Source organism: Dermacentor andersoni, chromosome 1 (assembly GCF_023375885.2).
Source record: "Dermacentor andersoni chromosome 1, qqDerAnde1_hic_scaffold, whole genome shotgun sequence".
Lineage (NCBI taxonomy): Eukaryota > Metazoa > Arthropoda > Arachnida > Ixodida > Ixodidae > Dermacentor > Dermacentor andersoni.
The window spans coordinates 366,425,848-366,497,936 of record NC_092814.1 but is presented as its reverse complement, the minus strand read 5'-3'; the positions used below and the strand labels follow the sequence as shown (position 1 = coordinate 366,497,936).

General features: G+C 45.6%; 2 protein-coding genes across 2 annotated transcripts; one reads left to right on the top strand and one right to left on the bottom strand.

Annotated features, from left to right (window-relative positions):
- Positions 1-34,950: 34,950 nt before the first annotated feature.
- LOC140215392 (uncharacterized) lies at positions 34,951-37,957 on the top strand. Its single transcript, XM_072285976.1, has 3 exons — positions 34,951-35,031; positions 36,493-36,699; positions 37,465-37,957. The coding sequence occupies exons 1-3, from the start codon at positions 35,010-35,012 to the stop codon at positions 37,935-37,937; spliced, it is 702 nt and encodes a 233-aa protein (XP_072142077.1). The 5' UTR covers positions 34,951-35,009; the 3' UTR covers positions 37,938-37,957.
- Positions 37,758-39,638, bottom strand: LOC126527544 (putative nuclease HARBI1). Its single transcript, XM_050175366.3, has 3 exons — positions 38,869-39,638; positions 38,394-38,602; positions 37,758-38,302 (listed from the first exon to the last, which is right to left on the bottom strand). Exons 1-3 carry the CDS (start codon positions 39,448-39,450, stop codon positions 37,975-37,977), a joined length of 1,119 nt encoding a protein of 372 aa, XP_050031323.3. The 5' UTR covers positions 39,451-39,638; the 3' UTR covers positions 37,758-37,974.
- Positions 39,639-72,089: the final 32,451 nt, after the last annotated feature.

Below are 72,089 nucleotides of genomic sequence, written 5' to 3'. Positions count from 1 at the left end.
ATGATATGGGTGAAATCGTGCCTGAAACTGAGTGCGCACTCATATTTAACAACGCATTTTCGTCAGTATTTTCTAATGATAATAACGTTCCATTGACTAATGTCCCCTGCAACATAGTTTCTAGCATGCCGAGCGTGGTGTTTTATCCTGATGGTGTTTTGCGCATAATTGAAAACCTTAAACTTTCATCCTCAGCAGGTATAGATGGTATAAACTCTAAACTGCTAAGAAATACAAAATATATTTCTTCATCATTTTTGTGTCTTATATTCTCGCAGTCACTTTCTACAGGTTCCATGCCTCACGACTGGAAGGTGGGGAAGGTCATTCCCATCTACAAGTCTGGTAATAAGAACACACCGCTAAATTATCGACCCATTTCTCTAACTAGTCTTCCTTGCAAAATCATGGAACACGTCATCTACTCCCTGATCATAAATCATTTGGACGCAAATCAATTTTTTCATTCGGCACAGCACGGGTTCCGCAAAGGTTTCTCTACCGAAACGCAACTAGCTCTGTTTCTACACGACTTACATGTAAACCTTGACTCTAACCAACAAACTGACGCTATTTTTCTGGACTATGAAAAGGCTTTTGACAAAGTTTCTCACCGCCACTTACTACTAAAGCTTTCTTCTTTGAACTTACACAGTGACGTACTCCAATGGCTCGAAGCATTCCTTACTGATCGCTACAAATTCGTTTCTGTAAATGACAAATCATCCACTCTTCTCCCTGTAACTTCTGGAGTCCCTCAGGGATCAGTTCTCGGTCCTCTTCTTTTCTTAATTTACATTAATGATTTACCCCAACACGTATCTTGTAAGATACGAATTTTCGCCGATGACTGCGTGATTTACCATCCAGTTTCTAATGCTACTGACGAAAACACCTTACAACAAAATCTTAACAACGTGCAGTCTTCGAGTGAAAATTGGCTGATGACTCTTAATCCCAACAAATGTAAACATATATCTTTTACCCGTCGCCGTAACCCTTTCCTGTCCTCTTATACTATAGTAAACGTTCCCTTAGAATCAGTAGAATCGTTTAAGTACTTGGGCGTCACACTTTCTCGTGATCTCAGTTGGAGTACGCATATTTCTAACATACTTTCATCAGCTAACCGAACTTTTGGCTTCATGAGACGACACCTGCGTGACGCCCCGCAGAACGTAAAACTCCTAGCTTTCAAATCCCATCTGGAATCCATATCAAGTCTATCTAGTTAATGAGCTCGAGTCCTTTCAAAACCGCGTCGTCAGATACATCCATTCATCCTACTCATACGACGTAAGCGTATCATCCTTAAGAGCAAAATCTGATCTACAGCCCCTTGCACGTCGCCGCGCTACTGCTAGCCTTTGCCTCTTTCATAAGTTTTTTTACAGTTCCTTATTTCACGAGCCTTATATCACACCACCCGCACGCATATCGCTACGAACTAGGCACCCATTACAAGTCTTACGCCCACGCTCCCACACAACTACTTTTTCCTCGTCTTTTTTTTCCCGCACAGCATCAGATTGGAACGCCCTTCCCCACCACGTAGCTGCTATCACTTGCCCGACATCGTTTCTCGAAAATGTGTCCTTGTTGGCTAATCAATAACCTGCTTTTTTCACGTGTTATTATTTGTTTTTATGCACTTGCGAAAATGTAGCTTCCATGTACAATTTTTTCTGTATACCTGTGTTTATATTTGCATTATCAACTGTACCCACCCCTTATGTAATACCCCTAGCACAGGGGTCTTTAAGGAAATAAAACTGAACTGAACTGAACTGAGCTTCAAGCAAGGTTTTGGTCGCCCCGTGGTGCGAAAACTTCGCGCCGACGAGCGCTTCTGCAACCCCTTCCAGCGGCCCGGTGGGATCTTCACCAACTACATAGGAGACTTCGTCAACCTTTGCGAGCGCGTCAGTGCATTAACGACAGAATTCGATAAGACCCGTCATATCTTGGTGGCCATCGAAGACTACGCCTTTCAAATGCTTCTATTGAAAAACTATATTTGAAGTCACTGACCTGTGTGTGAGGTATGGTGCACTCCGCAGGCTTCTCCTGACCCAGTGTTCTTCCACACAGGATATGCTTCGGTGTCGAGCGTAACCGCAGTTACCGACCGCGGCCCCCTGTTCGCGGAGATCAAGGAGTGTTCATTCGGGCAGAAGTCACTCGGCAGCTGTTTCAATGCACTGCCTTTCCAAGCCCTCGCTACCTTTGACTCCAAACATGCGACAGATAATACAGGGTGACGTATCCGGGGCGATTCCGTCCCCGCGTACGCCACCGCCAATGCCTGCATCGATAACCTATGCCGAAATTGTAGCGTGAACGCTGCAAATATTGTTCTCGCTACCACAGCCCACAGTACCAAGTCCACTTCCTCCCGCCTTTTCCAGCGGGTTGCCATCCAACACTGCAGCGTGGCGCACGCTGCCCGACAATAGCCCAATATGCTCTTATTGTGGCATCCCTTGTCATGTGGCACGCTTCTGTCGACATCATGCTTAATGGCTTCCCCGAGCTGACAAACCTGCACCCTCCTACGCCCCTCCAGTTCCATTCTTCTCATGACCTGATATATCCCATCCCACTTCTCCACGCACCACCAATCCTTCTGCCCGTGATCGCCGCTCGCCATCTCCGCGACGCTGTTCGCTGCCCCAATGCGTCGTCGTCCCATTGCTACCGAACACGAAAATTAGCCGCCGCAGTTTTGGAAGCAAGAACTGCGTCTGTTTCGAACAGTACAAGGCCTTACTCTTCTGCGACGAAGATTATTGAAGTAACTGCCGACGGCATTGTTGCACTGGCGCTAGTCGACGCAGGAGCCGCGTTTTCTCTAACTACCGAAGAATTTTACTGCCCGCTCAGAAAATTAATTACACCCGTGTCTGCACTGACGCTGCGTACAGCAAGCGCACAACACATTACACCTGTTGTGGCATGCACTACCTGCATCACCATTCGAGGACTCACATACAGTCCAATTTGTTGTTCTGTCTTCCTCCTCATACGGCATCATCTTGTGATGGGACTTCCTTGCCGACCTAAAGGCCGTTATGGACAGCTCTCGCGCCGAAGTCGAATTTTCGCCGCTTCCAGACGCCCAATTAGATGGTACTGCTGATTCCGGCGACAAACTGTTCGCGTTTGATGACACCGTTGTTCCTCCACGCTCGTCCGTGATTGCGACTGCCTGCTCCAACTGTGTTGCAGGCACCACTGCCCTTTTTACACCGGTCGCATATTTTTGTTCATTGACGATGTTGTCTTCCCTTCGCTATCATCATTATGAACGCAGGCTCACTCATATGCTCGTCTCCAATAATTAAGCCTCGCCCCACACTTTGCGTTGCGGTGAGTGCCTTGGACTTCTTGAGCCCATCCACTAGGTGAACATCTTCGACGCAACTCTTGGTGGCACCTGCCCTGAGGTGAGCACATTGCTTTGTTGTCTTATTTGATCCCTGTCTACGCCGGATGTATTCAGCAGCTCTATGGACGCCCTCCTGAGCCTTACACAAGGTGCTGAGATAAGTAACACAGTAACAGTAACAGTAACAAATAAGTAACACAGTTTAATTAGCAAGCCAAAACGATACACAGACAGGTCTGTTGATCGAGCCTGAGGCGCCGAGCGCGCGAACTCTTTCCTCGAGCGAGGCATTGACGATGCACCCGAAGCACACGGATGTCTTCGCTACACGTAGTATTTAGTCTCTACATCGCCCTGAGCAGCGACATCGCACAAAAAATGTGATGTCGCTGCTCAGGACCCCGTATCTCTTCAGCCGTTGCCAAGTGTGTCGCCTCTTGCGTGCCTTGCCACCGCCGCAAACTAGCCACCTCTGCTACAACTAAGCTTTGCTTTGTAAGACTTCGCCCTTTGAGGTCGTAGGAGTTGAATGGTACGTACGTTCAACGGAAATCATTGAGCTGTGACAGCTGCCGAACAGCTGGCTCGCTTTTGGAGATAGTTTCTTTGCAATCTAGCTCCACTTCTGACGTCACTAATTTCTTCCGGCAGAACACCTTACACGCTGTAGTTTCAGGCGTTGTCCTCAGCAACAGCGGACTTTTTCCTCTATTGTTTCCGAAGTTAGGCGTGCCTCATGCGCAATTCTTAGGATAACTTCCAACTACCAACCACTGACCAGTGACTTAGGGCAACGTTTCCCTCGCACACTCTTTGATAAGATTGCAATGTATATCCACCTCGATCACACGAACTAGGGTGCAATCCTGATGTCGATAACTTTTGCGTGCAGTACTGCTACACAACGAACCAATGGCTTTTTTCTGTTTTCCCCTCGTCTACGGCCACTCACCGAGTTTCTCAACATCACCTCGGCGCTTAAACAACCTCGCTCGTCGCGGGACGGTAGTGTCAGACAGACACGTTTATCCAGATCACTTGCGACACCTCCATACAATGCGGTCATCAAGCCCCGCTCAAACTACAAAACGGACACCATGCCTAACCTTACCATCCAAGAGGCCTTGGACGCATGCCTAAGCAGACCAACATTTCCAGGGTGTCAGATTACACCAGCCCACCAGTACGGTATCGGTATGGATACCTTCCGTGCAAAAGGTTGACAAGCTCAAAGCACTTCTGGAAATAAGAGTTTCAGAAGACTGCATTAATCCGGTTCACGCGCACCTGGCCACTGGTACTGACTTAAGGGACTACGTTGTTGATGACATGAACTACGACAAGAAACACAAGACACTCAGTCCGCCAGGAGTTCTCCTGGCCGAGCCCCGCGATCGCGGCTGCCCACAACCTTGGCCGCCGTCGCAGCTGCCTAATTATTCCCGGAACATGCCTTCTACTCTTATGTCCTGCGCCTATGACTATTCACACCTCCTCTCCTACTTCGGTTCTACTGCTTCTTGAAAGATCACACGAAGTCTTCTTCCGGCTATCAACACGTGGAAGAGTTCAATAAAGTGGAAGCGTCACCGTCAATCCAATGTGGCATTTGCCAAGGGAATGAACCCTACAACAATTCTTATTTATGGTCTACTAAGAAAGCCACAAGAAGATCTCGCACGCGGAGTTTATGGTTATCAACAGAGACTGCCGAATATGCCTGGCAGGCTATATCAGGTCTTTTTTTCGTGCGGAACACTTAGAAACCTTGTGTCGGGGCCACAGCTGCCGTCCTTTGCTACGTTAATGAAAATAAATTCTGCGTTTGATATGCCAAAACCACGATATCATAATGAGGCAGGCCATAGTGGAGGACTCCGGGTTAATTATGACCAGATGGGATTTTTTTAATATGCACCTGATGCACCGTACATGAGAACATGAGTACTTGATCGTGCGAACTCGGGCTTTGCAACCACCACGCAGATATCGTGTGGGTTTTTGGCTACGTGAATAGGCGGACATTAGCATTAGAAAACTTTCAACAGCAATGTAAGGTCCAGGTTCTTCGTCTCTCTCGAGAGTAGGGGTATTAGTTCTCGACTTGAGCGTCCGAGGTGCACCGCCAGAGACGGTCTACGCAAGTGAGGAGTACTGCCGCTAATAATAGCGGAGACAGGTTCGCTGGAAGCTCGGGTGAATGGAAGAAGACATAGGTGAAGTGTGAAGACAAATTGTATTCCCAGCATTTTACAAGGTATTACCCACAGAACTACAAGTTGGAACTGGAAGACATAAGGCGACCCTATATAGGCAGAGCTGATGGGGCGTAGCACCTCAAGTGGGCACCGAGAGTGGGCGAGGCAACAGCGGCGTGGCCACCATGTTGATCCGCTGTCTGTTCCTCGGGCAGTTCGCCGGCTTCCTTGCTGCCTCCATGTTCGATAATGCTGCTGCGCATGTTCCTGACGTCGCGCTGAACTTGGGGCTATCGTAGTTCCCTCGTCGTGTCATGGATGTGCCGGGCGGTCAACGCGTGGTTGACCCGATCTTCCTTGCGGATAACAGCGACAGCTTGCTCCAACGTAACTAGACTAGGCTCAGTTTTCAAACGCCTGTGACTGCGTCGACCCACCACCGATCCTCGCATCTCGTGGCGCTGCTGTCGCACTTTGCTCGGTCAGCACGCCGCGGACGGGGCGGCGAAGCGCTGTCCGCGGCTGTTCACGCGTATTGGCGGTATTCATTACACGCGTGTGTTGCCGCAGTCTCGGTGGTTTTTGCGACACTCTTGTGCGTTTTCAATGCCGTGTGCAGTTTGACGAGTTTACGGCCCATGTCATCCAATTTTATTTGGTGACGCGAATGCGTATTTATGCTCCGTTCCTGCAGCGAGAACCTGCCTTGAATAGGCAAGTATGCTCGCAAGCGAGCAAAGCTCACGTAGGTTTTAACATTACACTTGTGAATGTGGTGCTCTGATGAAAGAAAGGGCACTAGCTTCATTTTTTTTTTCAACCCGAAATGAAGTTCTGGGAGTTTGTATGTACAGGGTGTCCCAGCTAACTTTAGCCAGAATTTAAAATATGCGAATTCCAAGTAGATGAACCAAACCAAGGTAATGTTGTTTGCCGTCACTTGTAGATGCTGAAATATTTTTTTTATTCCGCCTAGTTAGGTAATTAGTCTTAATTATTTCATACATTTCTGAAATATATAATTATATGAAAAGTTCCAATGGTAAAATTGTAGCGCGACATGAAAAACTCCCGACACATCTTTCTGTTCCTCATTACGTGCTACATAAAAGTGTTTTTCCGACTGTGAAAGAATCCCGCCGCTCGAGGCACTTTGCGTGTATTCCCAGCCTGCTTTCACGCTCTGAAAAACATTTATGTAACACGTACTCAGGAACAAAATGCTGTGTCGGGAGTTTTTCATGTCGCTCTACAACTTTCTCATTGACGCTTTTAATCTAATTATAATATTTGCGAAATTCATTAAATATTTAGGACTAATTCTCTAATTAGGCGTGATAAAACAATAATTTGAGTATCTCCAAGCGACGGCAAATAACATTACCTTGGTTCTGGCCAGGTGCGTGGCATTCGCATAATTTTAAACTCTGGCTAAAGTTAGCTGGGACACCTTGTATATCGAGAGAAGGTGCCTTGGATTTATTCCTACTATTTTAAAAGTGCACGGATCGACCTGTTGACCACTACAACTGCTGATGAGTAGCACCTATTAGTACTAATTAATTACTCGATTGACCTGCGGATAGCTAAAACGGCTGATTATACAACTTTAGTACTAATAAGGTAATTGTTTTTACATGATCAAATAATGAAAATTCGAGGGGCACTGCGCTGACGAAATATCTGATTTGTATATCTAATGTTCTAATAAAGAAAGAGTTATCCCTACGTGGATGAATGCGAAAGCATTATCACCACCAAAGGTTCAGGGTTCGACTCTCGCCAACAATCGTGGATTCGAGTGCCTTAATTAACTCAATAATAATTAAGTTCGTCTTAATTATCACAAAAGTAAGGGTTCGAATGCCCTAACTATATCTTAGAAACTGGTATTAATTAACATCGCCTTAATTAACACAGGCAGTCACGGGTTCGACTGCCACCAATGGTCGTGGGTTCGAGTGCCTTAACTCTATTTTAGTTAACTTTGCCTTAATTCGCCTAATTCACTCTGCCTTAATCCACTCTACCTTAACTGGCGTCGTCAACTGCCTCGATTGGCTCACTTCGACTACCTTGACTTTTTGGACCGTCGTGTGGTCGCGCTAACACCGCCTCATGAGTCATACAATGCATTCGCGTTAATAATTAATTAGTACTAATCAGCAATAGCTGATTACAGCCACTAATCAGCTGCTTGCATTTACCCAGCAGCAAGAGCTGATTAGTACAGCGCAGTGGACGGCCGGGGCTGCTGCGGCCTTGGACTAAAGGCTCCAGGGCGCATTCCGGGGGAGCGCAGCAGCATTTTCACAGCTACGTAATGTTCAATCCATCTGCTAAAAGCAAGACTATAAAGACATTAAATAACGCATCGGTTAAAACACTTGCTGCGTTCGTAAGTTGCGCAGTCGGAGGACCCAAGCACCTTCGCCAACGCAGAGCTGCACCCGAGTAGAGCTATCTGCGGCGCTCCCGCCCTCTGGTGGCAAACCAAGGCTCGGGGCGCCCGCGATATAGATCATTTTCAGGACTGAAAACAGGCTTCCCAGAAGACTTCCGGTTAAGCCCTCTGGAACAACACAAGTTACAATAGCCTATAAATTTACAGAACCCTCCAGTTGGCATCAGTTTTGCTATGAAGTTGGAATGTTCTACAAATGAATTTTATCGTTCAGTGCCGCAAAAAAGCCCATACATGAGATCGACACATGCCGCACTTTTTTTATATCTGAACGCATCAAGAATACGGGCCTACAGTAAACTATGCGCAAAATACTTCCGTTTCCTCGGCTAACTTGACTGTCAGAAATGCATGACCGCAAGTTTTCTGGGGTCATGAATGCACTGCTGCCACAGCGTGGATGAAAAAGGTCTATACGGCGCCTACGGAGAGTTAAACAACTGAACCTAGTCTAGTAAGTTTGGCTTGCTCCTTCCTTCATCGGCCCGTATCCCGCAAGATCCGCTGGATAAGATTAACGTCACAATCCACAGCCCAATCACCGATAGACCAAGTTCCACGACGACATGGTTTACGGCAATAAAAGCTTCCCCGGCAGTTCCCTTTAGTGAACTAGGCAATAGCGGCGTGGGTGCCATGCTTGTGCACTGTCTGTTCATCACGCAGGTATGTTACCTTGCCAATTCTCCGTGCATCCGTTCTGATGATCGATGTATGCTGCTCTTCCCTCGCCCACATTGCTACTACCATGGTTTTGTCTATATTTCTTTATATTCTGCTCTGCTAAATCCTGCCCGCAGTTTTTTATTGAGCGGCGATGTGGAAGCTAACCCTGGTCCCAAGGCTCGTTCTCGGCTCGATCCTGCCTTCCAGACCCGGTTGGCAGATATTAATAAACAACCCGACGTAGCGCAAATGCTCTCCGAACTCCGGAACAGCCAAAAGAAACTAGCTCCTGATATTGCTGAAACCAAAATGTTTCAATCATCTGTCAACACGAGGTTTGAGACTTTGGAAGCTCGTGCATTTTCTCTGGAGTCACCCTGAACGTCTAGTGTTGCGCAGGCTTCTAATGACAACCTACACTGTGGATTGTAGTGAAGAATGTTCGTGCTATTCGGAAAAGCAAAGTGGCGCGGCTAATGGCAGGAATACGACGACGATTCAGAAGCTGAAGACTCGCGCTGTGTTCTGCCATTGTCGGTTCATTTGCTCCTACTGTGTATGTTTATGAACAGTGCTGTACCCAAACGCCGCAATATATATAATATATATAATATATATATATATATATATATATATATATATATATATATATATATATATATAAGTTACGGCAATGTGTCAACGCAGCTTAAAGGTCATATCAACAGCCAGACAGACATATCAACCGAGCGGATATTCTGCATTTCTGATCGGTCAGTCACTTTCATGTTCTGCTTGGCCTCTCAACTCTCGGAGTGTATGGCCGAGTTCTCAAATAGATTGCTAACTTCTTGACAGACAGGAAGATATACATAAATACAAATGACGGAGAAAGCGACGCATACACCATAAACTAAGGAGTTCCGTAAGGAAGTGTATTAAGTCCACTTCTCCTCAATGCAGCAATAGCAGGCTTACCAACAGTACTTCCAGCAGACATAAACATATCTATGTATGCTGATGACATTTGCATATGGACATCGAACTATTGTCTCTAGAAGTTGTCAAGCATCAGCTGCAGAAAGCTTTGAACGCAATAGGTGATTATTTAACAGACACACGTCATCACCAACAATAGCGGGATTAGTGGCAATTCTTCCAGTCAGTCATTTTATCAAAAGATATGAGACACCAACAAAGTGGGTAATTTGCACGCACTCTTTATCGGCTTTAGCACGTTTTGAAAATATTGATGACCGCCAACCACACGCACGAATAACATACGCAGTACTGAACAGTTTAACTCAGGCTAATGAAAGGAAACATGAAGTGATATTACAGTGGGTGCCGGGCCATGCTGGTATAGCAGGCAACGAACTAGCGGACTCACTGGCAAAATCGGCCCATAAAGATGCAGAAATTTACCTCATCCCTTTATCACCAATGGACACAAAACAGATATTGAGAGTACTAAAGAAAGTCTCGTGTATGTCAACATGGTTTAATGGAAACACTAAGGAATCAATCCTTTACGATGTGGACTCTCAACTCAAATACCAGCTGGATGTACAACTTTCGAAAAGTACCGAGACACTAATTCATCGACTGCGCCTTGGGACAGCACACACTAAACATTTCCTCTATCGCATCAAACGGGCTCCTTCCCCGGCTTGCTCCTGTGGACACGAGGATGAGGATGTTCGCCATCTACTCCTCGAATGCCCCATATACGAGATGCAAAGACGGCAGCTAGAACAAGAGCTACACTCCACTGATCCTCACCGGCCTTTCTCACTCGCAAAATTGCGGGGTCCAAGGCCATCGAAAATAGCACAGCGAAAGGCATTGAATGCACTTGAACATTTCTGTGAAGAAACAGGCATCCTTAACAAATAATAGGTATTGCACTGAATGATCACACGATGTTACTGTAACGTTCTTCTATTATTTGTAATTAATAGCGCTTGTATATTACGTGTTATACATTTTTTGTGCGTGAATTAACACTGTGTAATTCCTCATCTGTTTATATGCTCATCGAAGTCTACATCACGGCCGTTTGTGTGTGTTTGTGATTTTGTTTACGAACTCATTGTGGTGCAACTTGCATTTGACTTTGATACTGTTATGTTCATGGGCGTATATGACTATGCTGTGGATTTCTGACCGTATGAAATGATTTCTTTTCATTTCCCTACATATTTTTCTATATTTTTGTTTCCGCTACAAGAAAAGGAGTAGCCATCATCATTATAAGGTGACTATGTCTCTTTCTTTTCTTTCATTTCAATAAAAAAAGACCGATAAACCGCAAAGTGGGAAGAAGCGCCAAAGAAAGCTAGCGCTTTAAAAACGGCATAAGAAAACACCAGTAAAAAAGCACCTAGTATATTTCCCGCTACGTGAACGAGCATTCATCTCCGAGAAATTGTTTGTCAGGGCTCGCTCACATGAGAAGATGCAATCCAATGTGCCTTCTGACAGATGTAAACGTTCGCATTGGCAATATTGAGCAGCAGCGTTGTCCGGCAAAAAACAAAAAGAAAAAGCTGGATGTCTAGATTTTTAAAATTGGCAGAAAATCATATATATTGCCATAACGGAAGGTCTTCTTTCCGAATATCCAGTAATTATGTATTCGAAATAAGAAAAGTCTAGAAAGGCTCAAACACAGCAGAATATATAATTTTCTTCCCTGATTACCGTGTATATATAAAGATATAATTAGTGCCTGAATCAATCATCCGAAAGCATTCCATTGTCAAAGACTTCGAGAATTTAATGCTACCGATGAGATTGCTCCTCGATCTTCCCTGCCAAGGTAATATCGTAATTTCTGAACACAGTTCTATACCGTAATTTGCAGCATAAAACAAACCAATTATCAATATTAAAAGCAGAAATTGTTGTGGTAGTGTAATTTCAAGTACGGCATGCAGTTATTCTTTTAATTGTGCTCTGCATGCGTTGTTTGTTATTTTACACGTGATTCATTGTATTATGCTCGAATTATCAAGATATTTAACATGAATCACCTAAAGTATCGTGCAAGGCGTATCAAATTGTTCACCACCCCCGCTCTTTTTAAGCTTGAATGTTATCTGTTTTTTTTTTTTTTTGTAGCTCGGTCTTCTTCATATAAAAAACGCCTTGTGGTATATTCTCCATTTCAATACTAATTCAAACGCTACTCACGGTATCCGGGAAAAATTATAAGCTCCTTTTTATGTTGATACGAGTGAGATCAGTCTCTTGTGTGGCAGCACCTGTACGATACAGCACATTCTTATTTTGCTTGTGCTAGCGATAACATCCTGCATTGTTTTTGCATGCGCATTACGCATGACACTTCACTCTGTGAGGTGGTTCCGCTAAAAAAGAACGATCAAGAGGCGGTTTTCTAACTACATTATGTTGTTGGCGTGTAGGATATTCTCATTGTCGAGCTAGTAAAATAAAATAAAACAAACTCTCTTTGTGTTGCATAGAGGTTTCTTTTATGTATTGTTCCACTGTTTTCGGCTAAATCAGCGTGAGCTCGTGTTTGTCGATTAAGTTTGAATATAGCGAGCTTTAATGATTTTATACTTATTGATAAATGAGAGTTTTACTGGAGATACGGGAAGGTCGGAGCCCGAGAAATCCGGCTATTCACAGCCAATTTGAACGCAGCCACCTTCAGTGGTCAGTTTGAATGGTATCTGAAGCTTCGAAACAATCCACTACCCCTTTTAAGTCGCGCGCGTCTTTAGTTTCCTCTTCGCTATTTCTGGTGCCGCTCCTCGCGTGCGTTCAAAGGTGGCGCTAGGTTCCTGCATCTCCCGTGTTCGGCATGTTCTATGGTTGTACAATTTGAACGGGGAGAGGTTCGGGCTGAGTGGAAATTTTTCTTCTTTTTCTAAACATACTTGCGCGAACTTACTTGGACGAGCTGTGTTCGTATAGCTGTTTTGCACAGCGAGACAATAGTGAATGGTCACGTGGAGGAGTACGGTCGGCTGAGCCCCGTTCACCGACATGACTTTCATTTTACAATTATTTAAAATAGGAATCAGTTTTCGCGATAATGAGTACATAGCTTAATGAGGCGCTATCATTCAACTTGGCACTTAAAGCGAAACGGATCAAGTGCCAATAATTTCAGTCTTCACCAATTGTTACACTACACACTTAACAGCAGAAGTCCGACAGCTGAGCGGAACGGTAAAGGTCCAGGAAAGATGCATTCCGCGGTAGTAGAGTGCATGATGTCAATAAAATTTTTCATGTGGTAGCCACTAGTTGAAACAATAAAACATGTATATAATATCAAGACGATTTCAGAACAATAAGTAGAAGCATTTCACTACGGGGGTAAAAAGCTATAGGCATAGGCATTTCTTCCCTTCTAAAGTAGAATTTTGTACCATGCGCTTCGCAAGTTTAATTTATTTGCAGCTGTGTATTTCCAACAACAGTAATATCTGAACCAGTATATTTTAAACTTCTCTTTCTGCCGATAATCAAATCAAATCTAATCAAATCATATTTTATTCTCCAGCAAGTATCTGGATGGTCACCTGGGCTAAAAGCTGTACGAACAGCTTGACGAAGGCCCAGGAAACCATTGCATGGCAGCAGCAGACAGAACGAAATAACAATAGCAATACAGAAGTAGTCATCAAATCAAATCAAGTACAGCAATAACACAGAAGTTTTCTTAAACGACATATGAAGAAATACGGATTACATGTGCACAAAGTATGTTCGCAGTTGTTTTCGACTAAAACCAGCAGTATCTTTACGTTTATTGAGAAAAAATGGCAGATTGTGAGCCAAGGATTGCAGCTTGTAATCGTTTCTAAACCTTGGTAGGGACCAAGTGTCAGTACAACGAGTGTTAACTATTGGTGTACGATATTCAAGGGAAGCAAGTTGTGTCAGGAAATTACTCATACCTGTGGAAGAAAAATATGTTATTTGTAACAAACGAAATTCATATATATTATCTACATGGATCAAATTGAATGATGCTATTGTGGGATTATCACTCGACGTTGGTTCAATGTTAACGATAAGGCGAATAATTTTCCTCTGCAATACAAGAAGCTTGTTCATATTTCTTTTAGTTGTTGTTGCCCATACCAGTGTACAATAGTTAATGTGAGAAAGAAATAGGGCGTAAGATATTTGTAGTTTAGCGCTTGTGGGAAGAATTGTGCGGCAGCGTGAGATTACACCTGTAACTGCAGACAGTTTTCTGGAGATGTAAACAGCATGAGCGTCCCATTTTAGATGGGCAGAAAAATACACACCGAGAACCTTGTGCTCAGTGACTATTTCTATATGCTGGTCTTGAAAAATGAATGAATTCACCGGAGGCACTGCTTTATTCTGAGCACGAAAAATAACTGCTTTGGATTTAGTTGGGTTTACTTTGATTTTATTTACTCTAGTCCATGCCGATAGTTTAGTAAGGATATCATTGAATTTTGGCTCTAGTGTGCTAATATTACTCCCAAAAATAAGTAAAGTGCTATCATCAGCATAGATTAGGAATTTTACTGTGCTGTTGATATTTACGATATCATTGATAAAAGTATTAAATAAAAGGGGCCCCAATATACTTCCTTGTGGCACGCCACATGCAATTGGTAAGAATGATGATCTTTGGTTGTTAATATACACGCACTGGTACCTATTTTCTAAGTAGGATTTAACTAAAGCCAGAGCTGCACCACGAATTCCATATGATGAAAGCTTACTAATGAGACTACTGTGATCAATGAAGTCAAATGCTTTACTAAAATCGAGGAAAATTCCGGCTGTCAGTAAATTATTATTATTTTCCAAAATTATTTCCGTCAGGACTAACAAGGCAGCTTCAGTCGACCGCCCCTTCCTAAAACCATACTGTGAGTTTGTCTAAATAGTGTGCTTATCATAAAAGTTTGTAATGCGAGAAAGAATAATTTTTTTTAATCCTTTCGAAAAAACTGGGAGGACGGAAATGGGACGGTAATTGGTTGCAAGGTTGTGATCACCGCCTTTGTACAATGCAGATACCCTTGCACCGTTGAACTCAATAATCTTTAAATATGAAACTGGTCCCACATCAAAATGAAGGCATAGATTCCAGCTGAAATGGACCATTTCCAGCTGCATATCCAGCAGTAACACCAATATCCAGCTGGAGGAGGTGCATTCCAGCTGTAAACTTAAGACAGTTCTGCTGGAAACAACAAGTTCCAGCTGGAGCAGCATTTCTTTCCAGCAGTATGATAAAAATTCCAGCTGCCAACTTTTCCAGCTGAAACTAAGAAGTGCCAGTGGCAGCTGGGAACAGCTATTTCCAGCTCGCAGATTTTCCAGCCGAAGTTCAAAAGTGCTTACGCCAGCCGGAACCTGCCATTTCCAGCTGCTTAACATACAGTACAGTACAGTGTCCAGCTAGAAAATTTCATGTCCACCTTCATGTCCAGCTAGAAAATTTCAATTTGAAACAGCTCACACAGCTGGGTGCATGTTCAGTGAGAACATTGACCAAAAACTTGCCTTTTAATAAAACTAGCGTGAACAAACTGGGCCTTTCAGTGGAGCTTTAACTATAGATGAAGGAACTGTACTGAAGGCACTGGGCAGTGGGCATGGTGCTGGTGTGCGGGTGCAAGAGAAGACGACGAGAAGTGCTTGCTTCCCCGTTACGATATAGCGCCGACCTGTTTACGCCTAGCGCTACAACCTATATCTAGTTACCCTTCTGCTAGGCGAACACCCTCATTGCATTTGGTGGAGCTGCTGGGTTTCTCTTCGTCATCCTGGAACTCCGCAGCCGAACGTTACCACCAGCTGTTGCAATGGATGAACCGGGACCGTCCCAGGCTGCTGCTCCCGTGCCCCCCGCCATCGTCTGTTCTGGCGTCATCCGGCAGCGCGATCCGGCTATATTTAGCGGCACAGACGACCACGACGTGGAAGACTGGCTCGCCGAATATGACCGTGTAAGCGCCTATAATAAGTGGGACGACCGCGCCAAGCTCACAAATGTCATCTTTTACTTGACTGACGTGGCAAACCTATGGTTCCGCAATCATGAAGCCGATTTTACCACCTGGTCGGCTTTCACGGCAACTTTGGCAGAGGTCTTCGGCCGTCCCGCCGTTCGCCGGCTTCGCGCTGAGCAGCGCTTGCGTGGTCGAGTTCAACGCCAGGAGGAGACCTTCACTAGTTATATTGAAGACGTGCTCTCGCTATGCAAGCGCGTCAACTCATCTATGGACGAAGCTGACAAGATTAAGCACGTCATGAAAGGCATCGATGACCAAGCCTTCCAGATGCTCGTCGCGAAGAGTCCGCGGACGATTGCCGAGGTCGTACAGCTCTGTCAGCACTACGACGAGCTGCGCAAGCAGCGTGCATCAACGCGCGCTGCTCAGCAGGACACCACGGATCTATCTCCGTTGGATTTCGGCCGCGACGCTGCCGATATCTCTGCCTTAATGCCGGAGATAAAGCAGTTCATCCGTCAGGAAGTGGCACGCCAACTCTCTCTGGCGAACAGCACACCCGAGCCGTCGACAACCTTGGCTCCCTCGCTTCGCCACGTCATTCAGACCCAAGTTGCCGCGGCGCTGCCATCTGCCCCTCCTCCGCAGCCTGCAGCTGGACCGCTCACTTACGCTGACGTTGTTGCCCGGCCTTACGCTCCTCCGGCTCCTGATGCCTACCGGGCCACTGGCACCTTCCATGTGCCGCCGCCACCTTCACGCCCGATGGTCGTCCCTTACTCGGCCGCTGGGGCGCCTGTCGTCAACCCGTGGCGTACATCTGACAACCGGCCAATATGCTATTTCTGCCATTTTCCGGGCCACGTAGCACGATTCTGCCGCCGTCGCAGCCCCCGTTTACCTGCCAGTGGGGGCGCCTCAAGCTACAGGCCTGCTCGACTTCCGCGTCAGGACCCATCTAGCCTTCCTCCGGACTCATCTTACAGTCGCCTCCCTTTCGATGCACGCCGGTCACCTTCTCCACGTCGCCGATCCATTTCCCCGATGGTTCGCCGACCCAGCCCAGCCCGTGAGGAAAACTAACAGTCGCAGTTCCAGAGGCAAGAACTGCGTTTACGTCGAACATTTCAAGGCCTCATTCTAACCCGGTGAACGAAATTGAACTGTCCGTAGACGGCGTCACCGTACACGCACTTATCGACACCGGAGCCGCCGTTTCTATTATTAGTGAGAAGCTTTGCCGCAATTTGAACAAAGTGACCATTCCCCTTACCTCTCTTTCTCTGCGTACGGCAACCTCGCATCGCATTCAGCCTTCAGCGTCGTGCACAGCCCGGGTTGTCATTCAAAGCGTTATGTATGTTATAGAATTTGTCGTCCTACCTCGTTCCTCACACGACGTTATTCTTGGATGGAATTTCTTATCTGTCAATCAAGCTCTTATCGACTGCGCTCGTGCCGAACTTACGTTATCCGTGCCGTGCTGCGACCATGACGACCATTCTTCTCCTAAAGTTGTTGCCGCCTCTGACATCGACATCGCACCTTTCTCCGCCGCTCTGGTTCCTGTGTCATGTAACTCTGCTGCGAAGTCATCTGTTCTGTTTACACCGTCGGCCACTTGTGCGCGCCGCCGGAACTTTCTACTTCCGTTTGCTGTCGTCACTTTTTGCGACGGTTCTGCTGCCCTTTACGTGTGCAATCCGTCCGCCTGCCCATCATCCCTACTCCGCGGCGAGTGCCTGGGTACCGCTGAAGCTTTCGATAGCGTTCTCCCGGCCACCATGTTTGGCGACACGGCATCACTTCCGATTTGTTCCGTCACTAATCCTGCCGCGACTGATGCCCCTGTAGACGTCTTCGCTCGCGCCGTCGACGCAGAACTCACACCTGCGCAGCAAACAGAAACCATCAAACTCCTCCAACGTTTTCGTTCCTCATTTGACATTGACCAACCATCCTTGGGTAGAGCGTCCGCAGTCGTTCACCGTATCGACACCGGTCAGCAAACACCATTGCGCCAGCGTCCCTATCGTGTGTCGGCTGCTGAACGCCGTATCATCGACCAGCACGTTGACGACATGCTGGAGCGTGGCATCATCCAGCCCTCTAACAGTCCCTGGGCATCTCCGGTTGTCCTCGTTAAAAAAAAAGATGGCTCCATTCGGTTCTGCGTCGACTATCGCCGCCTTAACCGAATAACGCGCAAAGATGTCTACCCTCTGCCGCGCATCGACGATGCCTTGGACTGTCTGCAGGGAGCGGAATTCTTTTCGTCGCTCGATTTGCGCTCCGGGTACTGGCAAGTGCCAATGGCAGAGGCCGATCGTCAAAAGACAGCCTTCGTAACGCCTGATGGGCTATATGAATTCACTGTCATGCCGTTCGGCCTCTGCAACGCGCCTGCCACTTTCGAGCGAATGATGGACACCATTCTTCGAGGGCTGAAGTGGAAAACGTGCCTCTGTTATTTAGATGATATTGTGGTTTTTTCCACCGACTTTGCGTCGCACCTCAACCGCCTCGAGCAGGTACTTGCGTGCCTCTCCACTGCAGGACTGCAACTAAATTTGAAGAAATGCCACTTCGGCGCTCGTACACTTACTATTCTCGGCCATGTAGTTTCAAAAGACGGTATCCTTCCGGACCCCACAAAACTTAGCGCCGTATCCGAGTTCCCTAAACCAACCACCATGAAAGAGCTTCGCAGCTTCATCGGCCTGTGCTCCTATTTCCGACGCTTTGTCCGTAACTTTGCCTCTGTCATTGCCCCCTTGACGCAGCTTCTCACCGGCCGTTCTGACCTATCAGCCTGGTCCTCGGCGTGCGACGACGCATTCCAAGAACTACGACGCGTTCTCACCTCGCCTCCAGTACTGCGACACTTCGATCCCTCTGCTCCAACTGAGATCCATACGGACGCTAGTGGTGTCGGGCTCGGCGCTGTTCTTGCACAACGCAAGGATGGCTTCGAAGAGTACGTCGTCGCATATGCCAGCCGCACCCTTACCAAAGCCGAGGCGAACTACTCAGTTACTGAGAAGGAATGTCTGGCCATCATTTGGGCTATCGGCAAATTTCGTCCTTATGTGTACGGGCGTCCATTTGACATCGTGACCGACCATCATGCCCTATGCTGGTTATCTTCACTAAAAGATCCAACTGGTCGGCTTGCCCGTTGGGCATTGCGCCTACAAGAGTACGACATCCGCGTTGTTTATCGCTCAGGCCGAAAGCATTCAGACGCAGACGCTCTATCCCGGTCACCACTGCCCTCTGGCCCTGTCCACTCGTCTATTTCTACCTGCGGTGCCTTCGCCCTCAACATTTCCGACATGCCATCAGAGCAGCGCAAAGACCCATGGATCTCTTCGCTTATTGACTTCCTGTCCAGCCAGTCGCCAGCACCGATCTCTCGGACGCTTCGTCGCCAAGCCACGCACTTCATCATTCGGGATAACCTGCTGTACCGCCGCAACTACAATTCCAGCGGCCGTAAGTGGTTGCTTGTTATACCCCGACACCTCCGCTCCGACATCTGCGCCACGTTCCACGACGACCCACAATGCGGCCACGCTGGTGTATTAAAAACATACTCTCGCCTGCAGCTTCGGTACTACTGGCGCGGTATGTACCGTTTCGTTCGCCAGTATGTCCGGTCATGCCACATATGCCAACGACGCAAGACGCCACCTCAACATGCCGCCGGCCCCTTGCAACCTTTACCATGCCCCGCGCGCGCGTTCGACCGCGTCGGCATTGACCTATACGGTCCGCTTCCCAACACTCCAAGCGGCAACCGCTGGGTTATTGTTGCTATCGACCACCTCACGCGGTACGTTGAAACTTCAGCCCTAGCATCTGCCACAGCAAAAGACGTCGCCAGTTTTATCCTTCAAAATCTGATTTTACGCCATGGAGCACCTCGAGAATTACTGAGCGACCGCGGTCGCGTTTTCCTCTCTGACGTCCTTTCAGCATTGCTAAAGGAGTGTCGCATCATTCACCGCACTACCACAGCATATCATCCTCAGACTAATGGGATGACCGAACGTTTCAACCGCACCCTTGGTGACATGATGGCCATGTATGCTTCATCTGACCACTCGAATTGGGATCGCATTCTACCTTTCGTCACCTACGCTTACAATACCGCCACGCAAAGCACCACTGGGTTCTCCCCTTTCTTTCTCCTTTACGGACACGAACCTTCATGCACTATGGACACGATTCTACCTTACCGGCCAGATGCTTCGGAGTGTACGACTGTTTCTAGAGCGGCTGCTTACGCCGAAGAATGTCGCCAGCTCGCTCGTTCGTTCACATCCCAGGACCAGTGGCGCCAAAAGCTTCGCCACGATTCATCCACTACGGCTCCGTGCTTTGCGCCTGGCTCGCTGGTCTGGTTGTGGGTGCCCTCTACTCCTCCAGGCCTTTCCTCCAAGCTGCTCTCCAAGTACCACGGTCCTTATCGGGTACTGAAACAAACATCCGCGGTCAACTACCTCATCGAGCCACTCGAAACGCCTTCCGACCAGCGTCGTCGGGGCCAGGAAATTGTCCACGTCTCCCGGCTCAAGCAGTGCCATGACCCCCCTGTGTTCTCCTGTCCTTAAGTCGCCAGGATGGCTACTCTTTCGGTGGGGAGTAATTGTACTGAAGGCACTGGGCAGTGGGCATGGTGCTGGTGTGCGGGTGCAAGAGAAGACGACGAGAAGTGCTTGCTTCCCCGTTACGATATAGCGCCGACCTGTTTACGCCTAGCGCTACAACCTATATCTAGTTACCCTTCTGCTAGGCGAACACCCTCATTGCAGAACAATGTTCTGAAGATATTGGATGAATTTTTTCAGTCGCACTATATTCTAGACGGTTGATGTAAAATGTATCTTAATGCACCTAAGAAACTAGCTAATAATGGCAACAGGCTGTAATAAACGTTTAATTAAAATTGTTATGGGAGGTTGTAATAGTGAAACTGAAGCTAGACAGTGTCCAGAGCATTCCCTTAATAGAGCAACTTCAAGAAGTAAGCATCTGAATTGAGTGGCAAAATGTGTTAGTTTTCTATGCATCATTTTCCCATCTTGCCTGAAGTAAGTTAGCTGGGAAAATATTTGGTAGCCAGGAAATGCATCTGTCTCCACCTCAAAATTGATGCAAGGTATTATGAACCTGGCAACGTTTAACGCTAGAACGTTATCTAGTGAGGCGAGTCTAGCAGTGCTATTGGAGGAATTAGAGGGCAGTAAATGGGATATAATAGGGCTCAGTGAAGTTAGGAGGCCAAAAGAAGCATATACAGTACTAAAAAGCGGGCACGTCTTGTGCTACCGGGGCTTAGCAGAGAGACGAGAACTAGGAGTCGGATTCCTGATTAACAAGAACATAGCTGGTAACATACAGGAATTCTATAGCATTAACGAGAGGGTGGCATGTCTTGTTGTGAAACTTAATAAGAGGTACAAAATGAAGGTTATACAGGTCTACGCCCCTACATCTAGTCATGATGACCAGGAAGTCGAAAGCTTCTATGAAGACGTGGAATCGGCGATGGGTAAAGTCAAAACAAAATACAGTATACTGATGGGCGATTTCAATGCCAGGGTAGGCAAGAAGCAGGCCGGAGACAAGTCAGTGGGGGAATATGGCATAGGCTCTAGGAATAGCAGAGGAGAGTTATTAGTAGAGTTTGCAGAACAGAATAATATGCGGATAATGAATACCTTTTTCCGCAAGCGGGTTAGCCGAAAGTGGACATGGAGGAGCCCGAATGGTGAGACTAGAAATGAAATCGACTTTATACTCTGCGCGAACCCTGGCATCATGCAAGATGTAGACGTGCCCGGCAAGGTGCGCTGCAGTGACCATAGGATGGTAAGAACTCGAATTAGCCTTGACTTGAGGAGGGAACGGAAGAAACTGGTACATAAGAAACCAATCAATGAGTTAGCGGTAAGAGGGAAACTAGAGGAATTCCGGATCAAGCTACAGAACAGGTATTCGGCTTTAACCCAGGAAGAGGACCATAGTGTTGAAGCAATGAACGACAATCTTATGGGCATCATTAAGGAGTGCACAATAGAAGTCGGTGGTAACGCCGTTAAACAGGAAACCAGTAAGCTATCGCAGGAGACGAAAGATCTGATCAAGAAACGCCAATGTATGAAAGCCTCTAACCCTGCAGCAAGAATAGAACTGGCAGAACTTTCTAAGTTAATCAACAAGCGTAAGACAGCGGACAAAAGGAACTATAATATGAATAGAATTGAACAGGCTCTCAGGAACAGAGGAAGCCTAAAAGCAGTACAGAAGAAACTAGGAATAGGCAAAAATCAGATGTGTGCGTTAAGAGACAAAGCCGGCAATATCGTTACTAATATGGATGAGATAGTTCAAGTGGCTGAAGAGTTTTATAGAGATTTATACAGTACCAGTAACACCCACGACGATAAGGTGAGAGAGAATACTCTAGAGGAACTTGAAATCCCACAAGTAACACCGGAAGAGGCAAAGAACGCCTTGGGAGCCATGCAAAGGGGGAAGGCAGCTGGGGAGGATCAGGTAACAGCAGATTTGTTGAAGGATGGTGGGAACACTGTCCTAGAAAGGTTGGCCGCCCTATATACACAATGCCTCATGACCTCGAACGTACCGGAATCTTGGAAGAACGCTAACATAATCCTAATCCATAAGAAAGGGGACGCCAAAGACTTGAAAAATTATAGACCGATCAGCTTACTGTCCGTTGCCTACAAAGTATTTACTAAGGTAATCGCAAATAGAATCAGGAATACCTTAGACTTCTGTCAACCAAAGGACCAGGCAGGATTCCGTAAAGGATACTCAACAATAGACCATATTCACACTATCAATCAGGTGATAGAGAAATGTGCGGAATATAACCAACCCTTATATATAGCCTTCATTGATTACGAAAAAGCATTTGATTCAGTCGAAACCTCAGCAGTCATGGAGGCACTACGGAATCAGGGTGTAGATGAGCCATATGTAAAGATACTGGAAGCTATCTATAGCGGTTCCACAGCCACCGTAATCCTCCACAAAGAAAGCAACAAAATCCCAATAAAGAAAGGCGTCAGACAGGGAGATACGATATCTCCAATGCTATTCACAGCGTGTTTACAGGAGGTATTCAGAGACCTGGAGTGGGAAGAATTGGGGATAAAAGTTGATGGAGAATACCTTAGCAACTTGCGATTCGCTGATGATATTGCCTTGCTTAGTAACTCAGGAGACCAATTGCAATGCATGCTCACTGACCTGAAGAGGCAAAGCAGAAGGGTGGGTCTGAAAATTAATCTACAGAAAACTAAAGTAATGTTTAACAGTCTCGGAAGAGAACAGCAGTTTACGATAGGTAGCGAGGCACTGGGAGTGGTAAGGGAATACATCTACTTAGGGCAGGTAGTGACCACGGATCCGGATCATGAGACTGAAATAACCAGAAGAATAAGAATGGGCTGGGGGGCGTTTGGCAGGCATTCTCAAGTCATGAACAGCAGGTTGCCACTATCCCTCAAGAGGAAAGTGTATAACAGCTGTGTCTTACCAGTACTCACCTACGGGGCAGAAACCTGGAGGCTTACGAAAAGGGTTCTGCTGAAATTGAGGACGACGCAACGAGCCATGGAAAGAAGAATGATAGGTGTAACGTTAAGGGATAAGAAAAGAGCAGATTGGGTGAGGGAACAAACGCGGGTAAATTACATCTTAGTTGAAATCAAGAAAAAGAAATGGGCATGGGCCGGACATGTAATGAGGAGGGAAGATAACCGATGGTCATTAAGGGTTACGGACTGGATTCCAAGGGAAGGAAAGCGTAGTAGGGGGCGGCAGAAAGTTAGGTGGGCGGATGACATTAAGACGTTTGCAGGGACAACATGGCCACAATTAGTACATGACCGGGGTAGTTGGAGAAGTATGGGAGAGGCCTTTGCCCTGCAGTGGGCGTAACTAGGCTGATGATGATGATGATTCATCGTGATCAGGATAATTCAATTTCAATCAAATGAGTACACTTTCTGTGATGTCATACAAAAATAACTAAAGTAATTGCCATTGTGCTGGTAACAATAGGATAAATGATATATAAGATTCACCTCCGACAACCGTAACCATGACTAGTTTATGAATAAAAACACCTCTCTCAATACTTCCTTGAAACACCTAGTATGTACCATAATTGTGTGTCGAGTTTCGCTAATGTGTTCATATAATGAATACTGTGATCTAATGTCAGAAGAATGCAGGTAATGACAACACAGGAAATTGCAATAAAATCTGCTTTATTGCTCAATATGTGCCCATAAAACAAAAACTATTCACTTTTAACACTTTTGTAAATGTTGGGGTGCCACAGTAATGTAGTATGCACGTGCTACAATGGCTCAGAGGCTAACGCATTTTGTTGCTCAGTGCAAGTTAGCAGGCTCAACTCTGGTTGTAGTGGCTGGATTTCGAAGGAGCCAAAATGTGAGAAAGCCCATCCTAGATTTAGGTGCATGTGAAAAACACCTTAGAAGGCTAATGTTACCTCTGAGCCCCATAGTGCAGCATTACACCTATTCAAAAAGCCGATTTGAGAACAGCACCAATAAGAAGAGTTCTGCACACAACTACAATTACTGTAAAATAATGCTCAATGCTTCAACAGAAACAAGCTCCAAAATCAAAAGAAACTATGAAGCCAAAACACAGAATGCAAATAAATTTTCATGCAATATAGTCATCAAAGAATGTTACTGAGACATTAAATGTAGCATCAGTGCACTAGAGGTGAACAATTCTCGAATAAGGAATAGAAAAGTCATTCAAAGCACTTGATATTTTTCCAATTAGTTTTTGAGTAATCAGCAGACGTGCAAGTTACCGAAAAAAGAAATTTGAGACAGCCAGCAGAGCATTTTTCTCCTTTGCAATGGCAAAGTCATGTCTACAGACAATATCGCATAGTACAAGTGCAGTTATTAACATTTTAATATAAGTATATAAGCATAATGTCCGTGATGAGCACTTTAAGCCACAAGACACAATCAGTATCCTTCCTTTGATATTTCTCTATTTGAGATATACATGTCATGTTGTTTCCTTCAATTCCAAATATTTGTTTCAAATTAAATTTGACTACCAGCATTTAATTCAAGACTGCTCGCAAACCTAAAGACACGGAACTTGTAGCCAGGCAGCTAGTGTAACTCAACTAGTGAATAGCCCACATACCAATACTGAATTCTTTTGCGTTGCAAACATTAAACACAAACCTAACATAACAAAACTGCCTTAAAGCCCACTTCAGAAAAAAATAATCACAATGGAAGTACAACAGATAATTTGTAATCAAGAAAGGGGCTGACAGATGAAATAGCACACTGTGGTATAAAGGTAATAAACACAACTAACATGCCGAGGATGACGAGGCCGCCTATCAAAGATGGGTCCTCCTATCGAAATGTTGCCCAGCCTTTCTGAGGCACCTAATCCCTGTTTATAACCTTCATGCGACAGACAGATAATTAGTAGTAATACTACACCAATTATAGGAAACTTCACCAAGCACATAAACAATATACTAAACCGTTCCGCTAAATCACTTTGAGTAAAAAATTATATCGAAAATGTAGATAAGCACAATAAGTAATTGAAGGGAAAATCTCTGAAATGTAATCTACGTAAAATTCTCTGGAATGTTGGCATCTTTCCTTTGTTCAAAGTTCACATTCAATGTTGCACAGATCCTATGACCACTCAAACATTGACTAGGTCACAAAAATACTCTTTGCCTCCAGCGCAAAGAAGAATACACGGAAGAGCAGTCTCGCTAATCTTAAACAACATCTGCCGTGTACGTTTCCTTGCAGCTTTTAAGTGACTGCATGGTGTGATGGGCTCTGTAATGTAGTCAAAGGACAAACCATAGACTTGCTCACAGCCTGTCTGCTGTCTGGCAAAAATTAATGTTTGGGCTTTTATGTAGCTCCCGTTGGACAAAGTGCAGTGCAGTCTTTCGTCTTGTGTCTTACGTACTTCTCTGAGGCAATCGTCGCGCCATTTGGAAGCATTCTTTTAAGTTCAGCTGCGCCTTCACAGCTCTGCAGTTCTGTATATTTTTCAAAGAAACTGTGATCAAGTTGCTAAGGTTTTCCCAGAGGGATTATGCCATTATTGCGACTGTCAGGAGTTTTTCTGAGCAAAGCTGCAAGGCCCTCTCACTGACCACTGCTTTGAAAACAGACAAATTGTTCAGAAGAAGAAGGCGTGTGGCAATTTGCAGGGCCACACCATTAGAGGATGTTAGATGCTTCAGTAGCTTGCCTGAGTTCGTTTCAAAGGTGAAATATGAATGGGCCCACAGGGGGCCACAGATTACAACAGACATTGGTACATGGAGTAGTTAGTGAACATTGTATGTCATGTCACTTGGCCCATAAATAAACTGAACAAGAACTACAAGCTCAATCAGTAGCTTTGTGCTTTCATTTATGTCGCGCTACAAGACAGAGTCCTTCAGCAGAAGGAAAACTCCAACTACAAGTAGTGCGCAGTGGTCTAGATGGACTGAGCTCAAATGTCCTGTTAAGCATGGTATGCTGTAATAGAGCAGCCAATATTGCCACTCAGATGCCTTCCAATATTTTCTGAGCGTTAACGATCTTGGCTGACGGTTGATATAGCCTGGCATCTTCACTGAACATAGCCTCTGATTTAAAACTGTCATAGTTGATGGCCTACCGCAGTAAAAATCGGCTCCTGCTTCAGAAAACCAAAGATCGGCGATTTGCCGAGTAATTCCTAAAAGTATGCAGTGCATATAATCAGGGCACCATGCCCAAACAGGGCTAAAACCTGGTGGATTGATTAGAGTGGATGGGCCCTTAACACTGCGCACAATGTTGCCAGTTCGGACAGCTTCCTTCATGTCTGACAGAGCTTATTTTTCAGTCCGGTCTTGAGATGGTTGGCTTATGGTGTACTTGACAGTACCTAGAACAAAGGCACCCATAAAATGTGTGAGGCATACATATCCAGTCACAAAAGTTGATGTCATTTGTTAGGGTGTAGTTCAACAATACTTCACTAATCACAATAATATGTGCATGGCGCAGCCTAATATATAATTTTATTTATTTATTTATACATACTGCAGCCCCTTTATGGGGTTATTGCAGGAGTGGGTTAGACAAAAAGAAGTCATACAAAAAAAACAAGTAAACAATAACATATTAAAAATTCACAAGACATATGGCAGATAACACAAATGAAACTCAAAATAACAGAAACACTGAGAGTCAGTACAAAACGAGAATGAGTCAATACACTGTAAGAACAACAAAATACATAAAATCAGGTGTAGTTAACTTTTAACATGAAATCGTTTAGTGGCAGTGTCCTAATTGTTCCGTGAATTAAGTTCCAGAATTCAATAGTACGTGGGAAAAAGCTGTATTTAAATTTATTAGTTCGAGCAAAGTAAGGCTTAATATTAAGGCTACGGTGACTCCTACTTGACCGAGGAATGTCTGAAGGAATATATATGGGATGCGAGACACGATAAGAAAAATTGACGATGCCATGCAGAAACTTCAATGACTCAATGTGAAGGCGTATGGATAAAGGGGTTAGGTTCAAAGAAGATAAGGCACGAGAGGGTGAAAAATAGTGATCATAGCGACAATATATGAATCTAATGGATTTTCGTTGTATGCCCTAAATGGAGTTAATGTCGCACTGCTTATGAGGGTTCCAGACAGGAGAAGCATAACCTAGGATTGGACGAATTAAACTTTTATACATTAGTAACTTAGTTTCCTTTGGAGAATTGTTGAAATTGCGCCTCAAATACCCGAGCTTCCGGATTGCTTTAGTGCAAATGAAATTATTGTGTTTTGACCAGGGCATGTTAGTGGTAAATATGACGCCAAGATAATTGTATTCCCACACCCTGTGCAAGGATAAGTCGTTGAAAGTGTAATTGATCAATGAAGGAGAGGCACTATTAGAAAATGACATTATCACAGTTTTAGTAAAATTTATTTTCATTGGCCAAGTGTTGCACCAGGTGCAGAAGCTGACAAATGAGGAATTCAGTTTAAGATGGTTTTCTGGTGTGTTAATCACGCGATACAAAACACAGTCGTCCGCATAAAGGCGTATGTATGAAGTGACGTTTCGAGGTAAGTCATTAATGTATAGTGGAAATAGTAAAGGACCAAGAACCGACCCTTGGGGTACACCAGATGACACGTCAACAGAAGAAGAATCAGTTGAATTATAACATACGAATTGTGACCGATGAGAAAGGAAACTGGCAATCCAGCTAACCAAGTGAGAATTTTTCAAGATCATGTTAAGCTTTATTAAGAGATTAGAATGCAGTACAGTATCGAAAGCCTTGGAAAAATCTATAAATAGTGTCGACCTGGGTGCCGATATCAAGGGCACAGAAAATGTCGTGTGAGAATTCAACTAGTTTTGTTAAGGTGTTGAAATCTTTCCTAAAACCGTGCTGAAAGTTAGAAAGCATGTTATTAGATTCCAGAAATTCCGTTATATGTGTGTAAATTATGTGCTCCAGCATCTTACATGAATATGATGTTAATGAAATTCGATTCGTGGACATGGGATCGACAATTTCTCTGAGATTACGTTTGACACCTTGTTTAATAAGTGCTCCCCATCATCATTTGGGTCTTCTGGGATGCCATATAAGATTAAGTTATTGCGACGAGATCTATTTTCCAGGTCATCATTTTTCTTACTGAGCTGCGCCCCAGCAAGAGTCAAGGAATCAATTTGAGCACGTAAGATGTCGTACTTTTCCGGTGGTGAAGACTCAAGCGCAGTCACACGAGAATCGAGGCATTCGAAACGCTCGTCGACAGTTTTCTGGAATGACTTTATGTCGGCTATGTCACGAGCTAATCGCTTCTGCCCATCTAATAGTTCAGATAGCATTTTGGCAATCATAGTGTCATTAGCATCAACGGCCGTAGCGTCGGCGTGTGACGTGGAAGCAGCGACTGCCGCGGTTCTCGTAAGGCTACTCGAAGCCATGTGAATTTTGGGGGAAGGGTGAAGACCAGGATTTTTCTTTGGAGGGCCAGCGTTCACTTCCACGTCACCGCTCAGCAGAAGGCGACTCAAGCAATACATAATTTGTGAAGAACAGGAAGCAACATCATGTGGGCATAGTAACAGCAGTAGAAACTTATCGTCGGATCTTATACAATGAGCGCCTTTGCGGTAACATACCTGCACGAAGAAAAACATTCGGGTGAGCATCTTGCCGGCACCGCTGTCACCTAGCCCACTGAAGAAGGGCGCTGGCAACAACGCTTTTATATCCTGGGTAGATGACGTAATAGCAGCGCGTAGACCGCTGATAGCCGGCTGATCCAGCGAGGCGTAGGCAAAGGCGTGCAAGGGGTCGCCAGATACGCCGATGAACGGGCCAGGGCTATCACACAGGGTGATAGGGCAGTTCAGACGCGCATCGTCAGTGCACTGCACGTGCCGACCTTGTGAGCAGAGGCCAGCTGGACACGAATAAATGTTGCAGCCAAAGGGAGCAGCACAGCACTCAACGGGAACAGCCAGGCAATGGAGAAGCTGCACGAAGAAAAACATTCGGGTGAGCATCTTGCCGGCACTGCTGTCACCTAGCCCCCCCCCCCATTAAGAGCATAACACTGATTACTGTATTCTGCATTACGTGTTCACAGAAATAAATAGATAATTTGCTAAACATCAATTCAGTTTTAACAACCAAACTTAAAAACACAGTTCCAAAGCCACAGGAAAGAATGGTGAACGCACACTGTCAAGGATACAAGTTTTCTCATGACCGACCAAACAAGTCATCTAGAAAAAAATTGTTCCGTTTAGTCTATGCGCTTTTTTATCAAAGCTGTCAGATGTCATGACATTATGAATGTATCGTTCCACAGCTTTCTTACATCTCTGTTAATCCGTGTTAATTAAGCAGAACGTTGCTTATTCATGTGCACAATGATGAGACTTCTTGTCCTGAATAACTAGAAATGTGGGAAAGTCTTCCTTGGAATCAAAAGAAAGAATACAGATGCTGGCCTGTTAATGCCTGCATTTCTGTGATATTTAGATAGGGCTATTATCTGGCAGGCTTTGTGCCCCATAAGGTTTGATGAACCACATCTACACCCATGAGCAAAAGTATACAGACCACGGGGCTGGCAAAAGAAGAAACAGAATATCTTCGTAATTAACACCCATAAAGGGACACTGGGGAGTACACTAGAAAATTTGTAATAACATGTTTGAACTGCATTCTTTAATTTCAAGTTACATTCACAGACAGAGGATAAAATTAGTATTGTCGTGCAATCCCTGGTCCATATGCTTTTGCTCACAGGCGTACGTCTCCCATTACATGGAGTAAGGAACCCAGAATGAAAGCTGAAATTCATGCACCTTGAGGTAAAGGCCTGCAGCACCGCAAGGAATTGCAGCAATGAATTAGCAAAAATTATGGCTAAATTCCTTTCCTAAAATGTTATCAAGTGCTGATTGAAGAACTAGTGCTTAAAGGAGTATGCTTTAGATATATTGCATCAGGCATAAATTCCGGCACATATGAATAAAGTGAGATGTGATTATAAATGGCGTAGAAGGTACTAGTAATAAGAAGCCATATCTTGCTTTATGTTAATTAGTGAACACATGGAACAAGTAGCTGACTAGAATGTCATGCCTTTGAATGAACACAATGAAGCTTTTCGGCAATCGCTTGCCATTTTGGTGGGGCCAAATTACTTTTCAAAGAAGTAATTATTAAGATTTGACATTCACCGAGACTTACCATCGACATTTTCTCCTGGGTGGCAACACCAACTGCAGCCATAGTAACCGTTGAATTGGATGACGTGCTGCATTGTCCTTGCTGGAGCATCCGCCCAGCAGCAGACGCAGTGCTCCTGGAAATGTTATGTTGAGAATCTTGCTAATTAGCAGTTGCATGAAAATAAATGCATTTGCATGAAATTTAACTCAGCATAGTTAAGAAAAAGCACTTGCCTTTGAGTTAATCAGCTTGTCCCCACAAGTCCAGGTGATGCCACTAACGTTCAGCTTCTCAAGCTGATTAACAAACGCTTGGAGCAACATAGTCATGATAGGATGCCTCTTCCCATACCGTAGTGACGGCATCACAACATTCTTCCATCTGAGCAATGGAGGCAACTCATTGACAGCCACCTGTGCAGGCCAAATACTGTATTTTGAGGACTTGAATATAGGACTTCCATCCGAGTTCAGGGTGAGCGTCAGATCATGCTCGGCCATTCCAACTTCAGTGCGTGTAGCATGGTAGTGCTGGCCGTCAGTGATGTCACGTTGCAGGTGTCCATTACTGCAATGCTGGTTGTCTTGCTTGACAAAAGTGACGATAGCTGCTTCTCTAGAGGAAGACCCAAGAATACGCTGCCGTTGCGCACAAGGTCGCTACCCATGTATTCTTTCTGGCACACTTTCAGTTCTTTGCGTTCTTCGAAATTTCTCGCCTCGGCCCGCAGTGCCATGCAGTCTGCGCAGTAAAAGTGGAACACGATGTCGTTCATGTCTAAGCCGCACAATTTCTTAAACAGGTATTTACTTTCGAGGAATGGTTTTTTTTTCCACGAGGTTGTTAAACAATTTTTGAATACTTTCAATCGCTGTCCATGACAGCCCGTGCTTAATAGCGATGTCCAACAATAACATGAACGCGTCACCGCGCGTCAGCGTTCCTCCTTCGATAAACAGTTTGCCGAGGTCTTTGGCATCCAAAAAGTGGCTCGCTCCTGCAGTTGTGCTCCCTGAATGATTTTCGTGCGGATCACTTTGCTCATCATGCGATACTTGCGGCGATGTCGAGGTAGTCGCCGTCTCATCTGGCACAAATGGCGAATGCTGGCTTTGCTCATCATAGCAGTCTTGATCACAGCTTGCCTCTGGAGATGAAGGCGGGTCTGAGCATGCATAATGTTCCGGAGACGAAGACTCTGATTAACAGGAGTCGTCACATGGGGAGTCTTGTGGAGCCGACGATGTCGTAGCTGTCGCTGGGAGACTGGATGAAGTCATCAGGCGCCATTTCGTTGACTTTGGCACGCAGCCGCTTGACCCAGGCTCGAGGTAGACTTTGCGCCTTTTCGGCGGAGCCATCGCGTACCGAAGTTCGCGCAAACTACGACTACGCGGCGAGGGATAAGCCAAGCGTTTAGAAGATGCCTGATGACAGTGATCTAAAGAAAGGAAAAAAACGCTTGACTCAGCAACACGCCGCGTGAACTGAGAAGCTGGGTATGGCCCCTCTCCCATAGAGAAAGAAAAAAAAGTTAAGAGTGAACACTCCCATACACCCCAGCGGCCCAATCGACCCTAGCGCGCCTGGCGGTTGATGAGAGCAACTGACCTGCACTTCCTGTTTCGGTTTCGCTGGAGCAAAATTTGGATTACCCCTCGTAGCCAACGTTGGGCTGTAGCGGAAGCTTGTCTTTTCAGACCACTTTTCGTCACCCAAATGGCAACGCTTTTATTTGTCGTTTTGATTTAGCGATTCACAATTTTGTCTAGTTCAATATTTGGTGTGAATTGATGTCGTGACGCAATTTTTATTTCGGTTAAGTTATAACAGATGGAGATAGAGGTAATCATAATTCACTACGGCTTTATCCATCGCGCTTGTCTTTTGTGTTTTGGTACAAGCGCTCATATGTATCAAAGAGACAGACTTTCCGCAATGTTTTTATTTCAAGGCAAGATAGGCTTCCTCTGGATTCTGCCGTTGTGAAAGCACCACGACACACAGCAGTACCTGCCGTAGCTTGGACCGCCGGACAGCATGGCATCAGCACGGCCTGAAAATGTCAATAAGTGCACGCTTCGTTAATTACCAAAAACATATGTACACGTCATAACTGTACCAGGAAACCGCTTTGAATGAATAGCGAACCGATGCACAATATAAAACTACCCACACATCCGGACCTCTGACCCATATAACTCGGACTTACAAGGATAAATGTTAAGACTCCGTACAGGGGTGTTCAAAAGTTCCCAGGCCGCCATCCTATGTAATCCCATGGCATTGCGGCCTGTGAACTTTTGGACACCGCTGTACGTACTCAGTATAAGGAGTACATTGGTAGGCAAAATAGCAGTTCACATAAGCGTGATAAAGATACATTCGAAACGTCGAAATACGAGGCATTTGTTCAAATGCGCGCCACGCCACGCCTACGCGACAACGTTGTGCAATGTCTTCCGCCACGAAAAAATGATAAGGAACCGAAAATTACTAGAATGCGCACAACTTCCCAACACGGCCGCCGCAATAAGTACATGCAGTAGTCATTGGTGACTTTTCCCCACCGTTATTTTTCTGTATAAACAATCCGCATGGACGTATACACCAGCGTCCGTCCGTGCGCCGTAGATACACACCTCGCTGAAGTAGAAAACGCAATAAGCTACGCTCGCTGTTTATGTCACATGCCATTGTTTGCAAGCAATATCATTAAAAAATTCAGGACCCCTTACTCTATAAGGGAAACGAGCAAGCAAAGCTTGGCTACAGCGTGCCTAACGTCCTGCTTTTCTTTATTTAGGTAGCGCCCGTCCCAGGAACGCCGTTTTCGGTCTGAATCGGCGTGGCGTCTTTTATGTTCTTTCCAGCGTTCGTCAGCCTCTAGAACGGGCCAACGAAAAGAGCATCAACCGTAACGCGATCATTTAAACGCGGGTAGGAATTGAATTTTCTCGAAACCGGAATTTTCCTGAAATGTGCAATTGATGATATTGGCCATAAGCTTTGTCCAGCAGATCGTTTTTAGTCCGCCAACACGAACTGTTTCAATGGAACGCCGATACCGTGGTTATCGCAAACAGCGCTGGGCAAGAACGGTTTACGCAAACCGAGACGCAGCGTCTCGATGGCGTCTGACAAGCTGAGTCTCAGTGCAGTGCACAGCCGTTAACCGGTGCAAGTTAATGGCAGCTTCACGTTGTTTTGATTTTCACGGAACGCAACCAACAAAGATTATTCCGTTCTCGGTGGGGGTAGCAAGAAAGTACATGGTACAGCCCTCTCGCTACGCGTTTCTTGAGGGGGCATGCTTTTCGCATTGTTCGCGTCTAGCCGCCTCATATAGAGCCGCAAACTGTTTTTTTTAGCGAACCTCATCGCCCTCACAAGTCAGTTGCTCCAGGCTTCACTTGAAAACGTCACTCACCTCTCTCACACATGAAAACACCGCCGCAGCCGACGTTCACGAAACCTTCCTGCTGGCACGCCGCTGTACACGAATCGTAGATTTTTTCTCGATGGACGAATGGTGATTGGTGTTGATGGCAGCACGGATGAAGAACAAAAAGCATGGTAGGTGTGTTGGATAAATTTTGTTTTTATGCATAAGAAAGACGCCAAATTTGGGCGTATAATTATTATTTTGTAAAACGATTGAGCAGAATTCATTACAACATTTTCGTTTTTGCCCCTGCGTCCTCTGGTGTTTGGCGAGAGCACTAGTTCGCTACGTAGCCGTGACGTAGTTCCTGAGGCCAGATTTCTCGGAGTGTCCGCTCTTAGGCCCGTATTCAGAAACAGAACTTAAGTGGGGCGTCAATAAGTGCGGGAAAAGTACAAGTGTTAGGAAAGTTTTAGGAGAGTACTTCAAAAAGGACACTTAAGTATCACTTTTGAAAGTAACACTTTTCGAGTCAAGTATGTCGTCTGGTGCCGAGGATACGTAAATAATTTACGTCTACGATCGGTTCAATCGTAAAAAAAATAATTTTTGCTGCAGACTAATGCGGATATAAATCCTTCAGTGCTTGCTCGCGCATTCGTCTGAGTAAAATACAAAAAACGGTTTAGTTTTAGCGCTTTACTCAAACTCGTCTGGCCACAAGTTCACATTGGTTCTCGCAGCCACTGCGGTTCTGTGTGTCGCCGTCGCGACTGTTTCTTGGTTTTGCTGACGAAACAGTGCGGTGTTTTTGCGCAGTGTGTGTGCGTTACGTGTTTTGAACCCTAACGGACAATGGAGAAAAGGAAAACAAACTTTTCCGAAGAAGAACGCGCCGTGCTCCTGGAGCTTGTTTCGCGCCATCGCAGCGTGGTCGAGAACAAGAAAACGGACGCTGTATCCGTCAGTCGAAAACGGGAGTCATGGAAAAAAATCGAGGACGAGTTCAACTGCCGCCATAGCGTGACGCCGTGGACGTGGGGCCAACTTAAAAAGTGTTGGGAAAACCTCAAAGACAAGTGGCGCAGGTGTAACGCGCAAGACATGCGGGAGCGGTTTTCTACAGGTAAGCATTGCTTCCTGTGCAGTTACGACGTTATTGACGCAGATCCTCTTTCTGCGCATTGCATAGCGTTCAGCGACCTAAGTCGTTGGTTTAATTCGCCAAAATAAGTACATTTTGCGCCCGCGAACGTCTCGCAGCTTGAGGCCCGAATCTTTTTTTTTTTTTTGTACCATTTGCGCTACGCACTAGCAGCGTCAAATGAAACTCGAACAGTGGAGCGTGTGGCCCAAGCATAAGTGAAGACATGGTGCGCGCCGTCCAGTCATCACCAGTGGCAGGCGCGCGCACCCGGCTTGGCCAAGCGCTATCGGCTCCCTCACGCCGGCCACCGTCGCGGCTCCCAGTGATACCACGCTGCGCAAGTTTTCCGATTGAAAGAATGAATCTGACTTACAAGCGGCAAACCACACGAGCGAATGCATCTCTAATGGTGACGGTGCAAAGTGCACCAGGTGCACCACTGTTATTAGTTTCATTTGACGCCGATAGCACTTACGCTTTCGGCGAACTGTGCGGCAATACTCGCCGTAAGCTGCAATATTTGAGGTTCTGTTTTCTTTTAGTTTTATTTTCTCCCTTTCAAACAGAACAGAAGCGAAAATATCTCACGATCGCGCAACGCCCAAACCTGGATGTGCGCGACTGTCGATTGTGATGACTGGACGGTGGACACTATATATATGCTTGCGCCACGCGCTCCACTGTCCAAGTTTCATTTTACGCTGATAGTACAGATATGATTCAGTGCCGAAATTACGGCATTTATTTGGCTGAGTGCTGCAATAAATTGCATGTAGTACAGAATGTAGTGTATGCCTATTACATTGTATACCTTCTTTCTTTGCACCCTCGTTCAACTTATGTCGTATTTTGTGATCGTGCACAAACTTGCTGCGCTTTAGAAAACAAGCGATATTGGGTGCTGCAATGGTATATTAGCACTTTCTAAAACGAGTGGATTTTCCCAACTAAGGCTTCAATTTCCGCGCCCTTGCTGTGTTTTTCCCTCCTTCTTTATTTGGAAAATATATGGCATTATATGTCAAATGGGTACCATGTAGTCATTGCATTGAAATGTTTTGTCACATTTGGCAGCATTGATAGACAAACTACGCTTCTCAAAGAGCGGTTTGTCCCTCGGAATTTACCGCTGCTTGGCCATCGAAAAAACAATAATAAGCTGGAGCAGCACAAAACCAGGGACATTCCCCTGCGGCGGATTATGCAGTGCTCTGGGAACAGCTAACACATAAGTCATGTGTGTCTCCGAATAAGCTATGGTATGGTGTGCCTTGACATTTCTTAAAGGTGCATATCTTGAACACCTGGCTGTGTTGCACACAGTCACAGCCAGCATAAAAAGCTTCAATTTATGTTTTCCTATGGTTGTGTAATCATTTCATGCGCTCTTGCGATATGTTAAACCTTGTCGTCGCACAAACTGCTTCCTTGCAATTCCAGGTGGCGGTACACCCTCACCTAGCCAAGCGACCGACGAGCTACAGCAAGTCGGAGCTATAGCGTCACACATGGCAGTTCGACTGTCCAATCCATTCGACAGCGACCGCAGCGGACATCACGCTGTGCCAGGCGAATCGCAGTCATGCCAAACCCAGTGCACACCTGCTGTCGTTGCACTACTGTCGCAGACGCAGAACGGGTCTCTAGGTGAGGCAAATGGTATTGTTTCTTATTTCTTTTTCCTTTTCCTGCCCAAATTTCATGTCATTTACGCTAAACTGTTCTTTTACAACAAAAATTACCGAAATTTCTTGAATGGCACAGCGAATCATGAGTACTACATAAATCATTATTACACTTTCATGCGTTATGTAACCATGTTTTGTGTGCTTATGTATTGTCACGTAGTTGTGACGGTGAAGAAAATAGTCGTGAAAGTGAGAAGGACGAAACTGATTCTTTAGTTGGCGAACCTGTGCCCACAAAAGGAAGTTACACTCGAAGCACAACGATAGCGGCGAATACAGTCGGCGATCGTCGAAATCTGATCAGCAGGTCAAGTGCGTCCGCTTTTATACACGAGTCACCCAACGTTCCAAAGTAATCGCTGGTGCTAACGTGTTACTACACAATTTTATTCGCGCAATAATGCAATAATAAATTGCCTTGAGCTGTTATACGTGGTGTCCTCAGTAGTTCACGCAAGCCCCAGTTGTCAATGTGACCAACCTGGAGATGAGGTAAAGCTAATCGAGAAGGAAACGAAAGGCGCTGAAACCCAGCTCGAAAAGCAACTATAGTTTCGCTGTACAGTTTGTATAACATATTCTCCCACTTAAATTGGCGACCTCGTGCACTATACAACCGCAGACCGTGTATAGGCATCAAGGTGTTCAGAGCATTGCAGAATGCTTTTAGTGTAGCAATGCAGGAGCCATCTTGCTTTGTGGTCACTTTCAACTCTTACTGCAGGTAGTCAAGACGCGGCTGATGAGCCCGACTACTGGTCATGGGATGATGCTGGAAGGCCACAAGCAGAACCTGAAACGAATGCTGCCCCATTACCGACCACCACAGAGAGCCGAGAGCTCGTTCACGGTACAGCAAGCCCAGATGCTGTTGTGACAGAGCCAGGTGCTGCCGCAACTTCAAGCGGTCCTGTGCCAGCTGGAACAAGACGCCCCGCGACAAGCAGCAGCCAGAGACAGACGGCGGTCGCCCTTGAACTGGCTGCCCGCCTCAGTGCCATCAAGGATGACCGTGAAGAAAAAAAAAAGGAACATTTATTGAAAACGAAATACATGCGCCTCGAGCACAAATACAAATCTTTGCATAGGCGAGCTGAACATGAGCAAACTATGCAGCTTCTTCGGCTTACAGAAGCCAACCAAAAAACAAAAGCAGAAATTCTAAAGCTTCAGCTAGAAGCTTTGAAGAAAAAGTAAACGCCTTTGTTATTGCTGTGATTTTGTCTCATTCCATTTACGTAAAATACTGTGCGACTATGCGATCTCTGATCCTGAAACCACTTGCTGTGTCTGGCAACGGAGACATGCCTGGTGGCGTTGGTTGAAAGGAGGGAGTGGGAGCTTGCGAAGCGGCGTTGTGTGTTGCCTGGCATTGCGCAGGAGGTGGGACAGGGTCTCTCAGCAGGTGGCCGAAGTTGTGTAGTGCAGCACAAGCTGTGATGACGATGGGAACTGATCTTGTTTTTATCTGAAGAGTCATTTCAAGGCAAGGAAACCTTCGTTTCCATACTCCAAACGCCCTCTCAACACTGCAGCGAGTCCTGGAGTGGCACTTGTTGTACCTAAACAAAGCAGTTTTTCAATTAAGTCCTTATTTTCGAACATAATTGTTACTTGGCCGGATTTTATAGTAGTGTTGAAACTTCAAATCACCTGTGCTGAGGGCTGCTTTGTGTCTCTCGAAAAGGGGTCATGAGATAGGATCTGCAGGGGTACCCCTTGTCACCAAGTAGGATGCCAGGGACATTCCCTTCTTCGTACTGCACTCTGGCTCGACTATTATCGAAAATTCGGCTGTCATGTGCCGAGCCGGGCCAGCTGGCAACCACATCAAAAAATTGAAGCCGAGGCCCTGTGATTGCCTGCAAAACAAGCCACATATTCAGCTGTGTTTAAAAACGGCTAATAATACGTCACACGCATCCCCAGAATATTTCATTCCAAGTGCACTCAAAAGGTAAGGCACGAAATGTATAAACACCTCCTTGAGATTGCAGTTAGCTATTTGCAAAATGTGTGGTCATTTGGTATATGCCAAATCGGTAGCGTTGCTTATTGCACCATAATCTTTAGCCCCGACAGTTTCTCTCGCAGCTCCGTACATTGTACGACAGCGTAATAAACATACCTGGACATTGATGGAGAAGTACCCCTTTCGACAGCGAAAAACCTCCGCTTCATCTCCTCCGGGACTTCTGATGGGTACATGAGTGCAGTCAATGCACCCGCTCACACCAGGAAACCGTGCGATGGTGTAGAACTCCTCCATTACGGATGCCAAATCATTAGCATTTGGCAACTTCACGAGCTGCGGGAACAAAGTCTCGGCAATCATTCTTGACATTCGCGCAATTATTCGAGACACAGTTGCTTGCGAAACATTAACGAGGTCCCCGGTGACAACCTGAAAAGTTCCGGCGCCGTAGAATCGCAGCGCGATTAGCAGCTGGAGCAGCGGCGGCACGGGGTGACCGCGTTCGTTGTCTTTTGGGACCAGTGGCAGCATTTCCAACAGCCGTAGCACAGCTTGCTTGGAAAAGCGGTACCGCCACGAGAATTCTGCGTCGTTGTATACTTCCATTGGATTCTGTCGATCCTTAAGCCGTGGCCGTAATGGCGACACGTATCGGTATGCCTCATCCTCCGTAATACTGCGCACACGTCCGGCGAAATCGGCAAAGTCGGCGAGGCTGCCGTAGCAGGCGGCCATCTTGCTTGCTAGGCGAGAGTAGCGAAAGTCGCACTTAAGGTTGCCAATGACCGCACTTTACTTTCCGGCACTCAAGTGTCGATTAAAGTTTACCTTAAGTACAAGATTTGTCTATGAAACGCGTTAAGCATCGACCGGCTACTTAAGTCATAAGTTAAGGGTAAGTTCCGTTTGTGAATACGGGCCTTAGTCTTTTTTATTTCTCTATGCCCTCTCCTCTTTTCTCCTCTCCACCTGGGGCGGCTGCGAGAGCTAGTTGCGGCGGCTGCTCCTAGCTTCAATCACGTTCCCCTGCCTCCGAGTTTTTGCGGCGTCTGTTGCAATCCCGGAGGCAGGACCCGCGGTCTCTCTTCAAGCCATTGGGCGCGTTAAGACGCTCTAGCGCTCTCTAGCCAGCAGAGTGCGTTCTTTTAAACTTAACGGCTAAAAAGCGACTTCCGGTGCGTGATTGCGGAGCGCGCCCTACGCGCCCCATCCTGGAAACGGTGCGCGAGAGCGCGCGCCTGCTACGGCTTCCGGAAGGATGACGTGTTTCTTACTCTTTCCACTGATGCAAGTCCGTTCTCCTTGCCCACTCGTTCCTCCCGCCGCCGCGCAGCCGGGCGTCAGAAGCTGCTCTGAGGCGAGATCGGGAACGTGTTGGCGCGCTTTGAGCTTGGCGCGAACGTTGAGCTTGCATCGCATACGTAAGCCGCTGCTGCTGCTTCCGTCGCCACGCGTCAAGTTTTTCTACCTCTTCTTCGTCTAACAAGAACTGCAGGAGTACGGTCGGCGCGGCCATTTTCGAAAAGCGCGCGAAGTGCGATAACGGATGCGGAAGCAACATAACATTCGCCAGGCGTGCACTCGAAAACAGTCGTCGAAAATGACCGTTAAGTTAAGCTCCGAAGGCGTCGCACTCGAGCGCACTCGAGCGTGCTCCTTTGGAGTTCGGAGCGCGCTAACTTAACGCGCCCATTGGTTGAGCGCGCGCCAGCCTAGTAATCGTCACTTCCGTCTCTCCGCGACTACCCTGAACTACAGGAACCTCCACTCCAATGGGAAAACTAGCAACGGGGCAGCAGGCATCTAGTAAAGGAGGCATTGTTCGCACACACTACAGTGCCTAGAATATTGTCACGTGGTAGTGACGGTGAAGAAAGCAGCAGTATGGTGGAATACAAAACTAGCTTTTATTGGGCGAACCTGTGCCCACAAAACAGGCTACACTTATAGCACAACGAAAGCGGCGAACACAGTCGGCGATCGTCGAAAATCAGATCTGCGGGTCAAGCGGGTCGGCTTTTATAGAGCAGTCGTCGAATGTTCCAGACTAATCGTTCGGACCCGCGTGCCTTCCACAAAGTTCTACACCATTCGCGTCAGGTGATGAAATCAGATAACATAAGTCTCGGCGACAACAGACAGCGGATAGAAGCATCGATAACTTTCCAGAAACTTCGGATACATGCAGGCGCGTCCCATGCTGTGCGATTACATTTGTTAGGCGGCGAAACGTGGTTGCCCGATAAAGATAAGTACACGTGTCAATACCCCCTCTTAAAAAAAAGCATCGTCCCGATGCTACAAATATAAGAGAGCGAAACACAAAAGGACACTTCTTAAACATGAGTAACAAAAAAGAAATAAAGTCCAAAGGTCAGTTACGCGAAGCCACAAAGTTCGTTAACGCTGGTAGTAGGGCTTGAGTCGCTATAAGTGTAGCCTGTTTTGTGGGCACAGGTTCGCCCAATAAAAGCTAGTTTTGTATTCCACCATACTGCTTCTTTCTTCACCGTCACTACCCCGCACCTCCACCAGATGTCACGTGGTAGTGACGGTGAAGAAAGAAGCAGTATGGTGGAATACAAAACTAGCTTTTATTGGGCGAACCTGTGCCCACAAAACAGGCTACACTTATAGCACAACGAAAGCGGCGAACACAGTCGGCGATCGTCGAAAATCAGATCTGCGGGTCAAGCGGGTCGGCTTTTATAGAGCAGTCGTCGAATGTTCCAGACTAATCGTTCGGACCCGCGTGCCTTCCACAAAGTTCTACACCATTCGCGTCAGGTGATGAAATCAGATAACATAAGTCTCGGCGACAACAGACAGCGGATAGAAGCATCGATAACTTTCCAGAAACTTCGGATACATGCAGGCGCGTCCCATGCTGTGCGATTACATTTGTTAGGCGGCGAAACGTGGTTGCCCGATAAAGATAAGTACACGTGTCAATATACTATATTCTAGGCACTGTGCACACACCGTGCACACTGGCTACGGCTAAAGCCCAATTGCCCAATGGCTGCGTTATGGCTAGCTAAGTGGATACTCACCGCGCTCGCAAGATTATTATTTTTATTATTTTAGTGTAGTGATGTAAGCGACCTTGGTATGTGGTGCCCAATTATGGAGGTTACACATATGCTCAATCAAGGCTGCAGTGGTCGTGTTTTCGGTGCCTTCGCGTAGCTAAAGCACAGCCTCTGAGATCTAACAACTCCCTCCGAGACCCCACTGTCACTGGGGCGCACGTGCTGGGACGTAACTTTAGCCACTAGCTATTTTTCACGTTATTATTGATTTTTATATAAAAAGTAGTTATTATTGTCTACTGCGCTTTGTAGATTTGTATTTTCGCAAGAACTGCTCTTTTTCTTTAGGGCGTCAGCATTGAGGTAGCCGTGCCCGCCCGTTGCCAGGGTTTGGTCTGATCGCCATGACCATCACACGTGTGTTTTAGCGCGTGTAGGGGCATGTTTCAGCACCTGGCATAGCCTAATTGTGTGGTGCGCGTCTGTCATTTGCACGTGGCGTGTTATTGAAATCTGACAAGCCCGACAGGCCCTAGCATCGTCGTCACTAGTATTTTTGTATCGTATCGCAGGCTGAGGCCAGTTTTGGTGAACGATGTTTGCGCTTGTGCGCTTCGTCAATGAGATTGACAAAACGAAAAGATATGTAATACCAGTCAAAGATATTCATGACTTCGACCCACTCCACGTGTTGGACTTTGACAACAAAGTGACATACGTCGCTAACTGGAGCGATGGGAGCATCGAGGAGGACAGCGGCGAATATGTTGTCCAGATTCTCAAGCTGGCAGGTAAGTGTGAATTGTATGTTTGCCGTGCGGTTTTGTGATTATTAGTGAAATGTGAGGCGTTATTGCTGTTTCCAGAACGTCGATAGTGTTTCGGTATCGCCTCGATCCTGTGCACGCGCGAACAGCCGGCTGTGCGACTTCAAACATGAGCGGTAGATTTGCAATGCATGTCGGATGCGTGTGCTGATCGTGTACCAGCACATTGCATCCTGTACTGACGTTGCTCTCGATTGTAAACGGTGTTCTTTAGTTGTCATCATGGCCCGTAAGCTCAACCTATCATTAGCCTACGCAATTTCTCGCATATGTATGCGATCTTGTGCGCCTTTTCATTCAGCAGCTAGAGTTCTCATTGCGAATCAAAATCAATTACGCGATCTTGGTTATCGGAAGTATTTTTATGCTTTTGTTATTTTAGACTTGACAATTGCGTTGTTAAAGTTTACTGAGCTACATTTCAATTCAGAAAGCAAGCACGCGTGCTTAAACTTTTCATCCGCTTAAATGTTTCATCTGGAAGCGATTTCCGTTATCAAAGCTATTTTAAGTCCCTCGTACCGCGTGTTTAACTGCAATATCTGTGAACTCACCGCCTGTAACGGCATTATCAGATTTGAGTGTATTAAAATCATGTAAACATGCGTCTTATTACGGCAGCATACTTATCTAATATTGCGTAATATTGCGACAGGAATACTGACGCACGTACTGCTGGATCAACTTTTTGCAGAAACGAAAGAAGGGCTCAAGCAGTCGGGCAAAAGAACACCTGTTCCTCCAATTCATGCGTCAGATTTGCAGGATGCAAGCAGAGATGGTGATCGACTGAGCAGAAAGACTTCCATGCAGGCAAACTTTGAAAAGAGCCTTTGCTTTGTCAACTACTGTCATAACTGGGGCTGCATGCATTTTAATGACTGCGCATCTAAGGTTCATTGTACCAAACTTGATTTGCAACGCTCGGTGTTTACTGCCTGAACAACTGGATTGCTCAAACTTTTCCCAATTCATGAAACTGGTGCATATGTTATAAATAGGCTGGTGAGATGGCAGAATGAAAGCCAAGTCAGTATGCAACCTGCTAAATTGAAAAATTAGGTGCCTTTCTATGGGCATTGTACATGAAAGCTTAGCATTGGCAAATGCCTCAAATTTCATGAGTCATATGTTCCAATATGCAGTATCAAAATGGTCGGGGGAAAGCAGGAAAACTCGTGTATTTTTTCAGATACATTCAAGCTACTGTCTAATTTGGGTAAATTAATGCCTGTGGTAGACAGCATAACTGGGCTCTACATGAATGTTGTCTGTTGCAGGAGTCGAAGAGAAAGCAACAAAATCAGGTGTTGGCTAAAAAGCAACAGCTGACAGCAGTGCTCGAGCAGCACACGAAGCATGTGCTATTATACAAAGGCACGGCTGCCGGCAAAACTGTTGCAACTCCAAAGGCAAGAGCAATGCGCAAAATTGCTTTTTGTTGAATCAGGCCTCATTTGCCTCAGTGCTGATTGATGGCACAATTACTGAAATAAATGAACTGGCTTTAGTTCGCATTGCCCGTAGTCTAGTTTGTCATAAATGTAATGCAACTTGCTATCTTCTGCATGTACTAAAATAAGCCCTCGAAAGCTTTCTGAAATGCACACTAGATTAGGCTACAGCTAGATCACTGCTGTCGTTTAATCGGTACAGGTGTAATTGAATAAAGAAATTCATTTTGAAAGCCACCTGCATATGTACCTGTACCTGCACCTGCATACATATTGAACTTCCCACTACACCCCACTCATTTTGGGAGGCAATACACTTGTGCCTCTTACACATGTAGTGGATCTTTTAGACAAAGTAGGCCTTCTGAACAGATTTCAAGTAAGGCCAGTTTTACTGTTCTGCCATTGACTAACACCCTTTGGTGCAGCAAAGCCTAAGTTGCTTTTGTACCAATGAACCCAATTTAACTAATATGTGTTAATTTAGGGCAACTGCTGTCTTTAAGGCTGGAAAAGCACCTGGAAGTATAAAGCTAGTCTCATCAGTTCATGACTCTTTTTAATAAGTAGCTGTGCACATATGTTTTAATTTTATTTGCAACTTGTTTATGCAGAGAAAGAAGACTTTGGATAAAGACTTCTGAGACTCTAGTGATGGCGAGAGTCTCATCACATTATCAGAACTCAGAAATTCTGAGAAGGAGGCCAAGTTCTGGAAAAGTAGGTTCAAATTGCAATCTCAGGATTCAGCCTCCTTAAAAAGGCATATCCACTTTCTCGAAAAAAGAGTCGAGCAACAGATGACTTCGTGTAAGTTGAATTACCATATATTTTTGAAGTGGTGTTGGCTAATATACATCAACTGCGCTCACAAGTTATTTTTCCATTTTTCCCCAGTTCAGCAGACAGTGGAAAATTTTATCAGCCAGCGCTGTCGGTGTGGGAATGGTAAGCTCACAGCAAATTTGTGCAAAAGGGAGAGCAAACATATTTTTAAGACTAGCTGTAAGCTTAGTGGTTATGAGTGCTATGCTGTTTCTCCTGTAGAGGTATTTGTGTGAAAATTAATAGGCTGATGTTATTCATATAAAAAATATGTAAAAAGTGGAGTTTTCAGGTCGCTTGTATGTGGCAATGTTCACGTTGAACAAGTGTTGTGTATATCATGCAAAAGCTTTGTCTCCTTTGACAATATTTTGCCTGCCCTTGCACATTTTCATGATCATTACTTTTTTTGTATCTTGAACATAGTTCTGATATCTCCCACATATGTCATGAGGAAATTTGATTTTAAGGCCAGAAAACTTGCTTTCGTTTACACAGTAAGAAGTCTGAAAAGTGGTTCATCTCTCTCGTCAATAATGTAAACTATAGCCTGGTTTTCTCAAAGCGGTATCATGTGGAAATTTTCATATGTGTTAATCAAACTATTTCTTGCAGACGTGATTTGGCAAAGAAGCATGGCAGCAGAGTTGCCGAAAGCTGCATCAGAGCCAGCACCTGAAAGTGCTAGGGGCCATGAGAAACCCTGTGGTAATGAAAAAAAAATATTTACATTGTGTATCTTGAGCTTTTGTGCATGTTGGATTTGTATGTTGTCCTGCCATCGCTCTCTCTAAAGGTATAAGTTAGTGTATTGCAAGTAAAAAAAATTGTGCAGGGGACAGTGTGCAAGTGGCAACAGCTGCTTCACCTACACCACCAGCTGTATTGACATCAGAAAATGACTGCACTGAAAAAGCAGTCGAAAAGGCTGCTTGTTGTAAGGACTTCAGTATTTGAACTTTCGTTACAGTGATAACATGAATATGCACATTTCAATATACTCATGTTTCGTGTATTGTACTTCTCAACATTACAGCAAACCAAGCAGCTCAGCAGCTGGTGTCTGCGGAATTTTCGCCATGTGATGGTGGGCTGGTAAGTGTAACTCCAAAAGTGTTTTCGTATGCATCTTTTAATCCTGTGAGTGAAACAAAAGTTGAGCCTAAGTTGCCATGCACAGGCTGTTTTACCCCTTAAAATGAGAGGTTGCCTTTCTCCATGCATTTCTCTTCTTTCAGTTCCATCTATCAAAGAACATTTTTGTAACACAAGAGCAAGCAGCTAAGCTGTTCAAGAACAAAAACCGAGCATTTTGGTTAGGGATGCTGCGCAATTTGTGTGGGGATGCGACACGCTTGCGTAGTGGAGCGTAAGTGGTCGGTTGGCACCCACAAAGGCCAACAAAGGGCAGGAGCCATCCAAGCAGCTGACACCAGAAAAAGTGGAGGTTGTTTACGGGTAGTCTTTTTTTCATCACAATATTGTGCTTTGTTCAGAATGAGTTTAATTTTCAAAATTCTTTCATTCTGCTTTATAGGGTGCCTGGCCTACTGGGGCAATGTGAACAATGTGGACACTATGCTGGCCCACAACAACGTCATGCGTAGCCTCAGTGCAAAAATTCAAGACTGCAAGAGAAAGCTGCGTACTAACTAAATGCAAAGCTATGCATGAATTAACAGCAACACTAGTCATGTATGATGTGATATTTGCAAAGCTAACAGAGTACAGCTAGTCATGTATAAAGTGCTATTTTTGAATGAAATACATATATTACGTCTTGCACCACAGCATTTCTTTATTTGCACGAGCTGCTGGTGAAAACCATATGCCGCAGTGCATATTTTTCGAGCTGCCAGCAAGTTGAAAGCAGCTGGCATCAGCTGTCTGCGATCAACCTGAAGGACCACAGCATTAGCGCTGGGATCACTTTCTCTAGAGGCAAAATTTGCCAGCTGTGGCGACCGGTGCTGTGTGCCAGGCCGGTCTGTGGGTCTAGCTAGATTCTAGCTGGAACCTCTTCCAGCCGAATTACAGCTGGCAGTTCTTGCAGCTGGATCCAGCTGGAGGACGTTCCAGTTGGGACATATTCCAGCTGTATTATGGAACCTGAAATTTCACCCAGCTGGATTTTTTCCAGCTGCCTTTCCAGCTAGAAAAGTATCCAGCTGGATGAAATTTCCAGATCCAGCTGGAAGTAAAATATTTTCACATGGGGTAGCAACTCCTCGAACATAATATTCTGATGTTTAATCTTTGGGTCAGTAAAGAGAATTATTATTACGTTTGTAGCGAAGAGCAACAATATAGTGGGCCATCCTCTCCGGCGCTTTCTCAATATTAGTCTCGTCGCACGTTTCTGTAATCGTGTGCAGCCGCGTAGCGCTGCACCACTCATGACAAGCCAGTTCAGCCGCCATATTACGGCCCCCCCGTCGGCAATGTCGCCGACAGTGCGCCCGACCGCAACTATTCGCTGTTTATCTTCACCACACCATCGATCACTATCGCCGATTCGACCTCGCCACGTAACTCAGCACGAGGAAAACTAATCGTCGCAGTCCAAGAGGCAAGGGTTGCGACAACGTCAAAATGTGAAAGTCCTCACCGCAGTCCCTCGAACGTAATCGAAGTGTTTGTTGACGGTGTTCGTGCATCTGCACTCGTATGTGTTATGCCGTATGTCTTATGAATGCTAAGCTTTGCCGCTTACTTTGGAATATCACGACGCCCCTTTCTAGACTGTCCCTACGCACAGTCAGTGCTCAGCATGTCCCCCCCATAGTGGCTTGCACTAGTGTTCTCGTTGCCGGCGTTCTACACGCCATAGCAATCATCGTCCTTTCCTTGTGCTCTCGTGGCATTATACTCAGCTGGGATTTTCTCTCGCACCTCAATGCCGTTATTTATTGCGCATGGGCCGAAATATACCTCTCGCCGCTTTTGGATTTGTCGCTCACCGACAATTCTTCGCTTTCGCGGAAAATAATTGTCCAAGACGACACCCACATTCATCCCAACGCCTCAACGGTCGTGCCCATGTCCTCCAGCGGAATTTCAGACGCTGTTGCACTAAGTCGACATCTGACCGCTTTCTCACTCGGAAAGGTCTGCTGCTGCCTTTTGCTACAGGGGATATCACACAGGGCTACAGCACCCTTTTAGTTTGCAGCCGGTTTTCATACCCTATGTGGCTACTCCGAGGGGGAATGTTTTGGGCATGTAGAAGCGATCGAAGACGTGCAAGTTATGGACGTGTCCAATGACAATTACTGCGCTAGTTCCAGTGCGCTCAGTGCTGTTTCTGCGTGTGTCATATCGCCCATTGATGTGTTCGGTTCTTCTATTGCCGATGACCTTACACCGTTCCAAAGATCTCAGCTTTTGTGCCTTCTTGGAGAATTTCCTTCTTTCGATGTAGGGCAACCTTCCGTGGGCCGGACGCCAACTATTACATATGGCATCGATGCCGGCCCGCAACCACTATTGCGGCAACGTCCGTATTGGAACGTCGCGTAATAAACGAACAAGTCAACGACATGCTTCGCCGCCAGGTGATACGACCTTCCAACAGTCCATGGGCATGCCCTGTCTTGATGGTTCTCTGTGGTTTTCTGTGGACTAACGCCGGCTGAACAAGACGCATAGACGACGCAAAAGACAGTCTACGAGGCGCAAAATTCTTTTCATCTATAGATTTGCGCTCAGGGTATGGACAAATACTCATGGCAGACGCCGATCGGCCAAACACAGCTTTTGTCACACTCAACGACGTATACGAATTTAACGGAATGTCATTTGGACTTTGTAATGAGCCCTAAACGTTTTAGCGCATCATGGACACAGTTGTGCGCGGCTTGTAGTGGCACACGTGCTTGTTCCATCTTGACGACGTTGTTGTTCTTGTTCCTTACTTCACCACGCACCTTCAACGGCTGCGGTCTGTTTTAATGTTTTTACGAAACGCAGGGCTACAAATAAACTTCAAGAAGTGCCGATTTGCTACCCGGCAGCTGACTATTCTATGTTACGTCGTATCCAAGGATGTAATTCTCCCCGATCCAGCCAAACGACGGGCCGTCCCTGAATTCCCTAAGCCACGTCCGTTAAAGAATTGCGCAGTTTCATCGGTCTGTGTTTCTACTCCAGACGCTTCATTCACAACTTTGCAGCCATTATCTCACCCCTGACGAAGCCACTTAGAAGCAACGGGCCCCTCGCTTCGTGATCGTCCGAGTGCGACGAGGCCTTCACAAAGCTCTGTCGTTTGCTCCACAACGTCTCCACAACTTTTGCACCATTACGACCCGACAGCCCCTGCAGAGGTGCACACACATGCCAGTGGTGTTGGCCTCGGTGCTGTTCTGGCCCAGCGCAAACAAAGGTTTCCTGAAGATGTCGTGGCTTATTCAAGTCGTACGCTTACGTTAGCTGAGACCAATTACACTGTGACAGAAAAAGAATGCCTGGTCATCATTTGACCTCTCACCAAGTTCAGGCCTTACTTGTACGGCCGGCCATTTAATGTAGTCATGGACCACCATCCACTATGTCGGCTGTCGTCGTTTAAGGGTCCCTCAGGCCGTCTTGCCCAATGGGCACTTCGCCTGCACGACTACGATATCCATGTGCTGTACCGCAACGGACGCCAGCATCCTGACGCCCACGCCCTCTCGCGCTCTCCCTTACCTGTCGAAAATGTCTGCAGCTCACTGTCACACTTTACCGCTTCTTCGCTCGACCTTACCATCAGCACGTTTGAGCAGCGTAAGGACCTTAGCTCTCTTATAGAATTGTTTTCTGGTTCAGCAGCACCACCAACCACTCGCACGCTCTGTCGTCAAGCTCACCGTTTCGCCATTCGCGACAACCTGCTTCACCGATGCAATTATAACCCCGACGGGTGCCAGTGGTTATTAGTAGCGCCACGCAGTCTCCGTTCCGACATATGCGCAGCTTTCGATGCCGATCCACAGTGTGCTCATACGAGAGTTTTCATAACTTATTAGCGCCTTCGACAGCGGTACTACGGGTGAGGGATATACAGGTACGTAAGTTAAGTACAGGTAAGTTCTTTCGCTCTTTCCCCGATTGTCAGCGCCAGACATATCTGCCCCACCTCTCACCAGCCGGTGTGTAACCTTTACCTTACCCTACCCGGCTGTTTGGGGGCGTTGTCATCGATTGGTATAAGTCCCTTCCCCTGACATCGGCTGGAAACCCCTGGGCCATTGTGGCGGTTGACCACCTCACGCGATACTCCGAAACCGCCGCCCTCCCTGCATCTACAGCGGGCGATGTTGCCTCCTTCCGGATTCATCGATTCATTCTGCATCATGGACCACCTGAGTAACTGCTCAGTGATCGCGGATGTGTCTTCCTAACCTGAGTAGTTGAAGCCATTCTTAAAGAGTGCCACGTTGTTCATCGTACAACTACGGCGTACCACCTTTAAACAAATGGCCTTACAGAACGCCTCAACCATACGCTCGTCAACATGCTTGCAGTGTACGTCGCCTCCAACCAAACCAATTGGGTCGTCAGTCTGCTCTTCGTAACTTAAGCGCACAACACACCTACTCAGAGCACCACCGGCTTTTCACCTTTTTTGTTACTGTACGGCAAGCACCCGTCGCACACCATCGACACAATTCTACCATACCGGCCGAATGCATCTGATTGTGCGCCCATTTCTGGCATGGCAAGACATGCTGAAGAGTGCCGCGATCTCGCATGGGCCTTTACCTCCAATGACCAAGAGCGCCAGAGGCGCACTCACGGTGACACCACCGCTTCACCCACGCTCCTTCTTGGAGCGCTTACGTAACTTTCCGGTCCTTCCACTGCACTTGGGCTCTCTTAAAAACTACTGCCCAAGTAACCCGCCGTGGTTGCTCAGTGGCTATGGTGTTGGGTTGCTGAGCACGAGGTCGCGGGATCGAATCCCGGCCACGGCGGCCGCATTTCGATGGGGGCGAAATGCGAAAACACCCGTGTACTTAGATTTAGGTGCACGTTAAAGAACCCCAGGTGATCGAAATTTCCGGAGTTTTCCACTACGGCGTGCCTCATAATCAGAAAGTGGTTTTGGCACGTAAAACCCCATAATTTTTTACTGCCCAAGTACAAAGGGCCATACTGTATCGTCGAGCGCGCATCCTCTGTCGGAGATGGCACCGCAGCTTGCCGGCGGACAACATGGCTAAAGCGCCATTACTGCTTGTGCAGGTTTTGCCGTGGTTTTTCGCCGTAGTATCTACAGCAAACAACAGGACTCAACCAGGATTCTTCGATGTGCCGCAATGTGGCAATGACACTGCGGACCGTGTACTTGTCAACGCCCACTCTACCGGAGTGACGTCATCGCTGGACAACCAAGAAAAGGCCAAGCCCGGCATCGATTTCTTCAGAGGGCGCGGCAACTTACCGGCGGACAACATGCCTAAAGCGCCATTACTGTTTGTGCAGGTTGGTCAGCTGGGCAATTGGCCCGCTTATCGTAGCGATGATAGGTTTCTGTTGGTCCTGCCGTGCCCTCAAAAGCGCTTTGCTATTTTGTCTGATTCCTGGTCGATGCTCATGTGATTGCTTGTGTCAGGTGACATTGAACAGAAGCCTGGGCCCAAGGCTAATGAAATGTTGTAGGTCATTATCGGTAGACTGGAAGAAAGCGACTGCAAGATGGACCGCATAAGAGAGGAAATTGCTGCTGTTAATGCTAAAACTGATAAGCTACAAGGAATTTTGACGATGTTGGAGGAAATTAGCAACAGAATTGATAAATTGCAATCGGTTGTCCAACAGCAAGCATTCAAGTTAATTGAGTACGAAAACAGAAATAGGCGAAAAAACCTCCTAGTATTTGGAATCAACGAAAGTGCTGATGAAACAGAAACCAAACTCAGAGAATAGGTCCTGGACGGTATTTTTGACAATACTTTAGGGGTCCCCGTCAGGACAGTAGAGAGAATTCACCGTATTGAAAAAGCGAAACCGCATAGACCAAGACCAATTATTATGAAGTTCCTTGATTCCAGGGAAAAGGACAGTGTTCTAAAGAACTGTTTTAAACTGAAGGGCACTAATGTTCGGATCAGCCAAGATTATGCTAAAGAAACAGTGGAAATAAGAAAAAAGCTTTGGGAAAGTGCAGCATCGGATCGGTCAAAAGGCACGAAAGTCAAACGTATCTACGATAAATTTCAAATAAAACACAATATGTACACTTGGGACGTCACCCACGATAAGCGCATACCATATGGACATAAAGAAAGTACAATCGGTAAAGAAAAGCAAAAAAAGTTTGAAGTGGCAGGCTGCCCGCCTGACCCAGACGATTCAACAAGTTCGATGGTGACGCACGGCTCGTCACCTACGTCATAGCTACTTTTTCTTGTTTTAAATGCACGCAGCATAGTTACCAAAACAACTGACCTAGAATTTCTGCTGCTTTTACTGAGCCCTTATATGGTTTTGATAACGGAAACTTGGCTGCACTGTGGTATAGAAGATGACGTAATTATTCCCCCTGGATACAAAATGTTTAGGAAACACCGCGATTCACGTGGAGGAGGGGTGTGTATCACAACAAAGAATTCTGTCCACGCGGCTCTAATTGATAGTGACATCCCTCAAACAGTTTGGTGCAGAATTTTCTTTCAAAGTGTCATTTATCTAGTCAGTACAATATATCGGCCACCTTCGACTTAGCTGGACTTCCTAAACCGATTGAACACATTCTTGTGCGACAATGTACATAGGAGCACACTGTTAATTATGGCTGTAGACTTCAATTTACCGCACATTAACTTATAAGACCTACTCTGCAGCGGCGCTGAAGCATCCAGCGCTGATAAACCACAAGATATAATGTTTTCTTTTAATCTAAATTAAATCGTTCAAGGGGACACAAGAATAACTTCTAGGTCGCGGTCATTATTGGACCGAGTGTTCCTATCCAATAATATAGAACATCATTTGTTGACAATTGAAGACGGTATTTGCGATCACAGAATCATTGTAGTGAATGTGACTGCTAGCAGTATGCCCCGTATGAAATGCTCCCCTGTAATTACGATAAAGGACTACAAACGTGCTGATGACAATTCAATATTAGATTTTTTGGAATTCTCGTTTGGCCAATTTGAGCACCATGCAAAGGAAAAAAACTGTAGATGAGCTTTGGAATGAATTTAAGGATATAGTAAACCATTGTGCGGACCGATTTGTGCCACCTCGAAAAAAAAAGCCTAACCAACGCCGACCTTGGACTAACCGCGGTATCATGCACATAGAAAGGAAACTAAAGCGACTGTGTAAAAAGAAAAAGGGTTCGGACGAAATACCGAGACTTCGCGCAGAGTTGAGGCGTACTCTGACACTATTCAAAAAGCAATTCTTTGAACAACCACTGACAGGGTTCCTAAAAAGTTCTCCACAAAAATTCTGGAGATATCTCAGCAGTAGGAAAGACAAAATTGAAGAAATCGTAAAAGACAACATAATGTTAACAAAGTCTTCGGACATTGCCGAACATTTTAATTACTTCTTTCAATCTGTGTTTACTAATAATACAAACATGAATACAGACGCGCATTTACCCTATATTACACGTTATCCAATGGAAAATCTGGAAATCAAACAAGAAGGGGTGTTCAAATTGCTGCTGAATTTAGATGGAAGGAAATCTAGTGGACCTGACAGAATTTGTCTTGAATTTCTGAAACGCTATGCAGAATGGATGTCCTACTACTTAAGTTATACCATGTGTTTGGCGCATGATAGCCTGAGCTGCTTATGCGCCATAAAACGCGATACAATACAATACAATGTCCTACTACTTAACGATAATTTTCGAGAAATCGTCACATACGCATTTTCTACCCACAGACTGGCGCAGGGCCGTAGTTATACCAGTGTACAAAGGCGGTGATCGCGCACTTGAAAATAATTACCGTCCCATTGCACTCATATGTATCAGTTGTAAACTTCTAGAACACATCATCGCAAAACATATTTTGCAATTTCTAGAAGTGAATAGTTTACTTTACTCATACCAGCATGGCGTCCGTACTGGACTATCATTACACACTTAATTGAAGCAGTTCATGGTCTCACTGCAGCCTTAGATGAGAAGCACCAGATTGATGTCATTTGTATAGATTTTGCGAAAGCCTTTGATAAAGTTCCGCATAATAAGCTTATCTTTAAACTGAGAGAAATAGGTATCGATGAAAGATTAGTGCTATGGATAAAAAAATATCTAAGTGATCGTAAACAGACCATAAGTTCAGATGGCAGCCTGTCGAGTACACTCCAAGTGCTTTCAGGTGTTCCTCAGGGGTCAGTCTTGGGCCCACTGTTCTTTCTTATATATATAAACGATATCTCCTCTGTTGTTGAAGAATCGGTAAAAATGAAGCTTTTTGCAGATGACTGCCTAATTTATTCAACCGTAACCAATGTTCAGGATCAACTCAGAATTAGTCGTTGTTTCAAAAATTTCAGCCGATGGTGTAAATTACGGGGTATGAATATAAACTACACTAAATCAACGTACACTTATATTACTAGGAAAGTAAACGTTCTGCCTTTTAACTATTACATTGATGGTAATTTGTTAGGTCGTGCTAACCAGTTTAAATATGTAGGTGTTAGAGTCACACATAATCTGACATGGCATACGCACATAGAAAATGTGTGCTCGAAGGCGAAATAGAGACTATGTTTCATAAGGCAAAAACTAGCTCAAGCTTCGCGAGATGTAAAGCTGATAGCTTATAAAACTTTTGTTAGACCTTTACTTGAATATGCCTCAGTCATCTGGAGCCCTCATCAGAAAGAAATGACTAAAACGTTAGAAAAAGTTCAACGTTGTGCCGCGCGCTTCATATGCTCAAAGTACCGCCGTTTGGATTCCGTCACACTGATGTTGCAGTCTTGTGAACTGAAAATACTAGAAGTACGAAGGCAAAAAATCGTCTGAAAGTGTTTTTAAAATACTACATGGACATTTAAAAATCAACAAAGATAGGTATGTGTAGCTTCCAGGAAAACGAAGCAGTCGTGTTAATCATCAATATGTTTTACGCCCATACTTTGCTCACAGTGATGTGTTCCGCTTTTCTTTTTTCCCTGCCGTGATTGAACTCTGAAACGCGATACCAAGCTTTGTGGCAAATGCAAGTGATGTTCGTGAATTTGAGAAATTGTTAAACATGTATTTTTGTGATTCCGCTGCCGCTTGGTGCACCTGTATATATGGTCTGCCTGTATGTAAACCCTCCCTTTAAGAACCCTCAGCAGAGGGTTGACCAGTATGAAGAAATAAATAAATAAATAGATACGTGATCGAGCCCATTGAGCGTTGTTCGGTCATGCGCCGTCGTGAACGAGATATTGTTAACGTCGAACGGCCTCAAGCCGTACTGGGATCCACTCATAGTGCGGAGTCGTTAGGTCGCCGGACGCTTGCCTTTTCGTTCCCGGAGGTAATTGTAGCGAAGAAGAGGAACGCTATAGTGGGCCCTCCTCTCCAGTGCTTTCTAGCTGGTCAAGCTCACCATTTCGCCATTCGCTACAACCTGCCTCAGCGACACAATTATAACAACAACGGGCACCAGTGGTTGTTAGTAGTAGCAAGTCGCAGTCTTCGTTCCGACATATGCGCAGCTGATAGTAGCTCGTGCTGAGAGTCTGTGCCCTGCTCCAACGGTCAGTCACAAATGCCGGTGACTAATAAGCGCCTTTACGCGTTATGAATCACCAGAAATTATTCTCTCACAGTAAGTTGTTCGTTATTATGGACAGTGTAAAGGCTAGAAATCTGCATGACAGCGCTCACTGTCTTCAGTTCAAAATACTTGTAGCTTGTATGCATCAAGCCTTGTCAAATTTTTGGCGTGATATCCCGAAGTCGATTAGCAGAAATTCCAAGCTTCTGTTTCAGACACCTATACAAAAGTGTCAAAAAGCAATCGGCATATATTTGCAACCTTACTTCCGTCTAGATTCAAGCCATGCAATATTTTGCGCCACACTGACAGGTCAGCTATGTAGATAGACTCTGTAGTATTTGTGTAAAAACATTATTGCTAACAAAGCCCGTGTTCACAAATCTCTTTCGTACACGATTCTTAGTTGCAAGATTATCTTGTGAAGAAGCCAATGTAGTAGCAATGGTGGGCGTTTAGTTTGCGATATTCATTTCAGGGTGAGGGGAAACACAATAGAGGACGCAGTGATAAGCAAACAAGTGTAGTGACCTGGTATTGGTGTGGCGTCCTACTCCTAAACTTTCGGTGTCTGGAATATGCAATGCAGAGAATCACATTTCGCTGTTACATCGGGAAGTAGGACTCTTGTCTCAAAGAGCGCCAACGTGCGCGGCTTCTCAACGAGCCGTAAAACTTCTAACGCAAAAACAGTTCATACTGCTACGCTCAGGGGTGCGCCAAATAAAACTCATTCTGTGGCCATCAGAAAGGCAAAGATAGTACTGCCCTTTTCGATTAACTTACCTCGATGCTGAATCTTCGTGAGGTGGATTTACCTTCCAGGGTGTGGTAAGTGACATTAGTTGGGAGCCGTATTTAGTATATTAAATTTACGCGGACCTTGAATTGCAGTTTGCTTCGCGTGAACTCATTTGCGAGTTGCCTCTTGTGCGTTCGTATGGCTAGCTTTAAAATTTAGTGGTGTTTCTGTAAACTGTGTTATGAGCTGTCTTTAGTGAACCAATGTCACCTGACTTAAATTGTGACTTTTTCGTTTTTGTCATCTACCTTTCTTCTTGCTCAGTGCCGACTTGCTCCTTCACTTTTAGCATGTATCCGTTCTATGTGAAAAGGGGCAGCCTGCGTCCCCTAAATGCACCAAGATCCCCTAAATAGCTAGTGATAAAAAAGACAACACTTAAACAGGGATGAGGGCCTAGAAGTTCATCATGATGGCCACACTGTCTCTTTTTGACGATAAAATTCAATTTGAAATAAACAACACGATGGCTACCAACACTTCAGCGTGAGCAAACGCAGACATTTGGCGGGAACTTTGAATGAACGACATACAGATATGTAGGCTTGAAAAAATGTATGTATTCTTCTGTCCGCTGTGCAACAGATTTCCAGACATCTAAACAACGTGCCACTATGACTAACTGGTAGTGGAGTTTTCTTACTGAGCACAAGGTTACGGGTCGAGTCCCGGCCGTGGTAGCCGCAGTGTATGTGGATGAAATCAAGGGCACTGCTTTAGCGTACTACAACTGCACGTTATAAAGCCGCAGCCACCTAAAATGAATTAAGCGCCTACAATACAGCATCTCTCATGGTTACTTTGTAGGCTGCAGGTGTTAAGACCAACAAATGAGATATCCAGTCAATTTCATACGTATGGCAGTTGTGCTTATATGCACTTTGTGAGCGCAACAACAAAATATTGACGGCGTCAAGTTCTTGTGTTTGCTGTGAGAAGTCATGAAAATGATTATTCGTGTCAAATTGAGAAATGACATTGCAATGACGAGCATAGGTCTTGTCGGGGTGACCTAGACAGTTGCTGCGCTGTGTTGTAAGCACCAACAGCAAAACAGGGAGTTGAAGTAATACAGTATTGCCTTTAGCACGATGAAAAACTTCTGGAGAACTTTCTTACGGGCACGCTATTTTTTTCTTCGGAATGAGTTATGATAATTAGAACGAGGCAACATTGCATCACTTCATTCTTTTTCTTTTGGATGGGAGTAACTGTAATAACACTAGTCGCTTTATAAATTTATACGAAAATTTTGTGCTCTTCGCAACAGAGCTATACGTATGTAATGTGGAAAATCGGATCGCTTTTTTCTTAAGGTTCCATTTCAGCGGAGCTTGTTTGTTGCATATTCTCAGTATCTTACATGAGGGATTGGCGACTATAAAAGGACATAATGCTCAAGGTAAACGTGTTATTTTAATTCACTCATTGTGCTGACTAGATTATGCAAAGCTTTGAATCTGTACATTAACAAACTGCATGCATGAAGTTTACTCTGCTATTCCTGCAACCCGGCGCGGTCATCCAGTGGCTATGGTGTTGCGCTGCTGAAATCGATGCCGCGGGGCCGATCGCGGCCGCAGCGGGCGCATTTCGACCTAGAGGTAAATAACCAGAGGTGGTACAAATTAAATATGAGGTTTTACGTGCCAAGCACAATTAGAAACAAATGACCACTATTATGCTACGAGACATGGAGAATATTGCAACGCTGGTGCACCCCTTTGAGCTCTGGCATGGAGCGCCTATGTTATTCTTTGCCATCGCTGTTAAACTGTTATCAATCTACTAATTTGGACTTATTTATTTGTTCCACTGCTAAACTTAGATCTATGTTTGCAGAAGAAGAAAACCGATTTACTTATCCTGGCATTTATTTATTATTTCATTGTTTTCAAATCATTGTGTTTTACTTTTGTTCTGCACTGATCAAGTGTTTACATTTGTTTATTGATTGTTTTTCATTGCTGATGCCCAAATGCCACTCATTACGTGGGGCTGCGGACTCGTCAAGCCGCCTACTGGCAGCTTTTTCTTCCGTTGTCCACCATCTGTAATGTACATGGTGGAAAATGAAGATTTGTATAGATTTCTATATAAAACCAGGATCTGATTATGAGGCACGCCGTAGTGGGGGACTCCGGAAATTTGGACCACCTGGGGTTCTTTAACGTGCACCTAACTTTAAGTATACGGGTGTTTTCGCATTTTGCCCCCATCAAAATGCGGCCGCCGTGGCCGGGATTCAATCCCGCGACCTCGTGCTTAGCAGCCGAGCACCATAGCCACTAAGCAACCACGGCGAGTGGTTGGTACAAATCAATCCGGGAAACCCCACGGTGGCATGCCTCATAATCAGACCGTGGTTTTCGCACGTAAAACCTCACAGTCTAGATATTTGTGGGCTATTTCTGCACAGTTCCTGCTAGGTAATAAAAGTCAATACTTCTAGTGTGTCCACGTCACAGAAATGTACTGCACGTAGGTACAGCGACACTCACATTTCAACATTTCTGAGAATTGATTGTAGAGCTTTTTTTCCCTGCAACTTGTGTAGCAATTGACACATAAACTACAACCACTTGCTGAAGGAAACAAACTTGCGGACCAAATAGGAGGCCCTGTAATAATTAGGCTGGTCAACCGTGTACACGTTGGCATGCTCTCGGTGTCCTGAAAAGACGCGCCACTGGGACTCGGTGAGGGTTGTGACGCTTATTGCGAGGTCACGGTTTCGTCATGGACGCATTGCTAAAAGGGCAGAACGAAAAAAAAGAAAAAAAAAACCCTTGGTGCGCCGTGCTTTGGGTGCACATCAACGAACGCCAGGTTGGTGAAATCAGTATTTTCCCCCTCTCGATGGCGTCTCCAATATTTAATTTTTTTTTCACACGTTAAACCAATCGATCTCTGGGAATTTGCACAATGCCAAGTGGCCTTACTCAATAAGTACTTCGAGCTGAGCTTTGACCTGTGTGATAGTATAGATACATGTATTGTTGTCCTGCCTATCGTTGAATTAAAACCAATAATGACAACATTGCGAGCACAAAATAATTTATGAGAGCGAAGAAAACGCAATGGTAATACTCAAGAAGAGTCTACATTTCCTTTGACAAATGTGTTTACACCCTCCCCTAAAAAAACGCAAGAAAAAGAACGTCAACTTAATCAACATATTTTCAGGCCATACTTATGATGAGTACATAATGGTCAATTTTCACATTTCCTCTGGTACGTGTCTCACGTGTCGCTTTTGAAATATGCCTTATTACGGCCACCTCATATTGTTCCAGTGCTTGCAACACCAATCTCGTATTCTCCCCCAAACATGCAGAAACTGGAGCAAATTATAACATCTGCTTTTTACTGTAGCGGTAGACATCCCAGATGCCAGGCAGAGCGCCACTAGCGATGACGGCGTCGCCACGACGTTTTTCCGTCGTGAGAACTCGGCCCCTCGACAGCCTCTGCGGATCAGGACACACCACCGCAATCACACAGGCACCCGGACTATGGCCTGGCCATGAGACCGACCATGGTGCATTTCTTTTACCAATACCAGCGCCAAATTTGGCAGCGGGATCCCCACTTGAGGGTTATGTGTGTGTCGTTCTCCGATGCGTGGGTTAGGCTGGTGACGGGCTTGACTTCTGGCAAGGGCTCGCAGCCCTTACAGAGCGGCTCTGGATACGCCCCATTTTTCCTAACCCTCCAAAAAGGCATTCGGGCCAAATAACAATATATTATTTATCATTATTACCGTAGCGCGCAGCCTTTCGATTCCTACAAGGCAGGGCTGGAGGGCTGCACGATGCATGCACAATATGACACTCGCCTTGCCACCCTTGTGTCAAGCTGCACAACATGCATCTTTCACAGCTCGAATGATAGTGCCGCGTTGAATGAATTCAAATACATGAGTGTCAGCCGTACTGTAAAAGTTAAAATCATTTTACTTCAACATACAGCACTAAAATTTACAAGGATGTTGAGGGGCACAGGCGAAAAGCCACAAAAGGCTTGACACAAGTCTACAACCAGCAGGACGCAGCAAGTTGCAGCATACGGTTACATTGTAATCATAAATGAAGTTTCTGTAAAAGCTACTTTGAACACAACAATACTTGCAATATAAAAGTTATGAAAAAAAGTCACTCAGAAACGCAAGAAAAGAACACTTATTAGGAAAAAAGAAAACATGAAGAAAACCACGTGATAACTCTTTTTTTTTCAGACATTAAAATTTATTGGAATCCCTCGGTGGCAATATTTGTTGACTCCAACGAAGCTTTTTTTTTTTCGAAGTAGACGGAAGATATTAGTGCGAAGGCCCGCTTGTGATCCATAAAATCACTATAGTCATTAAGAACGCGGTTAGCTTCATATTGCCGCAAAGAGCCCCTCACCAGATCTGGCCATTTTGAGGCCATGCATACAATGCGCGCTATCATGTCTGCTAAGTATTACGAGGGCGATTTAGCAAGTAATACCTCCAAGCCCACTACTTCACCAATAATACTGCAAATATTTTGTACTCTGTATCATTAATCACTGATGTTTATTCTATACAATGTCACTTGCCTCACGTTCCTATCTCTTCGTGTTCGAAAGTAATCGAGCAACCCATGGAATCGTTTAGTGACGTCCGGTGGAAATAGCGGGCTGTAAATGAATTTCTGAATGCGGAAGCTTGTGCGCCCATCAACATTTATGGGTGTGTGATGGCATTAAACCGGGATGGATGTTTTGACGTCAAAACTGTGCGGAGGTGGGCAAGGTCTATGAAAGACCAAAATCGCGCCGCATCAAATCTCCAGGATGAGCACTGCAGTGGACTTGCCGCAACGGCTTCTGCTGAGGATCATCATCAACTCAGTTCAGTGAACCACATCATTAAGGGCCTCCTGCGTTACAAGGAGATTTGCGCTCGTTGGGTACGCTCCTCGACTCTTTCATGTCAGTCGTCAGTTGCCATGGTACCTAGGGATTTACGAAACCTTCACTACACAAGCAAAAGGTAATCAAAGTGCTGAAGTCATGTGAAGAACACTTCATGACATTGTTGCTTGGACTGACACGATCTTGAAAGTGAGGTTACCGGTGCAGACTGTGACTAGTTATATGACTAAAACTCTGGAGCGATGTGTGGAGGCACGCTGCCAGAACAAGTAGATTGTTGAGAACGTTCTGACCTCTAGCTATGCTCAATTAAAGCTGCGGATAGATCTGAGTGAAATGAAAGCACCAGTGATTGAGGGGCACGGGAGTAATACCTATGCCCGAATCAGCCTCCAGTATGTTTTGGCTCATTCAGTGCAACTATAGTCTACATTTGCTATTTGCAAGTGATATTACTTCCAAAATTAATGACTACCGGTGGCGGCTGCTCTCCCCACTGCATCATGTAGTCCGTATCACCTCTAACGTTCGAAATGCGTGCAGTGATTTAAATGTAACCTGCAAATATTTGAGACCATTTGGTAAGTACACTCTCCCGATTCTTTAACAGTACCGCACGAGTGTTGAGCGGCAAACAAGTCAGCGCCTTCTAACGGTGCGAAGTGACGAGATCAGCAAGAGTAGCGCATGCGCACAAAGTACATTCGAAGAACAAGTTTCGTCTGTTAGGCTCTTCCCATAAGCATGACACTACCCCACCCCCACACCTGTCGCGGTAAACTCAGTGGAAGCTTCCCTGCTTATCGGAGACAGCAAGTGCGCGTGAAGCCGGACGTGTCTTTTTTATAAAATATGCCGCTGTAATCTGCATGCACTGTAAGATACGGTATAAAGCGCGCAAAAAAGAGAAATAGTAGATGGAGCACTTTTGTCGGAGGATATTGATTTTATTTTCGCAATTTTCGGACCTTCCATGGTGCACATGTTTAAAACCAGATTCTTGCGCACGTTCTCTTAGTAGGCTTCGTCATCCGTTTTTCAAAGTTGCACGTCATTCCATAGCTTGAACTATCATGATGAAAAAAGTCATGTTTGCAAAGAAATTATAGCGACGTTTCATTTCGTAAACGCAAGTGTATCGGCGCTGTTCTGGAGCTTCCAAGCTATGCCTTCTTCCCGGACACACCCGCATTGTCTAAAGGCGCCTTGCATGTTCTTCGGGTTATCCTGGGCACGCCTAGCCCGCGCCTTGTGCCGGTCTTGTTCAGCTCGTGCCCGGCGGTTGCCGACGACTTCGGGGTAGGTAGACTAACCCGCGGCCTGCCCCCGCTTATGATGTTGCTCTGTCTTTCTCGCTCGGCACTTGGCTTCTCGATCGCCAGATGTACCTGGTACATCGATAGCCCACAGAGTTCGTAGCAACTGCCAGAGGAAGTGAACCCAGCGCGCCTCCACCTACTCTCCTCCTCCGCGACGCTCTGCATCATTTCTCTCCTACTTTTTTGGGTAAACAACAGCTAGCGCTCCTCCTATTCACCTCCAGGAGCCCTCCTTCTCCGGCGCTCGCCTTCCCTTCCAGCTAGGTGGCCTGCGACTTAATCTCTCGGATTTTATAGACGGAGCATGCGCGTAAAACGCATTTAGTAAAGCTGGAAATATCCCGCCAACTTAACAGCATCAGTCATACGCCGTGGCTGCGAGTCGTACAGCGCAGGCGCGAGGTTCGCATCACTTTTTAGAGTCTTCTATTGCACCTTTACCACCTCTCAGTGTTGATCGGGTGTCATGTTCTGCGGACCTATCCTTGAAAAATTGCTCGTCATTATGCCCCACGCATTTCATATAATGACATCGTCGGTTCCCTGTGGAAACCATGGTAGTGTGGGTGAAGAAAAACCAGTCAGACGCTGGTGCATGGGGCCCACATATTATATTTTTAGCCGAGCCCGCTCAATTAGGCCGGAGCCTGATTCCGACGATTCCACCGCTCGCGCACCGTCAGCGTGCTGGGCGTGGCGTCGTCGTCTTTTTGGTATCGGACCATCGTGGCACGTAGTAGTGCGCTACAGTAGTCATATTTCCCAGTTCCACAGGATGGGCCTTCATAGTGCAGGCAGTGTGGACTGGTGAAAGGTACTGCTGTAGGTAGAAATTGCCGTCTCCAAAGGACCCATCGAGCAAGTAGGGCATAAGCTGGTGGTCAATGATATCAGTGTAGGCGCCGGAGCAGAATCGACCCAGATCTCGGCAGATGGGTTTAAGCCTGGCCTTCGTGACCACGCCCCAGGCGTTGACACTGTGGCGCCCACTTGCATTCACGTCCTGGGTGTAGTGAGGGTCAAATCTACAAACGCAAGAATTGAGGCCTTTTATGTTGGAAGGTTTAACCCGATACTCGCAAATACTGAACAGCGAAAAACATACCTCGTGAGCGCCGGACGGTAAACTTTCTGTTTCTGCTTCCATTCTGTGCAGAAGGTGAAATCATCTGTAAATGCCACTCTGCTCCAGTCATCCACTGTCCAACGCAAGTGATACTCCACTAACTGCAGCCTTTTCGCCTTCTTGTATGCCTTGAGAAACGGCTTTTGGGCCGCAGTTTTGTTCCTAAATACTGCTTCACGAAGTCTTTGTCGCACATGACCGTCACTAACGTCAAAGCTGAGAATATTCCTCACCTGTCCTGAAGTGAGGAAAGGATCCACCGTCGCTATGGCAACGATGACCATATCGTGCTCCTTTGTTATTATGTGGCTATGACATAAAGCTGTGCCACAAATGCGGTCTTTGTCACGAAATGCCTGTATTATTCGAACTCTTTTTGTTTGTCTAATTTTAGCTATTTCCCTCTGTGAATAGCCGACCTTTGAGAATTCTACAACTCGGAGTCTCAATTCTTTTGAAATGCGAGGTGGTATTCTACATCCCCCTAGTCATCTATAGAATGGCATCCAGGCTAAAGCAACATGTGCATTACAGTTCAGACGTTATATTATTTTACGTGTTGACAATGCGTCTTAGAGCGGGTCAAATACTTGCGCCACGTTTAAAACTAGATCGAAAACTTGATAATCTCCTCTTGCACTACTCTTACTTGCCGCTATGATACAGTTGCGTTGCCGCTTTGCACGTTTTGTTCATTTTTTCCTGTGCATGCGCACTAGAGCAGCACGCGCTAAATAAGAAGCAAAATGACGCAAGCCAGGGACACACGCTGCTGCTACCTCCAATAAGCCGAGAAATTTGCGCCGAATTAATCGTGCAACGGGCTGTGTCGTGCGTGTAGGAAGAGCCAAGCATACGAAACTTGCGCTTCGAGTCAGCTTAGCGCACATGCGCTAATCTTTCTGATCTCGTTGCTTCGCGCCGTTAGAAGGCACTGGTCGGTTGGCCGGTCGATGCTCGCAAGAATCGAGAGACTGCACTTTTCTAAAAATTACATGCAGAGACCAGAAGCTCATGTGGTCTGTAGTTTGAGTTTACAACTCTAAATGCAAAGCCAATTTTAATTGGCCAGGTCCAGATACAAAATTGTTTGAACTGCATCTGACTCGCGAAGAAAAGAAAAACGCAAATAAGTGAATCAGGAAATAACTTGAATTGCAATAGGTCAAGAAATATACCTTCTCAGAACGATTCAGCGAGGTTATTCTTTGCCCGAACGCCTCTACATACCGAAAGACCATGTCGCCTCATCGGGGTAGGCGCACGGTACTGTGCACTGAAACGGAACATGGCTCCCGCCGTAGCAGAGAAGGCGGTTGTTGCCACCCTGTACAGAGCGGCGGGCACGGAGGACATTGATGCACCCAAGTGATGATAATGATGATGATTCATTTCCATCCTCTCTCAAACGGGGCGGTGACAAATAGTCCCCTAACCTGCTTCATTTTATCAGGTGTGCTGTACATTTCTTTTCATTCTAACATTTTGAATGCGAAGCATTTCTATGCGAACATTTGCCACTCTGACAGTATCTATCTAGCCGCCTACGTCTTGGTGATCTCATGGTTGTTTCGTTAACTTGCTATGTACCAAAATGGGCACAGTATGAGAAGAATGTATTACGGACATAATTAGTTATGACATGAACATCATGACAGGTGTGTCATGTTGGTTATGAAACAGTAATTGCGTTTTGGTGTTCTCATGGTCGTTTCATTAACCTGGTATGTACCAAAATTGGCATAGTATGGCAAAAGTGTATGACGAACATAAATGATAGGTCATGACATGAATTTCAAGACATGCGTGTTATGTAATCCATGAAACAGCTGCCTATGTCTTGGTTTGTACCAAAATTGGCATAGTATGACAACAGTTTACGAGGAACATAATAGGTCATGACATGAATGCCATGACGTGCATGTCATGCAGGTTATGAAACAGCCGCCTAGGTCTTCGTGCTCTCATGGTCATTTCGGTAACTTGGTAGGCTGCCCGCACACTGCTTTGCATAACATGGTTTCCCACAGGGCGTGGGATCTGCTTGATTTTTGAACACATCTCCATAATCGTCTTTTTTTTCTTTAAAACCTCTCTATCTACGTTGTATCTCTACCTATGCCGGCAACGCATCTCGTCGTATCAATCTTTTACCTGCTTTTTTTCGCTAATATTCTAAATGTCTCTTGGGTGTCCTGACTGCCTTGCGGTTGATGCCTCCGTCCACTTTAAATACAGGCGCTTCTGGGAACTGCACGTCACCTACGAGTCACACTGGGTGAATCCCTTCGGATTCCATTAGGATGTGCTGCGTTGTCTCCAGATTTTTCGCCGCAGCATAAACATGCCTCACCTTGTACTGAATATTTTCCCCGGTATGGTTTTATTGCGAAGCAATACTACTTTAGGTCGCACTTCAGCCCGTTCCGTGGCGAGGCGGTGGTAGGCACCATTGACCTTTAGCGTGACCTCGCTGCGTGACGTCACACCACGTGACCTAGAGTGACGTCACACCAGCTATTAAAAACGGGGCCCCATCTCACGCCGTCACGAGGCAAGGCGGTAGCCACCAACGGCGGCCTAACTCCCGCTCCTCTCACCAGGGGCGCGGCGCCCGAGTCATCCTCGCGTGTCGCGACATCAGCAGCGGCCTCCTCGCAGCCGCCGACGTACGGCGGGTGTCGATCATCGAGAACGTCGTCATGCGCTACTTGGACCTCTCGTCCTTCAGCTCGATACGGGCGTTCGCCAACGGCGTGCTCAAGTCCGACATGCACCTGGACGTGCTGGTGCTTAGATGATTCACTGTAAGCCGTAACACTAGCATAACCCAAGACTACCACCAGCCATACTACCAGCTGATCCGAGAATAACACACTATTGCTTCGCAATCACCAGGCTTAACCAAGCTAAGCCACGGCCGTTTTTTTTCCTTAGACAGCCAATTCGAGCCTCAAATAACAAAACACTGCCTTTTGTGTAAGCGTACAGATTTTCTCTTCTAATTTCTTTCTTCCCATTCTTGTAAATCCCCATTGTTTTTTTTTTTTGTTGTTGTTGTTTCCATTATTTGCATCCAATTCACTGTCTCTGTTTCTCTCACTTTTTGATGACTCCTGGTTGTGTATTTAAACTTTCAATTACTGTGTTCTTTGGTTGCGAACTTTCTTGACCAATTCCTACATTCTGTGTCAGCGCTTTTGAGGCGCAGATATTTGTGCATTCTAGCCACCCATTTATTTTGTTCCATGTTCTCGAATCTTTGTTCGAAGCTAATTTTGCTCTCCGCTTCTCTAACTTGAAAAGAGGCCCAACTCATGGCACCCTGCACTGCCGCATTCGTGATTTTACCTTGAGCTCCCAAAGCCAACCTGCCTACCAGTCTTTGGTTAACTTCCAACTTTGACAAGATATCCCATTTGAAGCACCGAATGATATTTTCCAACTTTAGCGCTGACACTATTAGTCCTTTCCAAATTCCATGCATCACTTCATGTTTATTGTGGCCCCAAAGTGCTCCATGTTTCATTTTTTCTGCATTCCGCTTCGCCGTTATTTCGAGATTATCTTGGTCGGTGCTTGAGTAAATCTTTCCTTCGTTTATGTATACGCCTAGGTATTTATATTGCTTGACTATGCGTATAACATACTCTTGAATTTACACTGCGTAATTTCTTGTCTCGCCATTAAAGATCCTAATTCCTGATTTCTCAGTGCTAAACTTAAGGCCTAGATTTGTCGCTGCGCTACCAAATATGTTTGTCGCTGCACTATAACGCAGGCGGTGTTGTAACGTGCACAGATCGTGCGCCCAATATTGTAGTTGCTCAGCACGTGGGTGCTCCGTGACGCGCTGCTCTGGACTGCTGCTGATACTTCAAGGAAACGCTGCCGGTTAGGCCACTGAAAAGCTGAAAGGCACCGTCCGTATGCATTCGATGCCGTTCTAAGTGGCTTTCAATATCTAGACATATCATCACCTGTTCAATTCATCGTATAACATCCGGTGGAGCATTCGAATGATGAATCAAATACTGAGCCCAGGTTCGCTTCTCCGAACATGCGCATTTGGAATGCTGCTGCCGGGCACGATTTCCGGCGTTCTACCGCTTTTCTTGGCAAATTTAGGTTATCAAAACTGCGTCCTTTGTTACAGCTTGTCCCATCAATGAAGTAATGAATAAATATAATTGGTTACGCAAAAATATAATTGAATTACAGGGAATGTTAGCCAGTAAATAATGTATTCTATATTAAGCGAAATGAAAAAAATAATTCGGCAGAACCAGTCTCACGATGGATGGGTCCATCGTGAGACTGGCTGCGTTTAGCACTGAATCAATATAGCGACACAACGTATTGGCACCGTCGAAACTAGTTATGTATGGGGTGTGTACTGCAGCGGGATTTCTCTTTCGCGCTTCCCTAAGAACACTCGGTGCCATCTAGTGACGCCACCGCAAAGCCTGCGCATAACTTCCGAAATGCATGGCGTGTTGGAGCGTGCGCATGCCGAGAAACGCATCATGTGGCATCCCCGGGTCCCTCTCTCACGCTTCTTTCTAAACACGCTGCGCCATTGAGTGACGCTGCCGAGAAGTCCGCACGTGGCTTCCGAGACATAAAGCGTGGCGCGCCTGTGCGTGCGAACGCTGAACGTTGTGCACTTGCTTTCCGAACGCCCACTGGCACACACAGTTACCCATGTTGGCGAGAGGTTCACTGAATAGTGGCACACTTCCAGTGCCTTCACGGCGCAGCTCACTAAAGCGCTGACGCGAAATACGTTCATTGAAAAGCCGCGCATATCCAGTGCATTTGTGTCGTCGCTTGCTAAAGTGTCCGGTTGCTGTCCTTGAGCGACCCGCGTGGTGTGGGTTCAATTCGGCAAAATCTAAAGGGTTTTTTTGTCATTGTGGAGCGGCACACACCTACTGGCATGGTGTACATACATACCCAGGGACCCAAGTTGACATCAAAAAGAGTTTATTGAAGACCTGCACAGACCGATGGGCACATACTCAGTGCTCCAAGTGGGAGTCAGAATTTCATTTAAGACTGATACATACCCAATCGCACATTTACAGTGACCTATATCGGCAGGAAAAATGTTCGTTGAAGAGCGGCTCACATGTGTACTGTGCCAGATACTCAGTAACCAAAGTTGGTCCGACGGTTCCTTTCGAATCCTGTTCCTTGAGCACAGAAGCCCAATTCTCCAAACATTCGACCATGTACGATGCGGCAACGCAGGTAGATGTGCAAGCAGTTAGCTACAAAAATTGATAGATAGATAGATAGATAGATAGATGGATAGATAGATAGATAGATAGATAGATAGATAGATAGATAGATAGATAGATAGATAGATAGATCCGAATGGCTTGTTGCAGCTTCCCTCTATCCTCTCCCCCCTCCTACTCGAAAAATACTTGGTACGCGCTGCTTGGATTGACGACGCGACTTGTAGCCTGTTTATCGACTTGGCGCTGCCTGGGCTAGCGCTTGTGCTTGCAGGCCTGTAGTAAAGGCGCAGTCAACAGAAAAGGATGAATGCGAGGCCTTCATTTATGAAAGCAAGCAATACCTGCGCGTGCAGGTCAAGAACACTGAAATGACGTACAACACTGAAATAGCGTCCCATATGCAAAAATCGGAGCTAGGAACATTACCTACGAAGTCTAACGGCAATTATAAGAGACAACTTTCACCCATTCTAACTGACTGGGAATGTGGGCGTTTAATCTGACCCGGGATAATTTTTTTTCCTCCGGCATATAAACCCACAAACACCTTCACTTTCCAACAGCCCTCTGCCGTGGTGTGATAGCATTGCGCGTGAGCAGAATCGCGGCCCAGGCAAAAGAACACTTTCATTGTTCTAGGCATGGTCAAACTAATTTCCCACTCTAGAGCCCCATTTTTTCTCTTCTCTACCAAAACTTTCGTTGGATTCCGGCGAATACTCACTTATTTCGTTAGCCGCATTCCGCAAAATCATGACCCCGCCGTCAAACTAACGTTCACGCGGGTCAGCCGTCGGCATGCTAGTTTCCTTGTGCACGAATTATTCACGCATACGAGCATTTCGGTGGCACGAACGGATTTTACGCCTCGTAGCCCACCTACCCCCTCTCTGCTTCAATATGCTATCGCCATACAAGCACCACGCCACTGCGTCATTTTCGGCGAGCAAGGCTGCATAGCGATGCCAGCCTGGTTAACCACCGCGCACGCTTTCATAGCACGCTCCGAGTGAATTCGGACGACCTTTGCGATCAACGTGCTGGCCTGTCTGGCACTGTTAATGGCCTTCACTGGGCAGGCAATTATTATCAAACGCGCCAAAGCACGCTTTCTTAAAGCTCGGTTCACGAGTGGAAACATTAATACCATCGCGCGGAGCAAGCGGAGCAGATGAGTTCCTAATGTTCTTAACATTTAGCGCCCCACGCCTTAAGTTCAAAATCAGTAAGGGTCTTTTTTAAATTTTTCGTTTCTTGCTGATCTTGCTCAAGATTGCCCAGAGAAGACATGTGCTTCTTTGCTTATTTGTCATTCATACGGAAGCAAAAATACACCATGCGATTGGTAAACTGGAATACTCCCTCTTGCTGTACGCTTTTATTTATCCTTATTATACGCTGTAAAGCAAATACAAAAGTGACACAGTAGCACAAAGTGGGCTGTCTTTTCTTTTTCTTCACCAAGAAAGATACAACAGGACGTGCGAGCGGACGTTCATCGTTAGAAATTAACTTCGAAAAAAAATGAAGCTTTACTAAATTTTCATATTCAGGACAGACAATTACCTTTGAAAGATATAGCGCGTAATTCGTCCAAACACTTCCTCTACACTCTGCGTTTGAGCACTGCCGCGAGGCGTTCCTCAGACGCAGTCAGCTTATAAATATCGTGTTCAGATTTATTTATTTTTTTGATCGCGTAGTTTTAGCGTTTCGATGAACGTGGTCTCAAGCTTTCGCTAAAAGGGAGCTCCTTGATTATTTGCGGCACTGCTCCAACGTGGCTACCATGAGTGGCTTAAAACAAAGTTCTTTTGCCGTTGTACGCAAATGTCTTGGGATATTGTGTTGCATTTTTGTAGCGCGGAGGTGTGAAGGCTAAAACTATTTGCACTTTTTAGCGTCGTGTTTAGACTTGTTCAGACTTGCTGTGGACGGAAAATTGTATAACACGTGCACGCGCGACAAGTGGAATTCTTAAATGAAACGGAAGTAGAAAAAGAATCCAACACGCGTATTTTGTCTCCAGGTTCGCATCAGCCTACGCCTCTTACGTTGTTATTTATGAGATGCCGAATTTTGGGTGAACTCTATGCTTAGACGCGATGAGCATGAAAAGTAATTTTTCGGCACTCTTGGTACATCTTTTCCCAAAGTGATGAGCTCGTATGCGGGCTGAAAGGCGTTTGAGGACGGCGCAGTGCACACCTTCGGGTGGCTCCGCCAGCTTTCTGTGCAAAATTCAGTGATGCTTGGTGATTTTCAGCGTTGTTTTTCATTCAAAAGGCTTCAAACTGCTCCGTGTGTAATATTTTGGAAATGTGCTTAAATACGCAGCAAGGTGATATTGTGGTATGCTATGTCATTTGTTGTTTTTAGTGCATTTTTGTCCGCTGGATTTTGCACTTGTTTGCTTTGTGCTGTTTCTATGTAAAACGCTTTTTGTCTGTATATCCGTCCTGTATAAATTTCCTATAATATACACAAAAAATAAATAACTGGATACATAATTATTTGTTAAGCTGAGAAAACGCTGCTACATATTTGGCGGCAAAGATTTGTTTGCGTCTTGGTTGCCATTGGTTGCCGCTAGTTGTGACCATTCGGCTTGCGCATACGTTTCCTAAATTTTGTGTTTTCTGAAAACACGCAACTGTTTTTCTTTGTTTTACAAGAACTTTGAGAAAATATATATCCACATAAGATTGGTACAAAGTGCATAAATCAGCTAATGAAAGGCTTATACCTGTGTTTCTTTTGGGAATAAAGATTGTTGAGCTGAGAGTCAGTGCACTGTCCTGTTTACTTTCTTCGTGTTTGTCGCAGGCGCACTTTCGTCTTGTTCATTTGGTGTACCTTAAACAAATCACGTTTGTTTGAGAAAAATGTGAAAGTTTCTGTCAACAGGGGCCATTAGTTATCGTAACGATGTGAAGGGCGCTGTATAAAAGTGTTTGAGGCCCTCCCTGTCACAACACGAGTGTTTTACGACGGTTGTGAGCAGAACGGGAAACGAGAGAATTGCCAAGGCAGACTTCTCGGTCTCTGCCGAAAAGAACAGGTGCAAGAGAAAGGCATCTGAAAGGGCCAATTTGCAGAGCCTATCGG

Bases quoted from the DNA above. Each gene is read 5' to 3' on its own strand.
- LOC140215392 (XM_072285976.1), top strand. From the start codon at position 35,010: ATGCGGGAGCGGTTTTCTACAG. The intron at 35,032-36,492 runs GTAAGCATTGCT...TTGCAATTCCAG, and splicing joins GCGGGAGCGGTTTTCTACAG to GTGGCGGTACACCCTCACCT. The intron at 36,700-37,464 runs GTGAGGCAAATG...CTCTTACTGCAG, and splicing joins GACGCAGAACGGGTCTCTAG to GTAGTCAAGACGCGGCTGAT.
- LOC126527544 (XM_050175366.3), bottom strand. From the start codon at position 39,450: ATGGCCGCCTGCTACGGCAGCCTCGCCGACTTTGCCGATTTCGCCGGA. The intron at 38,603-38,868 runs GTATGTTTATTA...CTTGTTTTGCAG, and splicing joins ACTTCTCCATCAATGTCCAG to GCAATCACAGGGCCTCGGCT. The intron at 38,303-38,393 runs GTGATTTGAAGT...TGCTTTGTTTAG, and splicing joins CAAAGCAGCCCTCAGCACAG to GTACAACAAGTGCCACTCCA.